The sequence below is a fragment of the Pleurodeles waltl genome, chromosome 8 (assembly GCF_031143425.1).
Source record: "Pleurodeles waltl isolate 20211129_DDA chromosome 8, aPleWal1.hap1.20221129, whole genome shotgun sequence".
In the NCBI taxonomy this organism is placed as follows: domain Eukaryota; kingdom Metazoa; phylum Chordata; class Amphibia; order Caudata; family Salamandridae; genus Pleurodeles; species Pleurodeles waltl.
In genome coordinates this window covers 1,445,317,766-1,445,389,854 of record NC_090447.1, presented here as the reverse complement: position 1 = coordinate 1,445,389,854, position 72,089 = coordinate 1,445,317,766, and the positions used below count along the sequence as shown (strand labels likewise).

At 42.6% G+C, this 72,089-nt stretch overlaps 1 protein-coding gene across 1 annotated transcript; it reads right to left on the bottom strand.

Annotated features, from left to right (window-relative positions):
• Positions 1-12,813: 12,813 nt before the first annotated feature.
• On the bottom strand, positions 12,814-66,201 carry LOC138249250 (putative gastrointestinal growth factor xP4). The gene is made up of 6 exons (XM_069203220.1): positions 66,083-66,201; positions 56,907-57,047; positions 22,098-22,244; positions 19,048-19,197; positions 15,722-15,868; positions 12,814-13,222 (listed from the first exon to the last, which is right to left on the bottom strand). Exons 1-6 carry the CDS (start codon positions 66,162-66,164, stop codon positions 13,209-13,211), a joined length of 681 nt encoding a protein of 226 aa, XP_069059321.1. The 5' UTR covers positions 66,165-66,201; the 3' UTR covers positions 12,814-13,208.
• Between the last annotated feature and the right edge of the window lie 5,888 nt (positions 66,202-72,089).

Below are 72,089 nucleotides of genomic sequence, written 5' to 3'. Positions count from 1 at the left end.
CTTAATGGCGGCCACTGCGCGGAGCCCTCTGTGACCCCCTGACCTGCTATAGGCCAGGAGTCCACTTTGGCTGCTCCAGCCTGCCTCCGTGCCCCTGACTCCGCCGTATGCCGCAGGAAGGAAGTTCAAGGCCCTCCACCACCCGCAGGCACCCGCCTGCGCCTCATCCCTGGTGCCTAGTGGTAGGTGTATCCAGTGTGCTTTACACTTTGTATTTCGTTACATTTTTCATTTTATGTGCATCGTTTTTCATTTCATGCACTGTTTCTCACTATGCCTGTGCCCTTTTTACATTCCGCTTTGTTTTCACCCTCTGCGTTACTGCTCGTTTCTTTCCGGCTCTTGCCGGTTCTCCCGACCTAGACGCTGCGTCGCCTGTGGCCCGTCCCCCTCGCACCCCCATTGGTCTTTTCACTCCCGCCTCCCAGTTGCTCCTCCCTTCCACCTCCCCTTCTTAATGGCGGCCACTGCGCGGAGCCCTCTGTGACCCCCTGACCTGCTATAGGCCAGGAGTCCATTTTGGCTGCACCAGCCTGCCTCTGTGCCCCTGACTCCGCCGTATGCCGCTGGAAGGAAGTTCAAGGCCCTCCACCACCCGCAGGCACCCGCCTGCGTCTCATCCCTAGTTCCTAGTGGTAGGCATATCTAGTGTGCTTTACACTTTGTATTTCGTTTCATTTTTCGTTTTATGTACATAGTTTTTCATTTCATGTACTGTTTATGACTGTACCTGTGCCCATTTTACATTCCGCTTCGTTTTCACCCTCTGCGTTACCCCCCGTTTCATTCCAGCTCTTTCTGGTTCTCCTGACCCAGCCGCTGTGTCCCCTGCGGCCCTGCCCCCCTCGTGCCCCCATTGGTCTTTTCCCTTACGCCTCCCAGCTGCTCCTCCCTTCCACCTCCCCTTCTTAATGGTGCCCGCTGCGCAGAGTTCTGTGTGACCCCCTGACCTGCAGGAGTCCACTTTGGCTCCACCAGCCTGCCTCCGTGCCCCTGACCCTGCTGTTTGCCGCTGGAAGGAAGTTCAAGGCCCTCCACCACCTGCAGGCACCCGCCTGCGCCTCATCCCTGGTACCCAGTGGTAGGCGTATCTAGTGTGCTTTACACTTTGTAGTTAGTTTAATTTTTCATTTTATGTACATCGTTTTTCATTTCATGCACTGTTTCTGACTGTTCCTGTGCCCTTTTTACATTCCACTTTGTTTTTACCCACTGCGTTACCACCCGTTTCTTTCCGGTTCCCGACGGTTCTCACAACCCAGCAACTGCGTTCGCTGCAGCCCAGCCCCCTCTCACCCCCAATGGTCTTTTCCCTCTTGCCTCCCAGTTGCTCCTCCCTCCCACCTCCCCTTCTTAATGGCGGCCGCTGCGCGGAGCCCTGTGTGACCCCTTGACCTGCTTTAGGTCAGGAGTCCACTTTGGCTCCACCAGCCACCCTCCGTGCCCCTGACCCCGCCGTTTGCCGCTGGAAGGAAGTTTGAGGCCCTCCACCCGCAGGCACCTGCCTGCGCCTCATCCCCAGTGCCTAGTGTAAGGCGTCTCTAGTGTGCTTTACACTTTGTATTTCGTTTAATATTTTGTTTTATGTACATCGTTATTCATTTCATGCACTGTTTCTGACTGCACCTGTGCCCCTTTTATATTCCGCTTTATTTTCACCCTCTGCGTTACCGCCAGTTTCTTTCCGGCTCTTCCTTCTTCTCCCGACACAGCTGCTGCGTCCCCTGCGGCCCCGCCCCCTTCGTGCCCCCATTGGTCTTTTCCCTCCTGCCTCCCAGCTGCTTCTCCCTCCCACCTCCCCTTCTTAATGGCAGCCACGCCAGGACCGCGCCCAGCGCCCATCCCCCTGGTCCATGCTTTTCCGCCCCCCGAAGCAGCACTACTCCTCCACAGAACTCCATACCCTCAACCCAGGCCAGCACCCCACCTGCGCCCAGGCCAACCCCAAACACACACATGGACCATTCACATGCCACTCATGCCATTTTTCCTGCACTCACACTAACACCAGCAACACCAACATGCACCGCAGTAACACTAAACCCCGAAATCACTTCAACTGCATCCTCCTTAACATCCACTCCGTCCACAAGAATGCCATCACTGCCGCCCACAACCTCACACAATGGCTAACAACCTGCGCAGACTCCCTCGCCCCATTGAAAACTAACAACAACACCCGCCCCATGAAAACCGCCCCCTGGTTCACCACAGAACTCCAGGCTTCCAAACGAGAACGGGAAAAATTCAGAACGTCAGGCGCCAAGAACCCTCAATGAGTATCTTCTTTGCCCTCAAAACAGCCATACGCAAACACCACCATCTCATCTGGACCACCAAACAGTCCTTCTACAAAGAACGCATAGGCAAGAACACACACAACAGCAAGGAACTCTTTGCCATCATCAAAGAACTCAGCAAACCCAAATCCAGCACCATCGATCCTCCACACTCCCAAAACCTCTGCATCTCCCTCTCCAACTACTTTAACCGCAAAATCGCAGACATACACAACAGCTTCACAGCATCAGCACCCACCATCACCACCACCGACACAACCAACACAACACCCTCCCTCACCAACCAACTACACATCTGGACCCCCACCAATGACGAAGAAATCGGCAAAACCATGAACTCCATCCACTCAGGCTCCCCTACAGACCCTTGCCCCCACCACATTTTCAACAAGGCAAGCCAAATCATCGCTCCCCAACTCTGCGCCGTCATCAACAGTTCCTTCGACACTGGAACCTTCCCAGACATCTGGAAGCATGGCGAAGTCAATGATCTCTTCAAAATACCCAAAGCAGACCCGGAAGACCTCACGAACTACCGTCTCATCTCTCTTCTCCCCTTCCCCACAGAGGTCGCTGAGAAGATAGTCAACGCCCAACTGTCTCACTTCTTAGAAGAAAACAACATACTCAACGCCTCCCAGTCTGGATTCCGCAAGAACCACAGCACTGAGACCGCCCTCATGGCCTGCACCGATGACATCAGGACCAGAGTGGACAAGGGCGAGACCGTCGCCCTCATCCTGCTAGACCTCTCCGCAGCATTCAACTCTGTATGCCACCGAGCCCTCTGCGCACGCCTTTTTGACGCCGGAATTTGACAGAAGGCCCTGGACTGGCTCAACTCCTTCCTCACCAAAAGAGCACAAAGAGTTTGCCTCCCTTCTTTCCGGTCTCCAGCCACCAAGATCATCTGAGGGGTCCCCCAAGGATCCTTCCTCAGCGCCACCCTCTTCAACATCTACATGGCCCCTCTCGCCAACATCCTCCGCCCCCATGGAATCACCATCATCTCATACGCAGACGACACCCAGCTCATCGTCTCCCTCACCAGGAACCCAGCCACCGCCAAGATAAACCTGCACGCCAGACTCCTCGACATTGCCAAATGGATGACAGCAAGCCACCTCAAACTAAACTCAAACAAAACAGAAATCATCATCTTTGGCCCCAACAAGACAGCATGGAACGACTCTTGGTGGCCCACCACCCTCAGACCACCCCCAACACCCACCGCCCATGCACGCAACCTTGGCATCGTTCTAGACTCATCTCTCCCCATGACCCAGCAAATCAACTCCATATCATTCTCCTGCTTCAACACCCTTCGCATGCTACGCAAGACTTTCAAATGGATTTCTTTAGAAACAAGAAGAACGGTCACCCACGCCCTCATCAGCAGCAGACTGGACTATGCCCTCTACTCAGGGACCACAGCCAAGCTTCAAAGAAAACTCCAGCGAATTCAAAATGCAGCCGCACGTCTCATCCCCAATCTCCCTCGCCACGAACACATATCCACCCACCTCAGATCCCTACAATGGCTGCCCATCAACAAAAGGATCATCTTCAAAGTCCTCGTCCATGCTCACAAAGCCTTCCACGACACTGGACCAGCCTACCTCAACGAACGCGTAAACTTACACATACCTACTCGATAGCTCCTCTCTGCCGACCTCGCCCTCGCTACAGTCCCCGGCATCCAACGCACCACCTCTGGCGGCAGATCCTTCTCCCACCTCGCCGCCAAGACCTGGAACTCCCTCCTCACCAACCTACACAAGACCCAGGACCTCCTAATCTTCAGGTAGCACCTTAAAACATGGCTTTTTGAGCAGTAACTGGCAAACACCCCCCCCTACAGCGCCTTGAGACACTAACGGGTGAGTAGTGCGTTTAAGAAATTATTTGATTGATTGATTGATTGATTCCCGCTAGTAAAAAATGACCTTAACTCCATAAATTTGGTGCTAGACGCATCTAGCGCCAAAGTATCAATTTGAAGTTAGGTTTGTGCTGAATTAGGGTAAAAAATATGAAGCCAAATCAGCAAAAAGCAAGTATAAATCTGGGCCTTAATATTGCATCTAAGATCCTAGGGGCATATCATTTTTTATGACTTAATGTGGCCCAACAAGGCCGAAATCCCTGCGCCTTATTTACAGGGTGGTGCAGTGCTTGCATTGCGCCACTCTGTAACCCTTTGCACTACATTATGCCTGCTCCAGGCATAATGTATGCAAAGGGGGCGTTCCCTCCGTTAGGGGAACCAGAAAAATGGCGTAAGGAAATCAATGAGATTTCCTTGCACCATTTTTACGGCACTTTTATTGCCTGCTCAAAAGCAGGTGTAAAAAGGGGGCTTCCATTCTTTAGAATGAGGCCTTATGTACTCTGCAGGAGTAGCACCAATATTTTGTCGCTACTTCTGCAGAGTACATCAATAGCGTCATTAAAAATTATGCTATTGTCCTCTACCCTGCGCCGTGGGTGCAAGCATGGTGGTGGTAGGGGGGGGGCTAAGGGGTGCAGAGAAAGTGGCGCTGCTTCCATAAATCTGCCCCCTAGGACCCAAACTTAAGGAATGGTTGAATTTTAAATCTTGAACCAAGATGAGTTCTATCCAACAAAACCCCTAGAACACCTGTTGTATAATTTCTACTAAAGGAACTCTTTGCCCTGGACTTAGAAGGTAACTTTTCAGTTGGACTAACCTGATCCCTGTATCCAACCCATGTTCCATCACAGTCAACCTGAACATTTGACTTTTACCCGGTCTAGCGGAACCAGATGACCGCGAGTGGCACGTTATGCTTTTAGGCTCTATTTTCACTAAAACTTTGTAATTGCATATCTCCAGTTCTACTTATTGAATTATTGTCATTCTGGCATCATTATATTTATTATAATTTACTCTATTTGCTTAAATTGGTTTGGGATTTTTCTTCTATTATGTCTTCACTTTATTACTGTTTATGTGCTGCATAAGTACTTTACACATTGCCTCTAAGTTGACCCTGACTGCTTTTTACCAAGCTACCAGAGGGTTCAGCACAGGTTAATTTGGGATTTGATTGTGTCTTCACCTTGGCAGAGCTTGTGGCTGCTGCTTGAGTAGAGATTCACCCCCTCAACCAATAACCCAATTGTTAACTCTTATCTTATGTGAGCTACACTGATTTCCACTGCAACATTGAAACAAATTGTGTTATTAGTTGCAATAGATGTGAGTCCTTCATAGGAAATACGTCTGCATGTTTCTGTACACAATGAACCAAGTACCCAATTGTAGCTCCTAAATATCTTAGGGTTGCAGAGCAGAACAGAATAAGGCCTACTCAATGGAAGTGGTGCGGGCTAGTGAACTTAGTTCGCTGGTGTGCAACTATTGTCCAGTCAGTGATTCATCTTTTAAAAAGGAAACATACTTTTATTACATGCACACACCACTAAATACTACACATTAATTACAAATGTATACAATCAGGTAGATATAAATACTTTTGGTGACAACCTCATATCATGTGAAACCCCTAGTCGGTCCTCATGAGTCCTATAAACACAATACCGCCCACTCATGCTATCTGCAATATCATAATTTAAAGAGGTATCATTATCAATAAAGTAGCCCTACTGGCTTTGTCGGGGTGTCACCACATTAGTAAATGCAGCCACATTTATGCATCACCATTGGGTAAAATACCAATATTTGTTGCATGTTGTATCGTACTGTAAAAGCTTGCATTGCGAACCATCAACGTTGTCGATAAAGTATAGAACTGAATACCACGTGTCCCAGTGCTTCTCTTTTACTATGCTACTACTGCAGCTTTAGGACCAATCAACAAGGGTCCAAATGCTCCACAGCTTATGAGCAAATAGTTCCAGCTGGACTGGCATGGGACTAGAAACACTCTCTTCTGCTTGTGGAAGCAAACCCTCTTGCTTTGGCTCCCATCCAGACGTTGGATGCTCTGTCCACCCCTGCCTGTGCTGACAGTGGACAGGACATATTAGGTTGGCTCAGACTACAGCCATGGGCATGGAGGAGGGGTTGGCAATGCACTTAAGATGTGTCTCTGTGTCCCAGGGGAATGGAGTCCCCAGTGAAATTTCTCGTTGAGCTGGGCCCCATAGCATGGGGTCCCTTAGCCCAAGGTTGGCTGAGAAGGGGGCCCCAATGCAAGCACCCTCCCTATGACAAGGATGCACCAACCACCGGATGCTTGGCTCGTCACATGGGAAATTTAGTAACATATAGCAAAGTGCTACATTCTTTGTTCTTGCCTATGTCTGCCCAGGGTACCTAGCTTTGCAGGCAACTTTTTGTGATTCCGTAGGGCCAATTGAGACAACTTTGTGGTAAGTGTTGCTCTTAGGCTTTAGCCCTAAGTATAGAATACTTTTCTGCAGCCCTCCTGGCCTCTAAAGGGACTTTTTGTTGGGTGATTAATTTTTACTGCTCCGTGTGCCAGAACTGTCCTTTGCCTGGGCTCCTGGCACTCTCTTCTGCTTGGGGGCATTTTTCGACAGCCCATCCCCATGCCCTCCATAGCTAGTAAGCCAAACACACTTCTTCCTGCACCCCCCTGGACCCATAGCCTCCTGACATCTTGAAAGGCCCCTGTGTGTCAGCAGAGCCAATGGCAGTACACCAACACCCCAGGTGAGCCATCTATAGCCCTTCCAGCAAGTTCTTCATTTTCCAAGCTGTTCCACAGGGGGCATACAAGGGCTAGCATCACTGGAGAGACCCATACAAGTTTTGAGGGCCAGCTAGAGGTAAAAGCCTTCAGTCCTTTCATTCAGGGGCATCAGGTGGCGTCTTCTACCAGTTGGGCACTCTTTCACCATCATCTCACCCAAGTCCAATGTCTTCTCATCAGTCACTGCCTTGTGCAGGAGTTTCTAAATAGGGGAGTAAAGTCCTAGAAGCCAGGCACCCTGGCCAATCCTTGGATACCTCATCATCTCCCCATCTCTGCCCTAAAATCCTGCACAGCAGTCTGGGACATTTTCAGATGGTGACTTCAAGTGGTGTATGAAAAGATATTCCCTGTGAGCCTCAGCTCAACCCCAACTGATACAGCTACCTGATCTCTTACCTACAAAACTTCAAAGGGGAACTGCTCCTGTGTTTGGCTTCAGAGGATTGGCTTTCCTCCTTTGTTTTCGTGGGCTTGGGCTTTCCCATACCAAGTACAGTGTGAACAATTAAGTAAAAATTAAGATTCTGTCCCCACCCTTCCTCAATTGTATAGGGAAGCCTCAGAGCCTCCTGCTGACCGGCTGGATAATTAATTTGGCCCAGAAAGTAGGAGCAAAACCCTGGAATGTGTTCATTTGTGAGACAGGGAAATTTGTAAAAATTGTAAACTGCTATATGTCCTGTAGATATGATGAAAGGGACAGTGACTGTACACTTGGAATGTGTGTTTACCTCAGGAATTATACCTCACTTGATTCAGTAGGCCTATGTAACATAAACATATTTGGTTCTGCTCTGCTACCCTGAGATATTTAGGAGCTACAATTGGATACTTGGTTCCTTGTATATAGAAACATGCAGACTTATTACCAATGAAGGACTCATGCCTATCACAACTAATAACACAATTTGTTTCAATGTTGCACTGGAAATCAGTATAGCTCACATAAGATAATAGTTGTGTTTTTTGTGCAGAAGTTGCCAATATTGTATAATTCAGTTAAACACCCCAATTGTTCACTATGGATGCCCATATACATTATAGGGTCTGCTACAGTTCAGCAACAATCCTTTAAGGGTCTTTTCTGCAACAGGCTACTTGTGCACAGGTACTGAAAGCTGTCATCTTCGTCTAATTTGTTTTAGATGTTATTGCACAATATACTTTGCAAATTGTTTTTTTTTACAATAAACACATTTTTTATTACATGTGTCATATTGTCCCTTGCAGATATCACTCTGTGTGTTAGGTTTCGTTCATTAATGTACCTAGCAACCCAAATGCTTACTATGCATATTATAATTGGGTCTCCAGTTGGCAGAGGTATGTACCTTGTCCAAGTAGGGACCACAGTCTTAGTCACGGCAAATCAGATACACACACTAAATTAACCTGTGCTCACCCTCTGGTAGGTTGGCACAGAGCAGTCAATTTGCAATGTGTAAAGTATTTGTGCAACACACACACTCAGTAACACAATAAAAACATCACAAAAATGAATTCACACTAGTTTAGAACAATATAAGATATTTATCAGAGTAAAACAACAAAAATCCAACTAGCACAAGCCAATATATGATTTTTTAAAGATTAAATGTAAAATAGTGCTTAGAAGTCACTAGCAGTCAAAAGGTTACTTGAGGTTGCGAGGGACTCATGCAAATCCAGTTCAGGCTGACCATGATGGAGGGCAGGCCAGCTACAGAACCCATGTAGAGTCCACTGAAACAGTACCTTGGATGGAGCAAACTATTGGTTCTGATACTCGAAGTCGGGTCCCTCGTCAGCGTTGAATTCCTTTGAAGTCAATGGGATGCGTTGTCATCAGGCAATGTAGAGTGTCATCATCGAGCCATCTAGGCTGTGAATCTGCTGTCATTGAACAGCCTTTGTGTCGGCGTCAAAGTAGCAATGCGTCAGAATTTCTCCTGCACTTGAGGCGATGTGTCAGCTTTTTGGAGAAATCAGCTGCAGAACCCACTGCTGAGGCCAAGAACTGGAGGGAGTACCACAGGCAAGGGTAGGACTTGCAGAAGGCAGAGTCCAGCAGCACCAGCAGACTTGCAGGCAATCTTTGATGTCCCTGAGACTGCATAAGAACAGGGGGCAAGACAGCAAGCTCTTGGGGTCACTCTGGTCAGCAAGACAGGTCCAGTCCTTATCCTCAGCAAGGGCAGAGATTAGCAACCAGCAGGGCAGCACAGCAAAGCAGAGAATCAGTTTCTTAGAACAGTCAGTCCAGTCAAAATGGCAATCCTTACAGCACAGCACTCTTTAGTCCAGCAGATATCTTCCCAAGTCCAGAGGTGTACTGATTTGCTAGGGTCAGAGACCCAGTACTTATACCAAAAAGTGCCTTTGATGTGGGGGTGAGTTCAAAGCAGCTCCTTGAAGTGCGCAGGTCACCCATTCATCCCCTCACTGGCGATGGACTGCTAGTAGGGGGTTATCAGCCCTTTGTGTGGGGACAGGCACTTCCCTATTGAAGTGTAAGTGTGAGCTGCTCTCCACCATTCCAGCCCAGTGAGGCCCATCAGAATGCAGATGAATGCAGGTGAGTCCCTTGTCACACCCACCCTTCCTATGTTTGTGACTGTGTAGGGGGAATGCACAAAGTGTAGCTGTTACCTAGCCCAGATGTGTATCAGAGACAGGCTGCAAGGCACACAGAGCAGTAGGAACAGAGACACAACCACTTTCTAAAAGTAAATAAACACAAATGATGGACAGAATGCAGAACCAATCAAACATTCATCCCCAGTCACTGATCTGGGTTTAATCCATCATTTCTTTTCCTCACAAAGCCACCCCAGTTTGGACTTAGCCATATGCAAATCAGTCTTGACCCTGTTCCCCATGGGAACAGTCTAGCCTGAACTGCCAGGCCAGATCATCCCTGGACTGGAAACAAGCATCCTGGGACCATTTTCAGGGTATCACCTTTCATCAGCCAGGCTTGCTTGAATCCAGTGGCACAGTGAGCCTGAGACCCACATCTAGGCATACCCGACACACTTATGGCAATAAAAGCAAACAAACACAAATGATGGATGGAATGCAGAACCACTCAATCATTCACCCCCAGTCACAGATCTGAGTTTAATCCATCAATTCTTTTGCTCACCATGCCACCCCAGTTTGGACCTAGCCATATGCAAATCAGTCTTAACCTTGTTCCCCATGAGAACATTCCAGCCCGAACTGTCAAGTCATTCCCTCCCTGAACCAGAAACAAGCATCCTGGGACCAGTTTCATTGTATCACCCTTCATCAGCCAGGCTAGCCTGAATCCAGTGGCACAGTGAGCCCGGGATCCACGTCTGGGCATACCCGGTGCACTTATGGCAATAAAAGCAAACAAACACAAATGATGGACAGAATGCAGAACCAATCAAACATTCACCCCCAGTCACAGATCTGGGTTTAATTCATCAATTATTTTGCTCACCATGCCACCCCACTTTGGACCTAGCCATATGGAAATCAGTCTTGACCCTGTTCACCATGGGAACAGTTCAGCCCGAACTGCCAGGCCAGATACCCCCTGGACCAGAAACAAGCATTCTGGGACCGGTTTCATGGAATCACCTTTCATCAGCCAGGCTAGCTTGAATCCATTGGTACAGTGAGCCGGGGACCCATGTCTGGGCATACCTGGTGCACGTACGGCAATGAAAGCAAACAAACACAAATGATGGACAGAATGCAGAACCAATCAAACATTCACCCCCAGTCACAGTTCTGGGATCACTCCATCAATTCTTTTGTTCACCATACCACCCCAGTTTGGACCTAGCCGTATGAAAATCAGTCTTCACCCTGTTTCCCATGGCAACAGTCCAGCCCGAACTGCCAGGCCAGATCTTCCCTGGACCGGAAACAAGCATCCTGGGACCAGTTTCAGAGTATCACCCTAGAGTATCAGCCAGGCTAGCTTGAATCCAGTGGCACAGTGAGCCCGAGACCCCCGTCTGGGCATACCCGGCGCACTAATGTCAATAAAAGCAAACAAACACAAATGATGCACAAGCTAGCCTGGCTGATGAAGGGTGATGCCCTGAAACCACTCCCAGGATGCTTGTTTCTGGTCCAGGGAAAACTTGGCCTTGCAGTTTGGGCAGGACTGTTCCCATGGGGAACAGGGTCAAGACTGATTTGCATATGGCTGGATCCCAACTGGAATGACATGGCAGGCAAAATAACTGATGAATTTAACCCAGGTCTATGACTGGGGTGAATGTCTGATTTGTTCTGCATTCTGTCCATTCTCTGTTATTTTTCCATGTATTGCCCCAGGTGTGAAGGGTATGCCCAGATGTAGGTGCTGTGCTTTCTATGCCACCAGATTCAAGCTAGTCTGGCTGATGAAGGGTGATATCCTGAAACCGGTCCCATGATGTTTGTTTCTTGTCCAGGGAGAACCTGGACTGGCAGTTTAGGCTGGACTGTTCCCATGGGGAATAGGGTCAAGACTGATTTGCATATTGCAAAAAGTTTAGCACCAGCTTGCACCATTTCTGTGCACCAGCCGGGCACCATATTTATGGAATGATGCAAGCCGGTGCAAAGGGTAGGCTAGCGTCAATAAAAATGACGTTAGTCGAGTGGAGCTGGCGGTATGGAAGAAGGGGATTTTGCACCCAGGTTAGAATAAAAAAAAATGACTCTAACTAGATCAGCGTCATTTTATGGTGCTAAACCTACCATGTCACATGACTCCTGCCTTAAAAAAGGCAGGAGTCATGCCCACTACACCAATGGCCAGCACAGGGGACAAGGGTCCCCTGGGCATGGCCATTGCACCCTGTGCAATGTATGGGGGCCCATTTCAGGGCTCCCTATGGCACTTTAAAAAATAAAATTAATTATCTACCTGTACTTACCTGGGATGGGGTCCCCCATCCTACGCAGTCCCTCTGGTGTGGGTGAGGGTGTCCCTGGGGTCTGAGGAGGACATCTGTGGGCTTATTCCATGGTGTTCCACCATGGAAATAGGCCCACAGGTCCCCTAACGCCTGCCTTGACACAGGTGTTAACAAATGGGGCAATGCAAGCTTTGCACCATTTTTGACCCCTCCTCCCTCCTGTGCACCATTTTTGACCCCTCCTCCCTCCTGTGCACCATTTTTGCACTGGAGTATAAATATGGCGTTAAGGCCATAGAGTCATTTTTTTTTGCACAGGAAGCCTACCTTGCATCTCATTAAGGCAAGGTAGGTTTCCACGTCCAAAAAATTACTTTAACTCCATAAATTTGGTGCTAGACGGGTCTAGCGCCAAAGTATAAATATGGAGTTCGTTTTGCACCAAATGAGAGTATAAAAAATGCTCATTCGGTGCAAACAGAGTATAAATATGCACCTCTGTTTTTATACAGTTACTCTGCCATTTTGTAGATTACCCTGTATCTGAAGAGTAGAGTAGAACGTTATCCAATATCATTTTTTTATCTTCGCAATATATCTTGTCTTTGCTTCATTTCTACGATATGATTGATGAACCGGGAAAGTTTTTACTGTAAATTTGCAATAGGTCCTGTAAGTTTTATTTTATTTAAGTATATGCTTGTTGGACTTGTAAAAGTTTTAATTAACCCTACAATAAATATACTTACTTACTGTGCACAGATACCGAAAGCCATATTATCTTGCCTCCTGTGAAGTTGCATGAAACATTCATATAAAGATATATATATATATGCCTTGATATTATTATTATTATTATTATTATTATTATTATTAATAGTTTCATGAAAACAACTGTTTAGCTTTTTAACAAGATTAAATAAAATAATTAGAAACACTTGCTGTTTTTTTCCTTTTTATTGTAATTATCTGTTTTATAAAGTAGTATCATGTATTGCAATGAAGTAGGATATGAGTTCTCCCTTCCTGGCGGTTGGGGAGAAAGAAGATAAAAAAATATGTGATTGGAATTCTAACTGCTTTAATGTTGTCTTCTTGTAGTGCCTGAGAAACAGTGAAATAGTGTGAAAATTAACAAAAGATTTCCAAAACCAAGTGCACCTCAATGTCAAAAGGGCAGCCTATAAGAGCAAGTGGAAGAAATAGCGCAGACAGTGGAACTCGTTCACTCTTTTCTTGATTATGGTTTTGTCATATCAGAACTGCAGTGTGATGACATGGCGATGATAGTGAGAATTCTGGAATAGCGACTACATCGTCCTGCCAGGAAGTTTTCATTAGATCGAGATAACTGAAAGAAAAAAAAAAACATACGAGTGAAATATACAGTTGTAGCTACCGTGGGGAACAGAAACAAGAAGTGTATGTTCTGTTCTCCAAAGAGAAGATAGAGCTCGGACTACTATACACACACAGCGAAGAGTGAATCCGCTCACACCAGGAAACAGGACGCACAGACATCGGGAGACACTGGAAGTAGTGCAGAGCAATACACCATCGCGAGAAAAGAACAGAATTGCAAGGCCTTAAGAGACAGCTGACGTGCATAGTCAAGCAAAGCAAAATAGATGGTCAGTAAACAGGGATACACGCGAAGTGGGAGACTCGGAACAGAATACACTCGGAAGCAAGAAGAGGGAGACACAGGGAGAGAGGAACATGGTAGAGTTTGGATACCGAGAGGGCAAGCAAGGCACACTGACACAGAGAGACATGAGCTATGCACACATAAGGCTCCCACTCATAATGGGATCGGTTGTTTTGAAGCGCACAAAAGCCAATCCACTCCGACAGATTCCTCTGCATTATTTTCCTACTTTCGCAGATAGTTTAGATCTCACTCACGTGCGGAGGCGCAAGACCCGTTATTTGTAGCGCTTGGCAGTTTTGCCACATGAAATGCTCTCTTTCCCTAACGGGGGCGTCTCTATAAGTGAATTTTAGGACGGGGCACGCATTAGACCACAGGTGAATAGTGTATGCACATATGTGATTGTGTGGGTGCATTTGCTAAATTGTTTACATCTGTCTTTTGATATGTATGTATTACACAAACTGACACACACACACATCCAGCCACGACCCCCTACAAAGTGAGACGTTAACATTTTAAGCAAACAAAGCTGCTTCGTTCTGAAATGTGTTAGGGGAAATTAATTAATGTGGCAAGGTGCAGTGTCTGTGCTTCTTGTGTCTCCTCCTGCCACTTTCAACAGCTGTGGTGGTGGGCAAACAGCTGGGGCATGAACCCAAGCAATAAAAGGACATTTGTTCAACACGTTTTTCATTTGAGCTCATGCATTTTCAAAAGTTGCTTAATATATAACAGCTAATTTACCCTGGAAATGGTTACAGGTTATCTGCGTTTTGGGTGATGCCACAGGCCTTCCAGCATGCCTACCCAAGAAGGGAAACAGAACATTCTGGGGAGGTGAGTCTCCTCTAAAAGGGCAATGTGGCCAGAACTCGGATTGAGCTGAAGAGAATGGCGGGCTGAGACAGGCTGAGAGGTCTACGGATGTTAGGGAGGTTTATTTCTGCCTTTGAACCCTCTTTCCTTCATATTTTCAAGAGCAACATGAGGGTGACTTACTGCAAGCACCATCAGCAGGTCACAGGAAGACAGGAAAAGAAGAGCAGGGAAGAACAACTCTCCTATTTATTTTATAGATTGTAAGAAACACTGTTCTAAAGCTCGTTGGGGAGTAACAATGGTGAGAGCTGATATGGCTCACAAACACTTTCCCTGTAAATTATTAGTAAATGTGAGAAATTGTGCACTTTAACCTTTTGTCAGTATCAGTGGTTCTAACTAATATGGCTAAAATGCCACTTTGCACCAGGGGTTTGGGGAATCCCCCACATGGGAGATTCTGTAAATGTAGTAGGCAACTTCTGATTTTAAAGCACATGCTGCCTGTACAATTGGTCAGCTCTGAATACATGTTAATGGAACTGCCTGACTTGGGAGCTTCAACCTCCTGCAGAGAATGTTTTGAAAAATTGCGTTTTAACACACATTTGACCCATAGCAATGACCGAAAGGAAGGACTAAGATACAAAGAAATGTTTACAGAGGGGGAGAAGGGAATTTGGGTTTTCTCCTCAAATGTTATGGAGAATCGCACGGTAAATGTGCCTCCTTCCTCTTGTCTCCGCACCTTCATTACACATGTGTGAAGAGGGTGTTGAAAAGTGGCATTGTGCTTTATATAACACTAAAACAAAACTGAACACTGTTTACTTGAAGAATGACTTTCTGATTGGAAGATGGGCTCTCCTAGGGTGCTGGCAGCCTGTTTCAAGTGTTTTGCATCTGCTGTGGAGAAGTTCAGACCATTTCTATGTACAATAGAGACTGCACCTGCACACCTAACGTGATGGTGGTGGGAATACCGTGCAATTCTTCTTCCTCAAATACTCCTTGTCAAAGATATTTACAGCCTGAGTACAGTTAAATAGAAAACTAGTCAGGACCTCCTTGAGCAAAAGGCCATCAACAGTCTAATTTACCCAGATCAGCGTGTGAGTTGCTGATCAAGTCCAGATGTTTTTCTTTGCAAGGTGAGTTTTGTATTTTTCCAAATATAAAATCAAGAACACAAGTCTCAGAATGAAAAGCAAAAACCTGACCTATCCGAGCTAATCATGCTGTCCCATTTTTACCCTAATTCCACCTCCTTGTTCAGGGAATTCATTCCACCACCATGCCCCGAGCACCCAGGGCCATTTTAAAGTGCTATTATTCACACAAAGCAATCTGTGTTTCACTTTATAGATGGTCATGTACCTTTCTCTATGTGTGGATAGAAGCACCAGATAGTTTCCGGTTTGCTCGAGTCGAAACAGCATCCTTTCTGAGAGCATTGTGCATGACTAATTCCAGGAGGTCCGCAGTTAGTCCTCGCCTGTGGTTGAAGCCCACATTGGACAATCTCTGCAGAAACGAGAGGAAGAAGATACTCCGATTAATTAATCCTCTCATTAGTAATAGCATGTTAGAAAGTGATGACGCCTGACTGAACTCCTTCGGAAACAAGTCTGGGTGAAATATTTTGCTGAAAGAAAAAACAGGTGGAATTAAGTAGTTTCATACTTTTTTATATCTTTCTTTGGTGACGTTGTTGCCACGCTGCTTTTGTGGGATGTGGCATCTACTGCACCACTTTTATTGACCACAATTCCGGTCCTGGAAAGCAAATAGGACTTCAGACAATGCTCGTGAGTCAAGTGTGATTGACTGCAAGGTGCATTCACAATATGATAGGCGGGTCTGACACCAATCACGTTGCGCATCTTGATTCAGGTCCACCTGAATGGTTGCAGGAAGGCAACTCAGACTGTCTCAAAGCCGAACTGTCTTTTTGGACAATGTTTACCTTCAAGGATCTCCATGAGTTCTGTGTGGAACAGCAGGCTGCAGAGTGCATGGGACAAGGCCCCTTCCTGGGACAAGTTATAACCATAAGAATATTTCAACCTTGTTGGAGCTAAAATATCACACAATCTGGAAAGAGCCTGGGGGATGGAAATAAATGCTATTTCACTGCACCACCCTGGAGAAGTTGTTGCCAGTTTTACTGACCCAAACTCAGGACAGGGTTTCTAAACCTCAAATGTTTCCTACATATCAGTCTTGAAAATCTTTTGCAACCCACACTTGGGCCCTGATTAAGAGCTAGGGTTTGAACTCTGAATGCAGTGCAAACAGGAGTTTCCATAGGGATAAGAATTCTGAGTTGTGTGATAATTACTGCACCGCCTGCTTTTCCTCTGACAGATACTGGCTGGTTAAACTTGCAGAATTGTTTTATAAAGAAGACCCCAAAAGAGTCAATGGGTATTGAATTCAATGTTTTAAGTGTCAACACTACGCTATGACTTGTTTAAAGGTTGAAATATTTGGAACAGGATGTATTTACCACAAAAGGTAATTACCTCACTGTGAGTTATTGCTGAGGTATTTATTGAGCGTGGTAAATACCTTGAACATTTAATAACCAGTGCCTTAGTCACTGGTTATTAAATGTTCTATTTTAGAAAGTCAACGACTAAATGATTGAATGATGTGCTCTGTGATGTAGTCGAATGGCCATTAGGAGCTAGGGAGCAGGTTTCCATTGCACCCATTTTGACGCAACGCTGGTTTCCACAAAGTTTCCTCTGCATATACATTTATATATTTTGGATTGCTGAGCTTTTATGAAGAGAAGGTTGAGGTCTTCTGTATGGCCTGGCGTTCATGAAGTAAGGCTACCTTCATGCAGAAAATTCAGATAATTCAAAAGTAAAAGACCTTAAGGCAGTCAAATATGATTCCAAAACTCCGGAATAATCTTTCCATGGAACTACGACTCCGATCCCTACGGTTTAATTTCAAAAAAACATTTTCAAAAGTTTTGTTTTAAAAGAAATACTTTTGCAATCACATATGAAATGTTCACTACCGGGGATTTTATTACTTATTATCTATATTTTATGGACCCGTTTTTGTGTTTTCATATTTCTAAAATTTTATACTTTTAATGCAATTGTTATTAACTGTTTGTTGAAATGCACGGCGTGTTTGAATATAAATAACATTGTGAAATGTGTTTACTGAAGTAAACCGATTTAATTGACTTGAACATAAAAATAAAATGAACATTAGAGTTTTTATTTGGTTTTAATGATATTATGCTGCAGGAAAGTTTGCGAAGTGCGACTTCCTCTGGATCTTATTTACCATAGCAAAAAAAAACCTTTTTTTTTTTGCTTTACGATAACACGTGCCTTTTTTTAACATCACTAAAACTTATATCACTTATACTGGAAATACGTTTACAGGTGTAATAGATTAAAAACTAGTGGTGACAGTTCTGAACATAACTTGTCTCCATTCTCCTGATTTGCCAAGAAAGGATGACGTTCATGTACGTTTATGATTTGCGCAGATTGCACATTTTGGAATACAAAAATCTTATTAGAACATTGGAAGTTGGCAGCTCCATTGAAAACAATGGAGTGCTGCGGGCTTTTACTGGCCGGTAAAAGCCGCAGCGCCAACATTCCAATGGGCTTTGTTCACAGCAGCAGCTGTGAACAAAGCCTCACGGAACCTGAGGGGATTCTAATCCCCTCGGGCTCCATGAGCAATTAGTTTTTTTTAAGAGAACATTCTGCCCTGAGTGGCAGAATGTTCTAATAGCCTTAGAACCCGCCATAGCGGGCTCTACCGGCTATTAAAGGCTCTTTCCCTTGTTAAATGCCCTCGCCTTCGGCTCGGGCATTTAACTCGGGAGTGGGCCTTTAATAGCCGGTAGAGCCCGCTACGGCGGGTTCTAAGGCTATTGTAGTTTTCCAGGTATATAACTGGGGAAAATATGCCTTTTCACAATTTGGTTTCATATTTTGCTTGTGTAGTAAATAGTTTTCGGTGCATAGAAATGCCATTGCCAGTGGTACACTTGGAAACTTGTACCTGTCGCAAATTCCTAGGCGTACTACTGCGAATGTTTGTAAATACCAAAAAGTAGTCAATTTACTACTTATTTGTGTAATGCCCTCTTAACGACTTGTGATCATCATTGAGCTTCCAGTCAGGCCCCTGGCCTCTTCGGATCATAAGAATTTCCAAACCTTCTAAACACATATTGCTGTTTGATCAGCCTAATCCGAAAATAACCAATCAAATCAAATCAAATCATTAACACTTATAAAGCGTGCTACTCACCTGTGCGGGTCTCAAGGTGCTAGGGGAAAAAGGCGGGGGTGGGTTACTGCTGCTCAAAAAGCCAGGTTTTTAGGAGTCTCCGGAATGCGGAGTGGTCCTGGGTGGTCCTGAACCTCAGAGAACAAACTTGTTCGACGTCCACCAGTACACTGCTTACAGGTTTGACCACTACTGTTCTTTAAAATGGCCACGCAAGGGAGCTTAAAAGTCGAGACTTTTACCACCAGGGTCTGGTGGCTTCCAATTGACTAGTGAATTCACAATCAGGGATCTTTGTTTTGCATCATGGTAATATGTTTGAATTCCAGCAGGGTCACTCAGCAGTTCATCCTTTGGTGGGCAGAAAATGAGTACCACAGAATAGTGTAACTTGAAACATCTGTTATTCACCACCAAGACATTACCTCTCTTGACGCGGCCTCTAAAGCACCAGCTCACGCCTGCAACACTGGAATCAAAGCAGCATCCATTAGCCTTGCACTGGCTTGCAGACACTCCCGGACGACCACAGTTCACTCTCTCTTTAGGGTTCTCAGATGAGCAAATGAGTTCCACTGGTGGAAGAAAAATAGTTATGTCATTTCTTTCAATGGTTTCCATAAGTCTTCAATACTCCAGGTTTGTATTCTTCAAAGAAAGAGAGAGCAGCCCTATTTGCATTGCATAACCTAAACACAAACAGGCTGGTGATTGATCCCTAAGTTTGTAAAAATACGTGTGCTTTTCTCTGAATAGCTCATTGGGGATAGCTTCTAGTTTAATATTACGTGTATGAACTTACTTGATCATCTTTAAAAACATACAACATTACTCTAAAACATGCACTGTCAAAACCAATAGGTATTGTTTTTGTAATACATGCACGCAGACCAGCATGCTGTGGTTGTTAAAAAATTGTACCTGCAGTTTTTGGACCTCGCATGAGTGCGGGTTTCCAACTTTTTAGAATCCAGAACTGATTTCCAGGTCATGCCAGGAAACCTTCAATATTCATAGTCTTAAAGCATGGTTCCTGGAAAATTATTGTAAATAACATTTTCTCAACTGAAAATATGCAGATGTATATTTAATATTTTTTTTTTCCGTGGAAGAAGCACTTTCCCGGCACCTCCTCCATTGTTTACTAGTTTTCTGTGCCCCTGCGCATCCTGGAAAGATTCTTAAAAATGTCATGAGTCATACAGGATTCCCTACCGGCTTCTTGTTTAGTGAAACATATGAAATCTGTTGGATTTAAAGCTGTCTACAGTGTTGGATATGCAGCAGAGTGCACTGATTTCATCACTACAGCAATTAACTCAATCAGATATATATATCATGACGATTTTGATGGTTTTTTTTGTTTGTATTGTTAAGGTTTATGCTAACACTAAGCAGATTACTTCACATATTTAATATTGCTCTTGATATGTTTAAATCTTGGATCTTTTCCAAGGTGAAAGGGATCAGAGGTCAGTTTGTGAACACCCACAAACTTCCCCATTCCCCACTCAGCCCCCATCCTGCTTCTAGATGTACTCACGCAAAATTATTTGCTGTGTGCAAAACCACCTTTTGAGAGAAGCAATCATGGTTTTGCACTTGTGAAAACGCCTACGTGCATGTGTAAGTCACACAAACATGAACAAATATTTTTAAGACATTAGTCTTTCTGCCGATGAGGAATTGTTCATTTTGGAATGCACCAAACACCAAAATTATTTTATTGGCCTTTAGCAGCATAAACATGGCTACTGTTCTCATTTTCACCTCATCACATGTGCTGAGCAACTTCCTCATTCTAAGCTTGACAGAAGCCAGGAACCTCAGTATGTTCAGATCACATTGGACATTAAGGCCCTGATTTATACTTTTTGGTGCAAAACTGCACTAATGCAGTTTTGCACCAAAAAGTTTAGCACCGGCTTGCACCATTTCTGAGCACCAGCCGGGCACCATATTTATGGAATGGTGCAAGCAGTTGCAAAGGGTAGGCTGGCATAAAAAGAAATGAAGTTAGCCGGGTGGGGCTGGCAATATGGAAGAAGGTTGTTTTGCACCAAAAAATGACGCTAGGCAGGTTAGAGTAAAAATAAAAGACTCTAACCAGCCTAGCATCATTTTCGGACACAAAACCATCCATACCACATGACTTCTGTCTTAAAAAGGACAGGAGTCATGCCCACCACCCCAATGGCCAGCACAAGGGACCAGGGTCCCCTGGGCATGGCCATTGCACCCAGTGCCATGTAGGGGAGCCCATTTCAGGGCCCCCAATTGCACTTTAAAAAAAAATATATATATACTTACCTGTACTTACCTATATTTATCTGGGATGGGGTCCCTCATCCTCCTCTGTCCCTCTGGTGTGGGTGGGGGTGTCCTTGGGGCCTGGGAAGGGCACCTGTGGACTTATTCCATGGTATTCCACCATGTAAATAGGCCCACAGGTTCACTAACGCATGCCCTGACCCAGGCGTTAAATAATGGTGGTAGCAGGATTTGAACCATTATTTGACCCCTCTAACCCCCGAGCGTGATTTTGGCACAGGGGGATAAATATGGCGTAAGGCCATAGAGTCATTTTTTGCACGGGAACGCCTACTTTGCATCTCATTGACGAAAATTAAGTTTCCACTTCCAAAAATGGCTTTAACTCCATAATAAGTATAAATATGAAGTTAGTTTTGCACTGAATTTGCGCCAAAAAAAGTATCCAAATTCAGTGCAAAACAAGTATAAATATGTCCCTAACTTCCCTGGTAAGTGCAGGAAGTTATGAACATGACCAAGCTAATAAACTATAGCATGAACAAACTATTAAACTGTACCATTTACAATCCAAGCATTGAACATCAGCCTTCAGAGATAACAAATCCAGCAACTATAAAAACTTCAAAAAAAGCAGCAGGATTTTGTCATTATCTCAAAAGAACAAGCACGCAGCCCACACTGTGGGCCCGAACACATCTGTCCGACAAATAGTACAGCACATTACCCCTTTGTCAGGTATGTGTTGTCAGGCTGAGTCAGTATGATCAGGCTGAGGAGGTTCAAGAGAAAGATTCATGGTAAGCATGATGGTTGACATGCTCTAGAACAACGCGCTTGATCATAAGAGGATCACAAAGGGGTTAGAAAACAACTTAAATTATGGCTTTTCTGACAGCCACTTAATTGCGTGCAAAAACACAGCTCTCCAACCCTCAGTGATGGAAATGGGTCTTGCAGCAGCGCTAGCCACCAACTTGCCAAACGTGTTGCATAACAAATAAAGGAAAAATATTCTGCCAATCAGACCTTCTTTGAAAATGTTGTATGAATGGTCTACAGCAGCTACCCTGGGTGAAATGAAACAAGGAATACACAAGGCTGTATTTTGAGGTATAGAAAAACTATTTTAGGAAAAGAGATACACAATATATACTCAATGTATATCCATTGGTATAATGCATAATTACGGTAGAAATATTACCTGATTCCAGGGTGGGCTGGAAGCACCAGCTGACATTAGGGACAGTAGAATCAAAGCAGCATCCTTTGTTCTTGCAATCAGTGGGGGTGATACCAGGGTTGCCACAGTTGAATCTTGCTTTTGGGTTCTGCGCCTTGCACTGAAACTCTGAAGGCGGAAACCAAATAGAATGGGCATCGAAAGTAACGTTTCAATTTTAAGACAGATTTATACATCGATTAATTCCCTACTTTCTATCTCCTTTTTAGGCTGTCTCCTGTCTCTGGCGGTGGCATAATTGTAGAAATGAATTAATCAATAGTTGAGTCAATTACTCCAGTAGGCACACATAATTACAGCGCAATTAAAAATGCAGGCAACATATTCAACAACATTTTGCATCAGTATTAAAAAAATTCAGTATGTTCCTGATTCTTCATCTGAATAGTTTAACATAGGCAACTTCTATCCTTAGCCAAGCCTGAGCTTCATAACTCTTTCAGGAAGTCCCCCCATCTCTAGAGTTTATAGTACGATTCTGAGCATCCTCTCTGTAACACGTACACCACCTTGAATGCCTCTCTCCACATATCCTTTATTACATTACACAATTCTTATCAAATGCAAAGTTCTCTGAACAGAATTCTGTTTTTATGGTATTGAATGCCTATTTGGAAAATTTGTGATGCCTATTAAATCTATAGAATATCTCCATAATGCAATGAATATACATGTATCCCTTTTTCCCCTGTACTGTGGTCACAAAATAAATACAGATGAAGACTTACATATGGATCTCTAATGCTATACCCTTAGATTTATGGACTTCTGTAACTTTGCAAGATAGGCATATTCATTAATGCTGTGATACAGGGATTAAAAGAGACAGCGTCACTGAATTTTAAGTAATTTGATTTAACTATTCCCACTTGGGGGTAATTTAATTGATATATACTATATAAACCGTTACCAGTGTTCTTAATGATTTTACATATGTTTGTCCGATCTTGCATTGCGTTTTACTGTTAAATGAATGGTGATGTGGTGATACGTGTATGAATTGTTACTCTTTATTTATTTTGTAATGTTGCAAAATGATTTCTATATATGTTTTTCTTCTGAATTTTCAATTGCATTGTGCACTTTAGTGGTTACAGAAATTGGGGCTGTAGGTAGTATGCTTTCTATGTTCATGAGTGCGTCATCACATGAGCAAATATTTACACAAGGAATTTGGGGCCAGATGTATCATCACGGCCCTTTGTGATCCGGTAATAGCGATTTTTAAGAAATCGCTATTACCGACTCGCAAAGTGCTATGTATCACATTTGCGATTCGGTAATAGCGATTTCTTAAAAATCGCAAATGCTATTACCGAATCGCAAATTGCGATACCCGCCCCATTCGCAGCTATGGGCCTGTTGGCCCATAGCTGCGAATTCTGTGCATTTCCAAAATTGCGATTTCTGAACCAGAAATCGCAATGTTGGAAATGCAAATCCCCAGGGTGCTGGGGGCCTATCACCCCCTCTGCTGCACCCCAAAAATGTTTTGGGGGACATGTAAGGTGCACACATGCCAAAAGGGCATGTGTGCTTTACATGTTCAATTTAAAAATGCATTTTAAATGCATTTTTACATTTTGCACAAGGTTACCACCTGGTTGCAGTCCATGGTATTTTGCATGTGCAAAATGCCATTCTGCGAAAAATTGCAATTTGCAATTTTTTGCAGCATTGCCTTGCGACCTGGAATTTGCGACTCGCAATTTCCAGGTCTCAATGCAAGAAATCGCAATTTTAGCGATTTCTTATTTGTGGTCTGCGAATGCCTTTCATGCATTGCAGACCACTGTTTTGCACTCGCAAACGGCTGAATTTACCAATTCGCACCGTTTGCGAGTGCAAAACTTTTTCATACATCTGGCCCTTAATGATGTCGTTTGTGTGCACGCGGCCCTGTACACAACCAAAACGCGTTACTACAGCTTTTTTTTACTCAAACTCAAAACCTCTGGAGGTGCGCTCCTATCATGCTGTTTCTCCTTGAAATGGACTGTAAAGTCCTGGTGAATCATTTTCTATCATACATTAGCGGGCTGGTACACCCGAACCAGAATGACTTGATTCCCATGAGATACACGAGATGCCTAATGGAAGAGCAATTGCCGGAGTAGCCTGCTGGTGGGGCCTTCTATTAGACATTGAGAAGGCATTTGATTTGTTGGGTTAGCCTTATGCCTGAGGGGTGCTGCAACACATTGCCATTGAAATAAGAAGGAGCACCTTCACTAGATGCGTGGGACACATTCATGGTTGGGTGGCTGCCCAAAATGGATGACCTGCCTCCCTGAGGAATAGTAGGTTCTCCCCGGGCTCCGGGTGGTGGCAAGTGTGTTGACCATCAATGCATAGGTCTTTCCTTATAATCTGTAGGTTCCATGGGGCCGTGCACCTATATTTTCTCCCTCACACACATTCAACAACACAAATGTGGGGGCAGCCAGGCCCCATTGGCCCCCTTTCCCTGGGGCTCCCCCTCTCCCTCCTTCCCCTGTATACCGGTCGAGTGCATACTGGGTTTCTAGCCTTCCCCTCCTGCACCAACTGCTGCCAGTGCACATTCACTCAGCACTGTTCTAGATGCCATCACCATCACAGACACAAATTATCTTCTCGCTAAGATTGTTACTGTTGCTCCAATATAGCTCCCTTTAGACGCTGCTGAATGGCTCTCACAGGCACCATGCTTTTCTTCATCTACCCTTCATCAGGATTTGACCCATAGTACTACTGACTATTTGACCACTTGTTAGGTGACTATATTACACTGAGATGTGATTTCTGTTAATCTTTTGCCATTGCATGTTCACTACTGTTATTCTGATAATGTACTGTTTTAACACTTCTTAAGCGCCTGTTTATCTAAATGTGGGGTGGGTGGCTTATAATATATATGACACTGAGCCGGATATTGGTACTGTTCTGAGGTTTGACAGATACTGGATATAACTGTGCCTGACATATAAAATCAATAAAGAACTACTTGGAACAAAACACTTAACCTGTGCTTAACCCACTGGCTGCCTAGCACAAAGCAGTCAGGCCTAACTTATAGGCAATGTGTAAAGTACTCATGTAGCACAAAATCAGCAATAAATTGAAAATAGACCACAAGAACTGGTTGTATTGAATTTTAGGGCCAGATTTAAAAGGCCCTATCGCCACTGAAGCATCACTTTTAGTGACGCTCTGGTGGCGCTATGCACTGCTCCATATTTACAAGGTGGCGTTAAGCCACTTTTTGTGACTTAAACCCACTTTGTGTGGAAGAGGCGTGCAATGGGTGTTGCTATGGGAATGCCACAGCAACACCCATTGCATTTTGACGCTGCCCCAGATTTCTGACTTTTCATAAACCTGAGGCAGCGCCAAAACTTAATGCCACACCAGGGGTGGCGTTAGCATGGCACAACGAGGAGAAATGCTTTAATTTCTCCTCGTTTTTTGCTCTTTCTATGTCTGCTGCATTCTGCATTCTGCAGCACACATAGAAAGAGCAAATCGCCATTGAAGATTATTCATGTGCAGGAAGGTGTCACAAAAACAATCTCCCCTGCAGCACAATCATCCTTGCACCATGGCGCAAGTGTGGCTGCATTGGCACTCAGCAGCAAATTTAGTGCCGGGGCAGGGGGCAACACACGGGTGCACTGTATTCTTTCAAATCCAGCGCATCCCTGCATTTTGAAAATGACGGAGCGCAGTGCTGCCAAATGTGGCGTAGCATCCTGCTCCGTCATTTTCTTTTATATCTGGGCCTTAATGTTTTAAGTGGAAAGAGCACAAAGAAGCAGAAAGCACCATCTGTGGGCATCTGTTCATGCTGGACCAGGACAAAGTCACAAGTTCAGGCCAACCTGTGAGGAGTAAAGGCTGGCATAGGGATAAGATTGGCCCCCTGAGAGTTGTACCTTATGTCCTTGGTGCAAAGTCTGTGCAGCAGTGCTTTGCAAGGTTTTGGGTCACTCTGTGTTTGTTGCAATAAATGTTTCAACTGTCTGCCATGGCTTTGCCGGGTTTTGTGTCACTCTGGATTGGAGCTGGTGGAGCTTTCAGATGTGATCTGCATGGTATGACCCTTGCAATGCTTTGCACTGCTGGGTGTAGGTTCCAGTGTAGCCTTCGGTTCATAGCTGCACAGCGTTGCAGGACTCTGCAACTCTCTTCATCAGATCTCATGGAATCTTCAGTTGGACAGGCAGGCATGCTATCTGATGCCAGCAATGAGTCTAGGACCTGGGGTTACACCTTACGGATCAGTACTCACTCAATCAGGGTTCAACAGCAGGGCTTAGGCAGGTCCACCTGGTACTGGTCAGCCGGGCAGTTAATGCCTGTAGCTCAGACAGGAGGTCAGTCAACTAATAATTGGAATCACTCTGGGTAACCTGAGATCAAAGCAAGAAGGTCCATTCTTCCTTCTCCAGATTGCAAGGCAGGCCGAAAAGCAGCAGGGCAGTCCCTTCTTCTGAATCTTCCACAGGTCCAGGAGAGTTCTGAGTTCAGGTTCTGTGAGTGCCACTTTTATTCTTTTATTCCCAGTGCCTGCCTGTGATTAGGGGATGCCCCCTTTGTTTAAACTTCTCCCTTTGCTGTGTTTGGCTCCAAACTGGCTAGCTTCAACAAAAGACAGGCAAGTCTTGATGTCATTGTCAAAGTCACGAAGGAGGCGCACAAGCCTGAGGCTGTCTCTTTGAAGCTCACTTAGGTTGAGTGTAAATCCACCATGGCTTCGTGCTCAGGGACATATCCTCCTGCCCCACACCAAAATAAAAGGTGATATGAATCTTTAAAGTTTAACATTCAAAACAGTGTCAAAAGGAATTAAGGACCCACCACGGACATGTGATTGTTCTTGACCAGGACAAGAGTATGGTTTCAGGCAAATCATGATGGAATGTGGATTGGATACAGGGACATGGTTCATCCTGGTGGAAAGTTTTCTCTTCAGACTTAGGGCCTGATTTAGATATTGGCGGACGTGTTACTCTGTCACAACGGTGACAGATATCCCTTCAGTTGAAATCTAAATCCCATTATATCTTGAAGAATTCAGATTTCAGGGGATTGTGACAGAGTAACTCGTCTGTCAATATCTAAATCCGGTTCTATGTCTCTGGAATGGAAGTAAAAAATTCTCGTCGGGGCAAGGCAGCAGTCTGTAGCCAAATAGTGTTCCACGTTGTTGGCTAGCCACTGGACGATGTCTTGGTGAAGCCGTTGACTTTTGGCACGAAAGATTAAAGTGGGAGAAATTTGTGTATATTGGGTTGTATTGCAAAGAAATCTCACACTGCACCTCGCTGTCTAAAACCAACATGACAGAACCTTTCTTTTACTGTGTAGAGCTCCTGTGCACACTGTTGGGGTGTGGCCAGGTGTAGGAGGCTGGACTGGCTTGTAGTGAGTACCAAGGGGTACTGACACCTTGCACCAGGCCCAGGTATCCCTTATTAGTGTATAGGGTGTCTAGCAGCTTAGGCTGATAGATAATGGTAGCTTAGCAGAGCAGCTTAGGCTGAACTAGGAGACGAGTGAAGCTCCTACAGTACCACTAGTGTCACTTGCACAATATCATAAGAAAACACAATACACAGATATACTAAAAATAAAGGGACTTTATTTTTATGACAATATGCCAAAGTATCTCAGTGAGTACCCTCAGTATGAGGATAGCAAATATACACAAGATATATGTACACAATACCAAAAATATGCAGTATAGTAATAGAAAACAGTGCAAACAATGTATAGTTACAATAGGATGCAATGGGGACACATAGGGATAGGGGCAACACAAACCATATACTCCAAAAGTGGAATGCGAACCACAAATGGACCCCAAACCTATGTGACCTTGTACAGGGTCGCTGGGACTGTAAGAAAACAGTGAGGGTTAGAAAAATAGCCCACCCCAAGACCCTGAAAAGTGAGTGCAAAGTGCACTAAAGTTCCCCAAAGAGCACAGAAGTCGTGATAGGGGAATTCTGCAGGAAAGAGCAAAACTAGCAATGCAACAACAATGGATTTCCAGACGAGGGTACCTGTGGAACAAGGGGACCAAGTCCAAAAGTCATGATCAAGTCGAGAGTGGGCAGATGCCCAGGAAATGCCAGCTGTGGGTGCAAAGAAGCTGCTACTGGACAGTAGAAGCTGAGGATTCTGCAAGAACGACAAGGGCTAAAAACTTCCCCTTTGGAGGATGGATGTCCCACGCCGTGGAGAGTCGTGCAGAAGTGCTTTCCTGTGGAAAGGCCGCAAACAAGCCTTGCTAGCTGCAAAGCTTGCAGTTAGGATTTTTGGATGCTGCGGTGGCCCAGGAGGGACCAGGATGTCGCCAATTGCGTGAGGGGACGGAGGGGGCGTCCAGCAAGACAAGGAGCCCTCTCAAAAGCAAGCAGCACCCAGAGAAGTGCCAGAACAGGCACTACAAAGTGGAGTGAAACAGTGCTCACCCGAAGTTGCACAAGAGAGTCCCACGCCGCCGGAGGACAACTCAGGAGGTCGTGCAATGCAGGTTAGAGTGCTGTGGACCCAGGCTTGGCTGTGCACAAAGGAAATCCTGGAAAAGTGCACAGGAGCCGGAATAGCTGCAAAACACGCGGTTCCCAGCAATGCAGTCTGGTGTGGGGAGGCAAAGACTTACCTCCACCAAACTTGGACTGAAGAGTCACTGGACTGTGGGAGTCACTTGGACAGAGTTGCTGAGTTCAGGGGACCTCGCTCGTCGTGCTGAGAGGAGACCCAGAGGAACGGTGATGCAGTTCTTTGGTGCCTGCGGTTGCAGGGGGACGATTCCGTCGACCCACAGGAGATTTCTTCGGAGCTTCTAGTGCAGAGAGGAGGCAGACTACCCCCACAGCATGCACCACCAGGAAAACAGTCGAGAAGGCGGCAGGATCAGCGTTACAGTGTCGCAGTAGTCGTCTTTGCTACTTTGTTGCAGTTTTGCAGGCTTCCAGCGCGGTCAGCAGTCGATTCCTTGGCAGAAGGTGAAGAGAGAGATGCAGAGGAACTCTGATGAGCTCTTGCATTCGTTATCTAAGGAATTCCCCAAAGCAGAAACCCTAAATAGCCAGAAAAGAGGGTTTGGCTACTTAGGAGAGAGGATAGGCTAGCAACACCTGAAGGAGCCTATCAGAAGGAGTCTCTGACATCACCTGCTGGCCCTGGCCACTCAGAGAAGTCCAGTGTGCCAGCAGCACCTCTGTTTCCAAGATGGCAGAGGTCTGGAGCACACTGGAGGAGCTCTGGGCACCTCCCAGGGGAGGTGCAGGTCAGGGGAGTGGTCACTTCCCTTTGTCCAGTTTCGCGCCAGAGCAGGGCTGAGGGGTCCCTGAACCGGTGTAGACTGGCTTATGCAGAAATGGACACCATCTGTGCCCATGAAAGCATTTCCAGAGGCTGGGGGAGGCTACTCCTCCCCTGCCTTAACACCTTTTTCCAAAGGGAGAGGGTGTAACACCCTCTCTCTGAGGAAGTCCTTTGTTCTGCCTTCCTGGGCCAAGCCTGGCTGGACCCCAGGAGGGCAGAAACCTGTCTGAGGGGTTGGCAGCAGCAGCAGCTGCAGTGAAACCCTTGAAAAGGCAGTTTGGCAGTACCCGGGTCTGTGCTAGAGACCCGTGGGATCATGGGATTGTGCCAACAATGACAGGATGGCATAGATGGGGCAATTCCATGATCATAGACATGTTACATGGCCATATTCGGAGTTACCATTGTGAAGCTACACATAGGTAGTGACCTATGTGTAGTGCACGCGTGTAATGGTGTCCCCGCACTCACAAAGTCCGGGGAATTTGCCCTGAACAACGTGGGGGCACCTTGGCTAGTGCCAGGGTGCCCACACACTAAGTAACTTTGCACCTAACCTTTACCAGGTAAAGGTTAGACATATAGGTGACTTATAAGTTACTTAAGTGCAGTGGTAAATGGCTGTGAAATAACGTGGACGTTATTTCACTCAGGCTGCAGTGGCAGGCCTGTGTAAGAATTGTCAGAGCTCCCTATGGGTGGCAAAAGAAATGCTGCAGCCCATAGGGATCTCCTGGAACCCCAATCCCCTGGGTACCTCAGTACCATATACTAGGGAATTATTAGGGTGTTCCAGTGTGCCAATGTAAATTGGTGAAATTGGTCACTAGCCTGTTAGTGACAATTTGGAAAGAAATGAGAGAGCATAACAACTGAGGTTCTGGATAGCAGAGCCTCAGTGAGACAGTTAGTCATAACACAGGTAACACATTCAGGGCACACTTATGAGCACTGGGGCCCTGGCTGGCAGGGTCCCAGTGACACATACAACTAAAACAACATATATACAGTGAAAAATGGGGGTAACATGCCAGGCAAGATGGTACTTTCCTACACCAGGGAAGTAATCAACCCCTCCTCTGTAATCAGTCAAAACCAGTTCTGGGACCAGCTCCACAACTACTGGGCCTGACGGCCTAATGACTGGGTAGACAACAAAAGGGGGCATGCTGTAGTGTTAGCTACACCTGCTTGTGACAAGGCAGGACCCTTTGAAGTTAATTAAGTTACTGGGCATAGCCCATATGGTCAGCCTGCCAGAGAAACAGAAACACCTCTAAATATCCAAGTATTTGCCCTGCTCTGACAGCAGTTTTCTCAACTCATCAAGTGAACATTCAGTTGCCAGGTGACAGTTGCAAATGGGCTTGCAAAGGCGTTCAGCAGGTAAAAGGTATCTTTTTAAAAATACTTGTCCTAAAATATTTAGAACAAATCTGACTTCAACAGGGGATTGAGCATGTAATAAATATTTTAAAAGTCCAAGAATTAAGTTTGTAGCTGTGTCTTACCAGGAGATAACATTTTTAAATGTAATACTGTATCCTAATGTATCCCAGCCTGCTACAGTGAAAATAGCTTGTGGGTCTTTTCACTGTAAGGAAATGTTTAGCTTGAAACTTTGACATGTCCTACTTTTAAATATCATGCGCCCATCTTATTGGCAGTAAGGTCTACTTATGGGTGACATGATTATTGAAAAAGAAGGTTTAGGTGTATGAAAACAGGTTATTTTGAGAGGTCAAATTTGCAGTAGGCCAACAGCCATCATTACATTGTCACTGTAGTGCAGAGGTCTTCAGTCTGTGGGACGCAACTCCCAGGGGGGGCCGTGGAGTCACACATTCCCCGGCCACACTTCTGCCCGGAATCCAAAACATCTTTGTTTTGGAAAAAGATAACTGTTAATTTCGAAAGTATAAAACGCTTTAGCTAAATTGTCATTCATTGAGCCTCCTGTTCAGTGAAACCAAGGGAAGGACAGATATCTAAACAAGTGTTCCTGCCAGGGGGCCTGCTAGCCTGAAAGAAATGCAAATATGTGCTACGAGTGAATCTACAAATGTAAAGGGTAATCTACAAATGTAAAGGGTGCTTGGGAGCCTATATTGGCTTAAAATTGATCAAATCTCTGAAACATTTGTGATGACAAAGATTGATTCCTTGTTTAAGTGGTAGTGAAAAGAGTAAACAACTCAGCTGTGAAATGCATGCTTTTAAATGTAATTGTATTTACATAGCGCTTACTCCCCTGAGGAGGTGTCAAAGAGACATTTCTGTAAACAAATTGTGTTACATATGGTCTAGGTATTACTAAAAGCTATATTTTGAAAGCACTGTTTTATTGTAAAATGTTTTGCACATTTTGTAGCAGTCTTATACTGTGTGCAATGCAAATATAAATTAATGAATTACATATTCACAGTGCATTCTGTCACAGGCTGTGACCTCAAGGCACTACAAATACACAAGTCACTATTCTCCACTGCACCAACAAAGAGTTATTTATGTGGCCCTCTGGTTACACACAGATCTCTGCAGTGCATTACCTAATAGTGGTTTCATAATGTACTATAGTGCATTTCCTACTGAGTATCAACATTTTTTATTTGTTTTTCATTTAAGCTGCTCATTATTTTATATGTAGCTACCTGGCAGTGAAAGACCAAAAACTGAAGTCAACAACAGCAACAAACTAACCAGGAGTCAGTTTTGTGCTAAAATAGAAGCGTATATTTTCATAATGTTTAAAATAAAAACCTTTTTAGAAAAACAGTGTGAAAGAAGATTAAGGGACCACTTCCTCCTATGGAATTAGCATCCTACTTGGCCCTTGCAGTTCATCCTTAATGGTTGTAAATGGTATGTTTTAGTTATGATGAATGATATTTGGCAACCTCCAGTTCCATGCAGCTGTAAAAGCCACGCTGTCAGCAACCCATGAAATATAGTATGGTTCTCCTCGGATGCTGTGCATTAAAGTTGCAGCCAATGCATTTCAGCCATCATAACCAGGGCCACTGGAATTATCCCATGGTGCTTCGATTTTCACACAGTTATAAATTTTACGCATTTGCCACATAATCCATCATCTGCAGCATAATCTGCTGAGTTTAACAAAAAAATGTGTTCATAATTTAAACGGTTCAAAAGTTACTAAAAAGCAGTGATGTGTTACAGTGCAGTAGAAGGCCCTTTGCAAAGCTGCACTGGTCACCTTTTTGTTGCTTATTGCTATATTTGGCTGTTAAACTGGTACTAATGAGCTGCAACCATAGATTGATCATCTTTCTGGAGAAAAACCGGCATACCTATCATATTAGTTCCAAAAGGTGTTATTAGATTAATAAGTTTTGTCAAATTATCTTTTGTTTGTGAAAAACAAAGTACCATTGCCCATTTGTGAGTAATTCTTTTCGGAGACTTCTTGCTTGAGCTGTTTGATAAGCCTCTGACACCGAACCACAGTCACCCACTAACCTTTGGTTTGCTAAATATTGTTTAATATTATTTCCACACCGTAAAAATGATTGGCAGAGGAATTGGGTTCGTTTATGGTTATCAATGATGATGAGTAACATGTTTTAGAAATGTTTGTTAGGAGGGGGTCCTTACACCAAAACACATTTTGACATGAGGTCTTGGCATCAAAAGGTTTGAAGGCCACTACTGTAGTGGGTAGCACAATGGGTGCTGCAGTCCAGTAGTGAATTTACAGGCCCTGAGTATACCGTGCACCACATACAAAGGACTTATAGATAAGTAAAAATTTCCAATTAACATTATAGCCAATTTCAATGTAGTATAGTTATCAGATTCCCACTGCACAGAATCATAAAAAAGCAGCATCAGTCCAAAAAAAAGGGAGTGATCAAGCAAAAAGGCATTTTCCTACACTAGTACATTAATACAGACATTGTGGCACATTAACCTGAGGGTGCATATGACTCCTACATGTTTAGACACTGGGCCTCTGTAGCAGGTGGAGTCATATTGAGTGAAACAATATTGTGTATTTATTTGATAATGGACGAGTAATTTAACTGAACACTATGCATTATATACATTACCGTTTTAGATGACTGTGTATATTCCATATGTCCTTGGCTACTGGAGTGTGAGTAGATACAGCATAGCACAAAGGTGCACAAGGCCTATAATGAACAATCATTTTGCATCAACTGCCTTCACAACAGTGGGGGAGCCCTTCAGCTTTCCGCCTAGAAATATTTTAAAAGTATTGCTTGTTGTACTATGTTTCATAACCTTACAAACCGAAAAGGCTTTCCCGATGACACTGAACGCGATAATTTACATGCAAAGTAATATGTCCCACCAACCCTTGGACATGATGCAGCAAGGGATTATGCAGGGCCGTTTGCACATCACAAACAATTGTTTCTAAGGGAAGTTTTGATAATATGTTTTATTTTGTAATGGAAATACAAATCTTTTGGTGGCGTAGCATAAGTTTATTTTTCTGTTTATTCATGGATAAAATCATGAAGATTTGTATGTCTGCTTGAAGTTTGGCATACATACAATCTGAGATTATTAAAAAAAAAAAAATCATCAAAATATGAAAATGATTTTTAATTTAAAGCTTTCTCTTGCCTTTTGTAACAGGAGGGCGACCGAAGGATGGCCCTGTTGCGGCACATTCAACGTTTTCACTTCTACTTCTTCTAATGCTTACTAGCATGTCTGTGTTATGAATTGTATCTGGAACTTAGAGTGCCTGTGCAGTTCCAGCCACAGAGTTAGCATTCTGAGGATGTCAGTTAGTAGCTGACTGGCTGAGGGATAGCCGCTCTCTGGTTGCCTGGCACTTATTTTAATAAACTCACATTCTTCTACTTACCTGCGTGGAGGACTCTGCCTGCCCATCACAAGTTTTGGAGACAAATAAGTGAGAAGTTAACTAACTAGAAAGAAAAATGATGTCAGTTCCACATGTTCCATGAAAGATTGAGATGCACACATTATAATATGAATACATCCTTAATAAACGTAATCCCCAAAATATGGAGGATGTTGACAATTCCTCCTACTCCTCCTTACTTCAAATGACTGGTTCATACAATTGGATTCCAAACTCACATGACCTCTATCATCTCCTGAATCCCTTTCACCCGTACTCATATTCTCAGATACCTGCCTATGACTACTCAATTCTTCATCTTACATTAGCATGTTAGTGTTGCTTCCCAACTTTCTTCTGTCTACACCACACTGCCCACCTCTCTGATATAAGGCCAATTGTCTATTATTCCACTTCTCTACATTCTCTAAGACTACAAAGAATCTATGAGTATTCACTACTTTGTAGGGACCTTTAAATTTCGTCAGCCCTCTTCCTTTCTGATGACATCAAATTATCACCCTATTATCAACCCTTATGTGTCCTTGAACCTCAATATCCTTTTCCTGACTTTTCCTCTGAGTTCTTCCTTTTGACTGTCCATCTATTTCCTTAATTCAGGCTGGAATCAATTTAGTTCCTGGTAAACTTCCACGCATCATTTCAAATGGCATTTTGCCTTTAAAGCTATGCTCACTTGTTCTATACCATTTCTGTGATTATTCTCTCCACATCCTGTCTACTCACCACTGCCATCTGGATAGTACCTTTAACTAATTTGTTAGCTCTCTCCACCATTCCCTTCCCTTGTCGATTAAACAGCGAGGTGCAATTACTTTTTAATCCTAGTGATTCCAAGAATGTCCTCATTTCATGTGAGGTTAATTGTGTACCATTTTCAGTTATTAAAGCTGACGGAACTCCCTCTTTACCAAAAAAGCTCTCTAATCCAACTATAGTTGCTCTAGTGCTAATTTCTCTCATGAACCTTAAAATCAGCCATTTAGTATGAACATCAATAATCATCATGGGTACCTTAATTCAGCTCCTCATTCATAGGTTCAATAAAGTCCAGAGACAGCATATGCCAAGCTTTTCCAGGATCATGAAATTGTCCCACATGTGCTTGGTTACCTACTCTCAACCTTTTTTCACCTTCTTTACATACAGTTCATCTCTCTACCCCCTCATCCACCCTGATTAACCATTCCTGGCCACCACCAATCCGCTCTCAACCTCTTCTTTGTTCTTATTTTCTTAAATGACCTTTGTATGCCGTTTCTATCAATCTAGATCTCAAACCTGAAGGAGGAACACATTTTGCTCCCCTCATGATCACGCAATCACTAAAGTATGGGCCTTGACACAGCAGAGGGTGAAACACATTGGGTGGAGCTACTTGAGGCATTAAAGCAAAAGAGCTCAAGTAAATTTTGGAGACTCGTGCAGCATATATCCTGTGGGCTGGCCTGGGAGTTCAGCCAGGGGGCGGTTGGATGCAATATGTTATGATCCTCTATGGCTCACACCCATCTAGCCAGCTGGAAGAGACATGGAAGCCAGGATTGGAGTCACATATTGAGGAGAAGGTGGCCAATTAATTGATTAGTAAGAATGCAGTGCGACTTGCGATATCATCTTTATGCCAGCAGGCTGCCCCGGTCTGACAAGCTGTCAGCCAGGCTATTCGAAGTCGCCCTGTAGGGAAGGGATGCATCTTTTATGTCCATTACATAATCAATGTTTTACCACAAGTGATGTTCCTGATAGTTGGCGAGGTTCAATATTGTCTCCAATTCACAAAAAGGGCTTTCTTGATCAGCCAGCACATTTTTTATTAATAGCCCTCCTTGATGTAAATAGGAAATGCTAGGCAAAAATACTTAATGCTGAACTGGAGAAATGGGCTATGTCCAACGCACTTATCTGGAACACTCAGTTAGGGTTTAGACAGGGGAGCAGCACAGAGGATAACTTGATGATCCTCTCCACATTGATCAAGGCAACAAACCAAAAGCTAGATCTGGCTTTGTACGTCGCTTTTATCGATTACACAACAGCTTTCAATAAAGTGGATAGGGCAAGGCTGTGGCTGTAGCTCTAATACTGGGGGATTTCTGTCACATTGTTGTGAGCAATAAAAAGTTTGTATGCTGAAACCTTGGTCAGAGTTAAGGTTTCAGAAAATAGAGTGACATAACAGATCTGGACCACTCACAGTTTGAAACAGGGTTGTATGTTGGCTCCCTTGTTATTTAATTTACATTTGGCAGACTTTAATAGTGCTTTGGTGGGAGTTAATGCTTTCTCAACCAAGTTTGCAGGGGTACAGTTGGCATGCAACAATTGTTGCATGCCTTGTCATAATACTTTAGGGATAACATGATTTCCATTAATGCCTCCAAGACTGACAGGATGGTTTTTGGGAGAAAGAAAGTTAAGAAATGTAACTTTGTAGTAGATCAGCCCAAAATCGAGCTGGTTTCCAGCTTTAAATACTTAAGTGTCTATTTCAACCTGTGAGGTACACACTATGCTCAACTAGATTCTGTCAAAGGAATGGCAGTAGCCATGCTCATTAGCTTTCAGAAACTCTTGAATCAAATGTCAGGTCCAGATTTGACTGCAATCTGCAGAGTTATAGTTGCAAAGTTGATTCCAGCGTTAACATCTGGTTTGATGACCTTTAAAGGTAGACTTGCCACCTGGCTAGGCAAGACACAGTGTTGGTGCTATAGAAGATTGCTGCAGCACCCACACGCATCGCGGTCCTCTCAAATACGATTAGGATTCAATTTAAGCAAGCGAACAATTATGGAGGAAAACAGATGTTTAAATCATTACTTAAAACTAAGGCAGCTCCTCCTGGATTGCTGAGAAATTTGATTTGATTATTATGTAGAGTAGCAAGTCGGTTTGGATGGAATATGCTAGCAAATCCACCATTGCTATGGGTGTTAAAGAGATTATTAATTTAAATCTGCCCCTAAGGCAGCAAGTGAAATTGATTATAAAAAATTCAAAGATGAGATCCACAGAGTAAGACAAATTGGAGCTGGCTACAAAGGCTCACGCCAATGTATGTAGCTCCTTTTATCAGTCTCCTGGGAGAGCATCATATCCATCTAGTCCGTGAACCTGAGCTGCAAAAAATAATTAATTAGATTGAGATGTGGAATCATACCCCTAAAAGCCCACAAATACAGCTGCAGAAGGGCACAGCAGATTTGCACTGTAGACTGTGTGAGTACAAACTTGAATCGTTATTGCACATATCCTGCGTCTGTAAGGAATTGAGGGGACTGAGAGTCTTCTGTCTGGCTCCTGTGTTCAGAAGGCTAGGGATTAGAAAGTGTCAGAGTGCAGTTGTTGCATGCTAAAGCGAGGTTTATCCCCAGTTATCTGTAAGATTTTTTTACTTTTTAAAGGCGGCAGTTAAATCTTTGAATAGGCTTGCAATACATAGTCAAAGTAGTTAACATTCATGCAAGAGGCACTTTGTTGATATTTTCACTATATTGGTTGTCTGCTCTTGGGAGGTTATCTGTGTTTGCATGTTAGGGACAATGAAACCTTAAAGCCCTACTGCTGTTGTCTAAAATATCATGTGTATAGCTATTTTTAACTTTCATGTTTGTTGCACTTTGTATAGATTTGCACCTTATCAATAGGGGCTCCAGCCGACTGTGATTGGGAGGTTATTGGTTGACCCCCGTGTTTGCATGTTAGGGATTAGGGGCCACATGTTTGAAGGCTTTTGGACGTCGCAAACAGCAAATCGGGCTGTTTGCGACGTGCAAAATGCACTTCCCCATGTTCAAACCCATTTTTGCGATTCAGTGAACTATTTACCGAATCGGAAAAAGGGATTGCTACTTGCAATTAGGAATGGGTGTTCCCTCCCTAATTGCGACTCGCAGTCCCATGTATGATTGTTTTGTGACCGCAAATGCAGTCACAAAACAATAGCAGTTAACACCAGTGTCACACTGGTGCTAACCCATTCGCGAACAGGAAGGGGTCCCCATGGGACCCCTTCTCCTTTGTGAATGGCAGTGAAAACATTTTTTCAAAATGAAACAAAAACGTTTCTTTTTTGATTTTGAAATGCATCTAATTTTCCTTTAAGCAAAACGGGCTGCATTAAAAAAAAAACTGCTTTATTTAAAAGCAGTCACAGACATGGTGGTCTGCTGTCTCCAGCAGGCCACCACCCCTGTGAGGGCCGCCATCCCCAAGGGGGTCACAAATTGCTACCTACCTCATGAATAATCATGAGGTGGGCATTTTTTGCCCCCTTGCAAATCACTAATAGTGTCATTGACACTACACAACATTCGGTTTTGCGAGTCGCAAATTGCGAGTCGCTCTGACTCGCAATTTGCGAATCGCAAAACCAAACGTTGGTACATGGGGACCCTGGTATCACCAGAGTTCATCTGTTGTATGCGAATAAGGGCCAACTTTTTAGCTATTTGCTATATCTGGTAATTGTTGGAGGATGAAGATGAAGAGTACTGGTTTTAAGTATTTAAACTCTTATGTAATAAGCTTTTTAAGTTATTTGCACTTAATTTATGTTATAGATATCCAATGTATAATCAGGATGAGTTATGTCATCATGAAGTAAAAGTATTGTTATGGGGAATTGAACAGCTCAAACAAATCATTATATTGTGTTTTAAAGGTACATAGACGGAGAAGATAAAAAAATTTGCAATAGGTGTTTATATAAATGAAGGTTGCTATTGTGATCTTTTATACTGTGCATGCACTGTATAATATATATTTTTATTATATTGTCATGGTGGTTTTAACTAACTGAACAATAAACTTTTACCTTGCCTTACCACATCAAACGAAAATTCCTCTATTATTTTAATGTAGGGTCTAACAGAAATAGCTACAGAGTTTTCTCTTTTAGTGCCTAACAAGATCAAGCATTTCGCCTCTTTAAGTCATTAAGCATGGATTCCTTATCCACTCTTCAGTGATAGCATTTCCTCCCTGCATATTTATCACATCTTGTATTGAAGCTACTGCACCTTCCGCCTCTCTAGCTAAGACGGCGGAACCATTCACTTCACGCCAATCCAAAGAAACCCTAGATAAGCAGTCAGCCTGACAATTTCTCCACCCTTGAATATGTTCTAGTATGTAGAAATACTCTTGTAAACGAGCTGTGAGCCTAGCTAATCTCGCTGATCCTCCACTAGCCCCCCGGTAGAAGAATTTTCACTGAAGGCTTATGATCAGTTCACAGTATAAATTTGGTCCCCCACGAATAAGTCCATTAAAAATAATGATGTGCCTCTTTTTATTGCCTGCCCTGTGCAGGCGTTAAAAATGATGCAGTGGAAACTCAGAAACTCAGAAACACACACCCTTTTTGGAGGCCCCCTAACGAGGGAACGTCCCCCTTGCATACATTATGCCTGGCGCAGGCATAATGTGCGCAAGGGTTTTCAAGGGTTTGTAACTATGGCACAGCGTTTTTGCCACACTATCACCACATTTGCGTAAAAAAATGACACTAAAGTGGTGTTAGTTGGTGCTAGGCCCTTCAGAATTCTGGGCCTTAGTGAGTTGCTTGGTGATCCCAGTGTAGAGAGTTTTCCCATTGTCCAACTTGCTGGTGACTAAGGTGTGGTTGCCATATTTTCTAATGTTGCTTTGGAGACAGCTGAATATCTTCCATATTCAGGACGTGGAAGCAGGAAGCAGTGACAGTGTTTAGTTGTGCAGCTATGTCCCGTTTGCTGCTGCTGATTATTCTGAGGTTCCATCCAGGGTGAGGGGGTGAATCCGTGTATGGCCCGTCACAAATAGGAGTCCCATGATGAAGTGTTCCTGCCAAAGAAAAGTGCTTCTGTCGTGTGGCTTTTGGTACTGAGACAGTTCGATTTCATCCAGTTAGTGACTTCCGTCATGTAGGCAGTGAATTGCGATGGTGACTGGGTTTGTGGAGCTGATTTTGTTAGAGAAGAATTCCGAGATCTTTTTGCAAATTTCCTGTGATGGGGACTTGTGAGAAGGTGCAGTGAAGTCTTTTATGATGGTGAAGATGTCAGTAAGAAATTGGTTTACTGGTAGAGGGAGGTGAAACCCAACTCAAGCAGGAACTACATTCCTTGTCAAGGTGAAGTCACAAACAAATCCTAAAGTAACCTGTGCTCATTCCTTGGGTAGCTTGGCACAAAGCAGTCATGCTTAACTCAGAGGCAATGTGTAAAGTATTTGTGCAACACTTAAAACATTAACAAACTGAAAATACACTGCAAAAAGGATCCCACACAGGATTAAAACAATAGCTTAGAATGTAATTAATACAACAACAACAAAACAAAATAAATCCAGTCAGTAGAACCAGAGATTTTTTTAGGATTTAGGTGAAAATAGCACCTACAAGCACAGAGTGCCACTCATGTATATCTGGTTGTGCCAAACTGGGAGAAAGTCACAAGTTCAGGCTGACAGTGATGGAGTGCGGGTCAGATACAGGGACCAGGTTAGTCTCACGGATAGAGTTATCTTCTCAGTCTTGCCCCAAGAGTTATACTCTCCTTCAAAGGTACTGCAAGGAGCAGGGAGAGCTTTGCGGGTGACTGTCAAAGAAGCGTGAAGGGCCCTACGCCGGTCATGGGTGGTCCTTGCTATAGCCTGACGATCCTGTCAGTGTCACAGGCAGTTGTGGTTGGAGCTTTGTGTTGGTGGTCACTACTGTGGATGATGCTACAGCACGAAAAGTTGGTTCACCTGAACCTCACATTGACGTTGGGCAGTGCAGTCCTGGAGCAATCAGGTCCTTCCACATTAGCAAAGAGCCCAAAATGTCAAAGGAGCTTAACTTAGCCAAACCAAGGTTCCAGGACCTGAGGGGCACCACTTGGGGGTTAGGGTTCAGGAACTCTCTCCTGTAGAGATCAGCAGGGCTCAGGCAAGGGGTAGCATCAGGTCAGCTAGGCAGATGCATGGAGCCTCTGGAGCTTGAATATCCTTGTAGCTCAGAACAGGAGGTCAGCTGGCTACTCCTTGAAGTCACTTCAGCCTGTGATGAAGGGTGCAGGTCCAATCTTCGTACTCAACAAGAAGGGCAGTGGGCAGCAGAGGAGCAGGGCAGCAGAGTGGCAGTTCTTCTGGCAGCAAAGTAGCACAGCAGTCCTTATTCGCTAGCTCCCACTGGTCCAGGAGTGTACTCAAGCGTTGGTGTTTCAGGTCCAATATTTATTCCTGATGCCTCATTCGAAGTAGGAGAAGCTTCTACAGTTTCCCCTTCGAGGTGCACATGTTTCCTGCCTCCCCTGCCTGGCAGTAGTCTAATTACAGGGGGTACACAATCCTTTGTGTGGAGGTGGGATGCTGCCTATTCCGGTATAAGTGAGTCTGTGCCTAACTCCGCCCTTTTACCCTGTCAGTGATGTCCCATGCAGACACACCTAAGCTCCCTATTGTGTGTGGCTGTTCAGGAGGAATACACAAACTTCACCCAGTCATGTGACCCAGAGACAGGCTGCAGTCACTAAATGGCTGAGGCAGGAGAATACAAACTTTTTTTTCAAAGTTCCTTTTTCAAAATTTGTCAACACCAGGGCAGTGCGCGCTCTATTGGCGACTAGAATGCAAAAACCCAGCACTCTCAAAACAACGTAATTTATGCATTGTGCTGATATGTTGTTGTTTAACCTTTTGCATTGCAGAGTTTAATCCTGAAGACTTATTTTTAATGTGTTTACAAATACTGTTCATTTGCAATGTATTGCTGCAGGCTTTCAGAATGTGTTAGGGTGTGGTCCATTTCCAGGGCCTTCCAGAGACTTTCCCTGCAGCATGCCTGGGTGTGGTTGTGGGCTGGGCCAAGACTCTATAAAAGGGAGCCAGCCCAGCTCCATGTGCTCACTATTCAGAGGTCCCGGTGCAGAGCAGCAGCTACCTCCTTAGTTCCTGTCCCGGTGGCCTATTTGATCTTACAGGCCTCTGCCCTTCATTCTTCATTGGTGATCCTTGTTCTGGGCAGTAAGACGGTGGTTGGGCTAGCCTCCCAACGCCGTTATCGAGAACTTTCATATTCTTGGCCTATTTCTTTAATGATTAACAGATTACATTGCGCGCTACCATTTCTTGACATTTGCATGGTGGCTTGCGAATCGGCAAAACGCGTGATTCATTCAGGTTGATTTGATCTTGTTATTCATTGCGCGCTACCATTTCTTGACATTTGCATGGTGGCTTAAGAATCAGCAAGTCGCGCGATTCGTTTCATGGTGCTTTAACCTTGTTGTTCATTGCGCAGTATCATTTCTTGACATTTACATGTTGACTTACGAATCTGCAAGACGCGCAATTCGTTTCATGATGATTTAACTTTGTTGTTCATTGCGCGCTACCATTTCTTGATATTTACATGGTGGCTTAAGAATCTGCAAAAGACGCGTGATTCGTTTCATGGAGCTTTAATCTTGTTATTCATTACGCGCTACCATTTCTTGACATTTTACATGGTGGCACTCGAATCGGCAAGACGCACGATTCTCTCCTCGAGCTTAATTATTGTTGTTCATTGTATGCCACTATTCTAAGACATTTATTTGGTAATATTTGAGTTGACAAGTTGTGTGATTTGTTTCCTGAATCCATATTGTGTTGTTCATGGTGCACAATCCTTTTATGGTGTTTACTATATATATATGCAAATCTGCAATGTGCGCAATGCGTGTTGGAACATTTCAAGAGAACACAGATGGCCAGAGTTTCTAGATGCAATATTGCGTGGTCCTAGTATGCATTTTTTTTAAAGGATTCGTATGACTGGTTGAGAACTTATTCAGAATGTTTTCCTGATTCTCATGTAAAGGAAAGTACTTGTATTTGAAAGTTTCATTTAATCCATCTTGATTCCCTTACAGGTATCAGGCCATCTTGAAACTTAGTCATTTTAAGCCTAATTCTTAGGTTGATCATGTTTTCAGAATGACTAGGCTTAGAGTCATAGTCTAGTATTGATTTCATGAGATGTAATTTTCATATTGTGTGTTTTAACATTTTTCTTACTACAGGTCTCCTTCCCAGCTGTTCCCTTCCTAATCTCCTCTTCCCCTCTTGAACTCTCTTCCCCTCTGTGATTTATCTATCAGAGTCTTGGAGCTGTTCAGTGGTGGACGTGTTGGGAACGTTCGCAGACCCCGAGGATCTGGTGACTCTGACAGAATAGTGAGTCCACAAATTATTATCCTCCTGGTTTGTGGATGTTCTCAGCATGGCCACGCTGGACGAGTTAGTTAAGGCTATCACCGAGCTCCAGGCAGAGGTGGTATCATCCAAAGAATTGACAACTAGCCTAGCTGAGAGAGTGAGTCAGTTACAAGATAAGGTAGAGAAGAAGGAGCAAAGTCCCACAGGTGTGTCTTGGCCAGGTATTTCTTCTCAGACTTCTGGAAGTAATCCGACAAGCATTTCCCTCAATGTCCCTTCCGCAATTCCTTTAGCTCCCCCAGAACGTTTCTCAGGTGACCCTTTGAAAGCGCAATCTTTCCTGGTTCAAGTGGAACTACACTTCACCTGTAGACCACATACTTTCCCAGATGCCCAGTCCAAAGTAGCTTTCTTGTTATCATATCTGTCTGGGGATGGGCAATTCCTCTTGTGCGTAAAGATAGTCCCTTGTTGTACAACTGGAGAAATTTTGTTTGTGAGTTCGAGAGAGTTTTTGATCTTAGAACTGTAACACTGTCAGCAGATCGTGAATTATTAGATTAACGCCAAGGGAATCAGGACCTAGTGTCGTACTTAGCCAACTTTAACCGGCTGGTTGCCAAGACATCCTGGCCTGAAGAAAAACAAGCGGTCTTGTTTTAGAAAGGACTCAAAGAGGAACTAAAAGATATCTTAACGCAAATCGACCCACAACCTACAGACTGTCAAGAATTAATTAACCTTGTCCTGAGGCTTGATCATCGTTTAACAGAACGTAAAGGAATGCGCAAAAAGACTGAAAAATATTCATGGCGTGTTCATGATAACAGAGACTCAAGAACTCCGAAAGAAAGAACGCCGTAACCGATGGAAATTGGAACCATCAGAAGACCTTTGACCAAAGATGAAAAGGACCTACGCAGAAAAAATGGACAATGTCTTTATTGTGGGCGGAAGGGTCATTTTGCCAAAGATTGTCCAATCAAACCAAAGAGCAAGCAAGGTCCAGTTCAGAAAGTCGCAGCCAATGCACCAGTCGAGTTGGAAAATCTATAACACCCGAGATGCAGAGAAGGGTTGCTCTTGGGTGTCACCGTGGGCCCTTCACAATCTAGACATCTTAAACTGGAAATAAGAGTTCAGGTGAAGAAAAATATCTATTTCAAAAAAGCTCTAGTCGATTCTGGGGCTACTGGGAACTTTGTTGACGCCCATTTGGTTTGTGCATGGGGATCCCATGTATTGAAAAGAAGACCCCAGAAATCATCCAGGCAGTCGATGGAAAACTCTTGACTGGAGGTCCAGTAACTGTTCAGACTTTTCCCTTGTCGATGATTTGTGAAGATAAGAATCAAAGAAAGAATCATAAAGAGAAAATCATCCTTGACGTGATCCATGCTCCCCAATATGGGATTATCCTTGGCTTGCCATGGTTAACTCATCACAATCCTGGGATCAATTGGGCAGAACGAAAAATCATGTTCTCATCTTCGCTATGTAAAGAACAATGTCTCCAAAAGATTCAAGTACCAAAAGTCTGCAACTCTTACATAGCTACTGCCGCAGAGAAAGAAATTCAGCTGTCCAAACAGTATTCATCTTACAAAGATGTATTTGATGAGAAAGGAGACCCTACCTCCTCATAGATCTTATGACTGTCAAATTGATCTAGCCCCAGGTGCGATACTTCCCAACTGTCGTGTGTATGCCCTGTCAGAACATGAAAATCAACATTTACGAAAATACCTAGATCAATTTTTGGAGAATGGTTTCATTCGCCCCTCTAAGTCTCCTGCAGCTTCGCCTTTGTTTTTTGTTCCAAAAGCTAATGGAGAACTTTGAGCTTGTATCGACTATAGGGGATTTAACAAAGTCACCATCAAGAATAAATATCCTTTACCCCTAATTCCGGTTTTATTGGAACAAGTAAAGAAAGCAAAAATCTACACAAAGCTTGCCTTCGAGGTGCTTATCATTTGGTCAGAATGAGAGAGGGTGACGAATGGATAACAGCGTTCAAGACAAGATATGGCCTTTTTGAATACACCGTCATGCCTTTTGGTCTGTGTAATGCTCCAGTAACATTTCAATTTTTCTTGAATGACGTTCTTAGAGAGCACCTCAACATATTTGCCATAGTATACATCAGTGACATTTTGATCTACTCAGACAATGAAAACGAACATGTCCAACATGTGAAGAAAATTCTTGCAGCCCTTCGAAAACACCATTTATATTGCAAACTAACCAAGTGTGAGTTTCATGTTACCACAGTTGAGTTTTTAGGGGTTATTCTTACCCCTCAAGGTATAGTGATGGCAGAAAAGAAAGTAAAAGCCGTATCTGATTGGCCCACTCCAAAGACTGTTCGTGATGTACAATGTTTCCTGGGGTTTGCATAATTTTTAACAGAGGTTCATAAATCATTTCTCCCAGACAGTGGCTCCAATCACTAAGCTATTAAGAAAGAAAGAAAAGTTTGTATGGGCCTCAAAAACTGACCAAGCCTTCTCTACTTTGAAGGAAGCTTTCTCTACTGCCCCAGTCTTGATTCATCCTGATGCGAATCGACCTTTCATAGTGGAAGCTGATGCTTCAAATGTAGCAATAGGAGCCGTCTTATCGCAACGAAATAAAGACACTGGTCAACTCCATCCTGTAGCTTATATGTCTCGGAAGTTGAACGAAGCCGAACAGAACTATGTCATTGCTGAAAAAGAGCTTCTGGCGATTCGTGATGCCTTTAAGGAATGGAGACATCATTTGTTGGGTGCCAAATACAGTATATACTGATCATCGTAATCTTCAATTCATGAGTTCCGCCAGACTTTTGACTCCTCGGCAATTACGCTGGATGCTGTTTTTTGCCGAATTTGATTTTGTAGTAACCTTCCGGCCTGGTAAAGATAATCGCAAATCTGACACCTTGTCCCGCAAAGAGTCTACCACATTGCCTGCATTTCAAGCCTCTAGAGCTATCATTGCTCCTGACAAGGTTCTATGTATCATAAAAACTGAAGATTTCTTTGAAGAAATTCGCAACTCTTTCACTGTTGAGAAATGGCAAACATGGGCCCAAGCAGACCCCAAAAGGTCAATCAAGCAAGGACTACCCTTTCACGATGCTCGTTTGTTCGTACCCACTACCAAACTTCGCAAGATAGTGTTTCATTGGTTGCATGTTATACCTACGGCAGGTCACCCAGGTACTCCTAAAACTCCTGAACTGATCCATCGCTATTTTTGGTGGCCTACCCTAACAAAAGTTGTAAAAGCAATGGTAAACAACTGCAAAGTCTGTGCTCGCACTAAAACAAGTCATTCAAAACCAAAGGGGTTATTACAACCACTTCCAACCCCAAGTTGTCCATGGGAACACATTTCTTTAGACTTTATTACCGGTCTGCCAGTGGTTCAACAGCATTCAGTAATTCTGGTGGTAGTAGATAGTCTCACGAAATATGGACATTTCATTGCCTGTAAGAAATTGCCCACTTCTAGTGAATTGGCAACTATTTTACTGAACAGAGTGGTTCGTTATCATGGACTGCCAAAAGTTATCCTCTCCGATCGGGGGTCGCAATTTGCCTCCAATTTCCAGAAGACATGGTGTAAAACACTCCAAGTGACATCTACACTATCTACTAGCCACCATCCTCAAACCGATGGTCAAACGGAGAGACTAAATCAGACTTTGAAACAATTCCTACGTGCCTATGCTGAAAAGGCACTTAATTCTTGGACATCTATGCTCTGGTTAGCTGAGTTAGCCTACAATAACTCATTCCACACTTCTATTGGCGTTACACCCTTTTTTGGTTTATTTGGCTATCATCCTGACACCTTGCCCATCACAATTCCTCAAGAAAGTTCTCTTACTCCATCTGTGTCAGAAACCATTCAGCATTTGCATCAGACCCAGAAACTGATTCATCAGCATTTAGAAAAAGCCAAACAAAAATACAAAAGGCATTATGACAAGAAACATTGTGAGGGACCGCAATGTCAACCAGGTGACAAAGTGTGGCTTTCCACAAAACATATAGATTTCAAGAAGAAGCACATGTTTCACCCCAAATTCATAGGTCCTTACACTGTCCTCCAGCAAATCATTCCGGTGACCTATAAACTACAATTGCCCAGATCCTTACGGATTCATCCAGTGTTCCACACTTCCCTCTTGAAGAAGGCAGTCCAAAAGGTCCACCCTCATCCAGCTCCTGTTCTAGTACAAGGGGAAGAAGAATACAAAGTTAAGAAAGTGTTGGATTCCAAACTGAGAGGGCATAATCTATGGTACTTAATCTCATGGAAAGGTTATGGTCCTGAAAGTAACTCATGGGTTTCCGTATCTGATGTTCATGCTCCAGTACTTGTGAGACACTTTCATCGTCTTAATCCAGGCAAACCAGGCCCTAGAGCGCGTCTGGGAGAGGGTAGTACTGTCAACACCAGGGCAGTGCGCGCTCTATTGGTGACTAGAATGCAAAAACCCAGCACTCTCAAAACAACGTAATTTATGCATTGTGCTGATATGTTGTTGTTTAACCTTTTGCATTGCAGAGTTTAATCCTGAAGACTTATTTTTAATGTGTTTACAAATACTGTTCATTTGCAATGTATTGCTGCAGGCTTTCAGAGTGTGTTAGGGTGTGGTCCATTTCCAGGGCCTTTCAGAGACTTTCCCTGCAGCATGCCTGGGTGTGGTTGTGGGCTGGGCCAAGACTCTACAAAAGGGAGCCAGCCCATCTCCAAGTGCTCACTATTCAGAGGTCCCGGTGCAGAGTAGCAGCTACCTCCTGAGCTCCTGTCCCGGTGGCCTATTTGATCTTCCAGGCCTCTGCCCTTCATTCTTCATTGGTGATCCTTGTTCTGGGCGGTAAAACGGTGGTTGGGCTAGCCTTCCGACACCGTTATCGAGAACTTTCATATTCTTGGCCTAATTCTTTATTGATTAATAGATTACATTGCGCGCTACCATTTCTTGACATTTGTATGGTGGCTTGCGAATCGGAAAAATGCGTGAGTCGTTTCATGTTGATTAGATCTTGTTATTCATTGCGCGCTACCATTTGTTGACATTTGCATGATGGCTTAAGAATCAGCAAGACGCGCAATTCGTTTCATGGTGCTTTAACCTTGTTGTTCATTGCGTGCTATCATTTCTTGACATTTACATGTTGACTTACGAATCGGCAAGACGCGCGATTCGTTTCATGATGATTTAACTTTGTTGTTCATTGCACGCTACCATTTCTTGACATTTACATGGTGGCTTAAGAATCGACAAAAGACGCATGATTCGTTTCATGAAGCTTTAATCTTGTTATTCATTACGCTCTGTTATTTCTTGGCATTTACATCATGGTTTACGAATCGGCAAGATGCGCAATTCGTTTAATGTGGATTTAACCTTGACATTCATTGCGTGCTACCATTTCTTGACATTTTACATGGTGGCACTCGAATCGGAAAGATGCACGATTCTCTCCTTGAGCTTAATTAATGTTGTTCATTGTATGCCACTATTCTAAGACATTTTTTAGGTAATATTCGAGTTGACAAGTTGTGTGATTTGTTTCCTGAATCCATATTGTGTTATTCATGGTGTAATCCTTTTATGGTGTTTACTATATATATATGAAAATCTGCAATGTGCGCAGTTCGTGTTGGAACATTTCAAGAGAACACAGAAGGCCAGAGTTTCTAGATGCAATATTGCATGGTCCTGGTATGCATTTTTTTAAAAGGAGTCATATGACTGGTTGAGAACTTATTCTGAATGTTTTCCTGATTCTCATGTAAAGGAAAGTACTTGTATTTGAAAGTTTAATTTAATCCATCTTGATTCCCTTACAGGTATCAGGCCATCTTGAAACTTAGTCATTTTAAGCCTAATTCTTAGGTTGTTCATGTTTTCAGAATGACTAGGCTTAGAGTCATAGGGCCTGATTACAACTTTGGAGGAGGTGTTAATCCGTCCCAAATGTGACGGATATACCAACAGCCGTATTACGAGTTCCATAGGATATAATGGACTAGCAATACGGCTGGTGGTATATCCGTCACATTTGGGATGGATAAACACCTTCCTCCAAAGTTGTAACCAGGCCCATAGTCTAGTATTGATTTCATGAGATGTAATTTGTGTGTTTTAACCTTTTTCTTACTACAGGTCTCCTTCCCATCTGTTCCCTTCCAAATCCCCTCTTCCCCTCTTGAACTCTCTTAGCCTCTGTGATTTATCTATCAGAGTCTTGGAGCTGTTCAGTGGTGGACCTGTTGGGAACGTGCGCAGACCCCGAGGATCTGGTGACTCTGACAAAATTGTAACCAAAAATCTGACCTCACCATTATTGGACCTGCCCCTCTTTGCAGTCACTCCCAAACATTTTGATTTTTGCCCTCCACTTTTTGCTGAATTTGCTTTTGTTGGCCTTATGAATCTGTGCACTTTACCACTGCTAGCCAGTCCTAAAGAGCTTGTGCTCTCTCCACAAAGCATGGTTAAATTGACTTATATCCTATTGGTCTATTTAACTTACCTGTAAGTCCCTTGCAGAGTGGTTTACCATTTAATAGTGGATCTGCAGTATTTATTGTGTGACTCATTTAAGTAGCCCTTTAAGTCATGTCCCAGGCCTGTCACTTCAGCCTAAATGCAGTTTTAAACTGCTATGTCGATTTGTGCATTAAACCCCCCTTGCCAAGTCTTAAACTCCCCTTTTCATGTATATATAAATCACCCCTAAGGTAGGCCCTCGGTAGCCTATAGGGCAGTGTGCTACTTAATTAAAAGATTGGGCATGTAGCTTGAGGTTTTACATGTCCAGGTACTGAATAACTCCTAAATTCATTTTTCACTACTGTGTGGCATACCCCTTCCATAGGATAACATTGGAGAGTCCTTATTACATTTAATAAGCTGTAATTTCCAATTGGGAGATGGTGACATGTCAGGTTTGATGTCTTTTGAATTCTAATGATAAACCTTATTTAATGGTGAAGTTGGGTTTTTGATTACTATTTTAAAAGTGCCACTTTTAGAAAGTTGGCATTTTTCTGCCCTTCTCCCTTTTTGGGCCTGTAGCCTTGCCTGGGTCACATGACTGGGTGTAACTGACAGACTTTGTTAATTCCCCACTGATAGTCACACAATAGAGGAATTAGGTGTGCCTAAACATTGTTTGTTTGTTGCATAAATACTTTACACATTGTCTCTAAGTTAATCCTGACTGCTTTTTGTGCCACGCTACAGAGGGTTAAGCACAGGTTAATTTAGTGACTTTTTGTGGTTCACCCTGGAAGGAGCTGTGGCTGTTGCTTGACCAGGGTTCACACCCAAGTCAACCAACAACCCACTTTCTAACAACCATAAAGAGAATTTTTCATTACAATTTCGAAGTCACCAAACATGAACTGTTTACCCATTCCCATTTGGATGTTACAGCTTATTAAATGTAATAAGGTAACTCCAGTGTTATCCTATGTGAGAGCGGGGGCCTTGTACTAGTGAAAAACTATTTTAAGAAGTTTGTAGTACCAGGATATTTAAAACTATTATATGCCCTATGTATTAAACACATTGCTGCCTGTCCTGTGGGTGTTTAGGCCTGCCCTGGGGGTGACATATGTATTAAAAATGAAGGTTTGGGCCTGGCAAAAAGTTTATTTTGCCAGGTTGAAAGGCTTTTTAAAACTGCACACACAGGCTGCAATGGCAGGCCTGAGACATGTTTAAAGAGCTACTTAAGTGGGTGGCACAATAAGTGCTGCAAGCCCACTAGTAGCATTTATTTTATAGGCCCTGGGTACACATAGTACCACTTTATTAGAGACCTATACGTAACTTAAATATGCCAATAGGAGATTAATCAATTTGACTAGGTTTCAAGAAATTTGAACATGTGCTTTATCATTGGTTAGCAATGGTAAAGTGCACAGAGCCCTAAAGCAAGCAAAAACAAGATCAGCAAAAACGAAAGGCAAAAGGTTTGGGGAAACACCACGCTGAAGCTGAGAGATCTAACAGTGCGCTTTCTGCTGTTAGCGATGGCATTGATGCATTATGCAAGAGCTGTGTGTTTTCTGTTTTGAATCTACTGGTGGTAGTGTCTTAGGGCTGTTTTGAAGATATGTTTGTCTGTGGTATCTTGACATGTTCTCCATCTGCACTCCAGTTAATAGCAGTTGTGTTTTGTCAGCCTGAGTTCCTCTCTTTGCCTCCTGACCTGTGGTCGGGCTCTTTCTGTTGGATTGTGCTTAAGGAGAGCCAGGTTGTTGGAGCATGCAGTGATTTAGTTGTTGAGGTATTTGATGGCTTTCGGCAAGTTGCTGGTGTGTTAGGGCTGGTGCTTGGAGAGGGAAGACGCCTCCTCCTCTTCTGAGTTGCTTTTCCAGCTGCAGCAGGTTGTTCTAGTGGTGGTAGGTATGCAGTGGTGCAGGACGGATATGCTGGAACTGACAAAGGGGATGGTCTGGTCAGGTTATAGTTGCTGGCTTGTCGACTGTGATGTTGCTGATTGAGGTGAAAATCAAGTCCAATAGGTGTCCAGCAGTGTGGGTGGATTTGGTAGCTTGTTGAGTGAGAGCAAGGTTTCTGAAGCCTCAACAAGGGCCATAGTGTTTTGATCAGCACTGTCTTCTAGGTGAAATTTGACATCCCGGAGGATGATGAAGGTGCTGGCTTTTAAGACGAGGGGTGTGACAAAGTCAGTGATGTTGCAGGCGAAATTATTGTGGAGTCTTGGTAGACTATATACAATGGTTCAACCCAGGGAGAAGCTGGATATGATGCATATCTTGAATGTAGCTGGTTGGAGCTGCCCATGTAGGTGGTGCAGCTGAAGGTATCTTTGAATATGATGGGGACCCCGCCTACAGGCTTGTGCTAATGGTCTTGCCTGGTGATCTTACAGCAGGCGGGGATGGCAGTACCAATATTCATTGCTGAGGTAGTGTCTAGCCATGCTTCTGTGAGAAACAGCAGGCCCAGAGGGTGGTTGTATAATAGGTCCCATATCTCTGTGGTATGTTTCGTGAGTGAACTAGTGGTGAGGATCAAGCATGCAAGTCTGGCATATTCTTTTGTTGGTGTTTGGTCTGTGCTAGTTTGTATGAGTGTGAGCTAGTGAGGTGCTGGTTGCTGATGATCCTTCTGTGTTGTGTCCTGCTACCTGGCAACAGTGCAGCAAACTGCAGCCGTGGCTAGGAGCACAGAGCAGAGTAGTGATGGGTAGGGGTGAAACCGGGCTTCCTGGCATTGGGTGAGGTCAAGGCATGGATGATCGCAGACAGTTTCCTTTGGTATGCCCGCTGCATGCATCTGCTGCACATCACTATTAAATAGGCCCTGGGAAGAGGGAGGAACAAAGGGTACTGTGGGTGGGAAACCAGTGATAATACTTCCTGTGCATAGGGATGCAAAATCCAGTGATTTCATTTCTTGTGCCAATTGATGATGGGAAATCTGGTGATGTCTCTACATATGCAGATGGACAATAGGAAATGAACTCCTCTTGCGTGGCGTCTTCTATGAAAGATGGTTTGGTGAGAAACCAGGGATGTCATTTCCAGTGCAGATGAATGATGGGAAATCAAGTAATGTCACTATCTGTGCAAATGGATGATAGGAAATCAAGTGATGTCATTTCATGTGGAGATAGGCACTAGATGCATAATGTATCATTATACAAAGAAACTTGTAGATGATCTTTGCCTATTCATAACATACTGCAAATCCCAGAATGCAATATAATAGTCATATTGCAAGGTATCATGGACTTATCTGCTATGCTATTAATATTTAATATAATTATTTTAGATATTAGGTCACAGCATGGATTGCTTCTTCAAAGAACCTTAAAAAAAAAGTAATCATTTTTAATTACTTACCTGGTGGTGCCTCGCATGCATTGGGATAGCTATGGTAAACACTCCAGAAATTGTTTCTAGCAATAATAATCTTTCAATGGCTTTCTCAATCTGGGTGGGTTGTGGCTCACCAACCGTCCTCCTCTGTTGTAGATTGCTCCCTTTCTTCCACAACCCGTCTTTGGTTCAGGAAAGGAGGCCGTATGACATCTTCCTTATTTCTGCAAAGCTCCTCAAAGTAATGCCATCATCACTGATGCTTTCTTGAATTCTGAATCATATTGCTTGTTTATTAGAAGATTGGAATGTTGGCAGCTCCATTGAAAACAATGGAGTGCTCCAGGCTTTTACTGGCAGGTAAAAGCCCGGAGAACCAACATTCCAATGTTCTTTTTGTTCACAGCAACAGCTGTGAACAAAGCCTCACGGAGACCGAGGGGATTTTAATTCCCTCGGGCTTCGTGAGGAATTTGTTTTATTTAATAGGATATTCTGCCCCGGAGTGGCAGAATGTTCTAATAGCCTTAGAACCCGCTGTAGCGGGCTCTACCGGCCATTTAAGGCCCTCTCCCTTGTTAAAGGCCCTCGCCTTCGACTCGGGCCTTTAACGCAGGAGTGGGCCTTTAATGGCCGGTAGAGCCCGCTACTGCAGATTCTAAGGCTATATTGGACTCTGGCATAGTCAGTGATGTTTTGCAAAACATTTTACTTTTATGAGCAGCACACCTCTCCACTCATTATACTTGTGCTTTCTTTTTCTCACCACTTCCTTACTGTCAGGTTTTTTAGGATGTTATTTCTGGTGTTAGAATACATTCTCAGCACTAGGCGTCTTGCCTGTGCTCTTTTGTGATCTTGGCAGTGAAAGCAACATACATATTTACTGCTTGAACGTTCCTATTTGGCAGACAGCACAAAGATATACAGATTTATTAATTGCAATTTGGAAAATGCAGAAAAAATAATTTGGGATTCATAATGAATCACTAATTGGTCATTGCTAATTTTAAATTGTGAATAAAAATGAATCACAAAGTACGATTTACACATTATTTGTACATTGTGAGCAAGGAATTGGTTATTGTTAATCATGGCAATCAGCCACTTCTAAATTGCTAATGTTAGTTCATCTGGCCCCAAATTCTCCAGTCAAGAGCCAACTCCGAGAACAGTGTCCTCACATGCTTTTAGTGCACCATAATACATATGTTTTATGTAACCAAATATCAACTATTTTGTAATCTCTAGTACATTTTCAATTTAAAGTGCTTTTATTCTCCAGTAGCACTGGCTAATGCCATACTCTTGTTATATCCTTAGCCCTATGTCTAGGTCATAGGTTTTTTTGCAGGTTAACCAATGAGGGAAGTATATTCACATCCTGATGTGATTTTGTAATTCATCAGGTAAAGTACATCTACCTCACTATGCAAAGCTTCTTGATTTACTTAGTATCAATAGTCTCCATTTTCCTTTACAGTTTTGTCCTTGTGGGACTCACCTTGATCTTAATGTTCTCTATGAAACATTCAAGCCTGTGACACAGTTTGGGCATCTAGATTTTTGGTGGCCCAGTGTCCAAAGGTACCTGTTTCTTTCAGCCAGCCTGAGGGAGCCTTTGGAAATCATCACCTAGAGGTGGTGTAAGTAATTCTAAGACATATTTTTCACTCTGTCCCGAAAATCATATGGGAACCTGTTACCTAACCTAAGACCATGTGGGAACCCATTTCCTACTTCAACCTCCAGATTTGGCAGAAATTATATAGGTTATGGTTACCTTCAAAGTCCTCATCTCCTCCCACCAATTTAGTGATATACAGTTCTCTTCTCTGAATGAAGAGGCACCCTTAGTTTCAAAGTTGGTATTTCACTGACACTACCTCACCCTACAGTGAAAAACCCTCCATATCAAGTGCAGGATTTTGTGATGGTGTAGCCTGCCTTTACTCTACTTACTAGTGGATTTTTCATAAAATATTCATCCAGTAATCACTCTTCAATCATCTACCTACCGGCAGCCAAGCAACAAGTCAGTGACAGAGATTGCCGCACAGTCAGGCAATGAGTCAGTAACAGGGATTGCTCTGGGACAGATATTCTAAGAAGAATCCTGAGAGCCCAGCAAGATTCCTCTGATAATCGCTATCAATGGGATATTGTTCTTTGTTTTTGGTAGTGGTGATAGAGCCGTGCGAGTGCAACTACTCGTTTATATGAGGGGCGCTATGTACAATGTCTTAAAAGTTCCTTCCGGTAAGTGGAACCATGCTTATGTAACAGAACAACATCTCTGTTTGTCATAACATTACTATTTCTTAACAATTTCTTAACTTTACTGTTCAGCTTTTAAACTAAGGTGAATGGTGGAGTTTAGGACGCTAATATCTGCACAAGTGCAAATGGTTATTGGTAGTGGTGATAGAGTCATGCGAGTGCAACTTGTCTTTTATATGAGGGGCACTATGTACAATGTCTTCAAAGTTCCTTCCGGTAAGTGGAACCATGCTTATGTAACAGAACAACATCTCTGTTTGTCATAACATTACTATTTCTTAACTATTTCTTAACTTTACTGTTCAGCTTTTAAACTAACGTGAATGGTGGAGTTTAGGACGTTAATATCTGCACAAGTGCAAATGGTTATTGTTTTCTTTACGTACGGAAGTTGCCTAAACCCCGGAATTAATTTAGGAAATACACCTATGACATCATTACTCTCAATTGTGTCTATTTCTCCGTGCCATAACTTGTGTAGAGTGTTTTATAAATTATAAAATAGAAGTGCAACTGATCATTTTTCAATTATCTGAGAAGAGCTTTTAAATATTTGAAGGTATGTGAGTCATCCAATATGCTTGTCCTAAGACAGAGGCTCTGATGCTAAATCAGGGGACTTATGCATTTGTTTTAAGAGCTCATATGGGATGTGCCAACAGTGAATCAAGCCCCTGAAATGATCAGTAATTATCAGTGGGTTCATCTTTTTCTAGCTACCTTTGTTAGACAGAGGCACTTCAATTAATGTTAGATACAACTAACATACCAAGTTTGTTCATATTTTCTGCCCCTCAGATGTCATAGGCTTTTGCTCGCATCATCCAGACTGCACCCCTAAACAAACAATTCATATAGTGGCACAGCAATTTGTAAATGCATTTAAAGTCCAACTGGGGAGTGTTTTGTTTAATTGAACATAACTCCCTATATGTATTCAACAAAACCTGAAGTTACCTTTCTTTTCTCTACCCTGACTTTAAATAGCCCTATTCAAATCTACACTGTCAAAAGAGGGAGCAGCTAGGGCTATTTGTCACAAGCCCCACTCTTTTCTGAATCCCACGCTGTCACTGTCAAACCTATTCATATTTTGTGATGCAGTCTCAATAAGGCAGTTAACTTTAGCCACCACTATTGGGACTTCACTGCCAAATCTAGTAAATCCTTTTTTAGTAGGTCAATATAGCCTCAACTCTTTTACAACAAGCCGGCAATTGAAAACAGGGAATTGCTTCTCATTAGCACCTTACCCTTCACATGAAGAGGTTTGAAGCACCAGATGGTTCCGGGATTGCTGTCATCGTAGCAGCAGCCTTTTTCAATGCACTTCTCTTTGGGGATTCCTGGATAGCCACAATTGTCTCTTGATTTTGGTTCAGTGCCACATCTGTCTGTGGAAAACACAATGTTTGATAACTTTTACTCAGACAAAACATTTTGTAATGATGGGTTTATGAGAAGCCACAAGGCTGTATGTGTATTGTACATAATCCTAATGTCTTTTAAATTAAAAAAGTAGATCTGTGGGCATAACTCAGAGATTAAGTGGGTGATGTTCAATCCGCCATTGTGGTGCACTTTTCTTCTCTGCCAAGGCAGAGGTGGAATCTCCATCAAATGTACAACGTTGTCTGCTGCAGCAGTAACTGTTTCTCTACGAAAGCGGATGTATACATTATGGAAAAAGACACTTCATTGGAAATCTACAAATGTCCCAGTCTGCCAGAGGACTTTTATTACTAGTGGAATTTTGATTTGAAAGTGACACCTGAAATGGGCCTATATAGTGGGCACACACAATGACTAAGGCCCTCATTATGACCCTCCGTGGAGGCAGTCTCACCGCCACGGGGCCAGTGCCAAATCACCACGTCCCCCCCGTCTTGCCGTTTTACTGCGGCCTGCCTGGCTGGAGGTTTCCACCTGCAGCACAGCAGGAGTCGAATAACCGCCGAGGTAATTTCAGACTAGGGACACCACCAGCATTTGCGGGCGGTCTCACCGCCACAAAATTCTGGTGGAAAGGTATCCCGGCGACAATAATTTGCATTCCTGTCGCTGGGACAACCCCCCTACAGACACACATGCACCCACACACACACAATCCCACACAGACACACCCCCCACTCACACACACACTCACAACATTCACCCCATAGACATGCATACAAACATACATTCACACATTACCCATGCATTCCATACATGCATACTCTCCATCCCCCCACCCCCTCCCTTCAACTTCTACACATACATGACCCCACCCCGCCTCACTCATCCTCACACAACCACACCCTCTACCCCCAATTGTAACTCACTGCGCTCACACACACACCATTTACACATACAAACATACACGACCCTTCACGCACAGTCACCCCCCCTAACTCCCCCCACATTCATGACACACATACACACACTCACACACACCCATTCACACCCCCCTAACCCCCCTTGCGGACAGCACTTACCTCGTCTAACAAGGTGCTCCTCTGTGAGGGGATGGTACCCGGCGCTCCCACTGCCGGCAACGCCATGCCAGTAAAAGACCGCCACACGGAATTAATGGTTATAGGTGGTCCTTTTCTGGCGTGGCTGTGACAGCAGTGAAACTGCCTAAGCACCGTCGACCGCGTAGTAAATGCCGCCCAATATCCGACCGCCGTTGGTGCGGATATCCAGTGGCATTCACAATACGGAGGTCGGTTCAAACACATAATCTAAAAAAACAACTTCACTAAAAGATGCATTTTTAAATTGTGAGCTCAGTGACCCTAAACTCCACATTTCTATCCGTTCCCTAAGGGAATCTGTACTTTAATAATATTTAAAGGCAGTCCCCATGTTAACCTATGAGAGAGCTAGGCCATGCAACAGTGAAAACTGAAATTGGCAGTATTTCACTGTTAGGACATGTAAAACACATAAGTGCATGTCCCACCTTTAACATACACTGCATCCTGCCCAAGGGGCTACCTAGGACCTACCTTGGGGATGCCTTACATATATAGAAAGGGAAGGTTTAGGCCTGGCAAGTGGGTACACTTGCCAAGTCGAATTAGCAGTTTAAAACTGCCCACACAGACACTGCAGTGGCAGGTCTGAGCCATGTTTACAGGGCTATTAATATGGGTGGCACAAACAGTGCTGCAGGCCGACTAGTAGCATTTGATTTACGGGCCCTGAGCACCTCAACAACGCACATCAACAACCTGGGAAACAGAGGCAAAAGGTTAGGGGAGACCACGCCAAGGATGCCGAGTCCAACATTTATGAAACAAGTAATCAGGTTATTCGCAAAGACTGAAACATTAGTAATGAAACGTGACAACCCACAGTTTCGGGTGAGGTTGGTTAAATCTATTCAGAGCGCTGATGTAAAATGAATTCATAACCCTTCAGAATTGGACTGTCAACAAATAACTTATTTACTTGGACATACCACAGTAATTAACAAGACTATATTTTGTATGTTGGTGCACAATTGTGACAATGTGCCTTTTGGGATCCAAAGGTTTGTTAACTGTTCTACAGATGTATTATAACTTAATATTATATTCATTTTTTAATGTTTTGCTTTCTGTACTTAACTTTATGATATTTTTAGAAACTTTACAAATAAATTCGATTTGACAGTAAGCTACTAGTAAATGTCACTCTTCTTGGCATTCAGTATTGGAGAACACTGCACAAAGGACAAAATGGGAAAATATCATCCTTTCTGTTTACTGTTTGCTCAACACCTGATTGTGAGTTCACTGTAGAGTTGTGATTACCAAGTCACTAACTGTAACTCCTTTAGAAAATGTTCTCTGTTACTAAAAAGGTTTCCCTACTGCAATTTAAAGTTGGTAATCTGGAGTCCCACGTATTTCAGAACGAGTTGCCGAGAGGAATTAAATACATCTAATTAAATTATATACTTGTACAATCCAATTATATAGTTCCCCTACAATGAATTATCAATTCTAACACAAGCCCACTGACATTTTGATCAGAGAAACCTTCACAGCTACTACTCTTGTTGACTAGCTATTGATGAAACTCATGACACTGTTGGTATATATAAGTAACACTGTGGTACACAGAGGTGCTACCACGAATCAGTGTAAATCTTTTGTATTTTATAAATGAAACAGGTTCAAACAAGGCATGCCAGTTCTTTGGACTACATGTTCATCACTGACATCATATTTCAGTGTATAAACATGCTCTTTGACTGACACAGACAAAGTATTTTCTCTCTCAATTTAACCTCACAGTCTATGCTAAAGACAAGGTAACTGGTATTCTGTGTCAGTCAAGGACCAGTTCATGCAGCAGAGTCAACCAAATTATGCAGCAAGAAAAAGGCAAACTATACATCATAATAAGGCACATTTCATGGCAGTATTATTCCACAATATAGTAATGTTAACACACTGTAATACTGTTTGGACAACTGGGTCACCTAATTTGCACCTGTTTAACAAAGGACTACGGCATTTCGCAGCTGAGGCACTATGTGTAATGCTTTATTTTAGTAACTTTTGATCTATTTCGACTAGATGCAAATTACACATGCAAATGTTCCTCCATATATTTGGGTTAAACACTGCAGCAACAGAATTGCTTAATTCCAGTTCCTTGAATGCAGAGGAGTGACTCAACATCTACAGCAGCAAGTCCCATAACCTTACTAGCAGCCATTCATCCAAGTATCAAAATTGTGCTTTCTAGCCCTTGCACTTATTGGTGAGATTCACTGTTTTCACAATTTTATATCGTTTGGACGTTTGACAAATAAAACATGGTTGTACTCCTCCGGGTAAAAAATGAACAACTTAAAAAATACCTGCCTGATATTCACTACTGATTTAAGCTACTTGTAACCTTGAAATATTCTGAAACTGCTCTATTTTGTAGAGGTCTCAGACTTATGTGCCTTGTCTAGTCACAATAAATAATTTCAGTAAATTCTAACCAGTTGACCGATATTTATAAAGCTACTGTGTTGTGCAGTTTGGAATGTTTCATAAAAACCTGAATTAACCAGACGTACAGGACACAATTTTAAAGTGATCTTTTGGAGATACAAATTCCCAGAGCCACCCGTACGACCACGTTCATTAAATGAAACAAATACGATATATCCTTTCTTTATCTAATGAATTTCTAATTCAAGTCACAGATCTTCATGGTCAAATAAAGGTTGTTTTTGTGCATAGAACTAAAGGAAAGCTTGGCAATAATATGCCATGCACAATAGTAATTCAGGGACCTTACTAAAGACAGCCTGTCATTCTGCACAAGGCTTTCTTTAGAACAACAGATTTTCCACAGTGCAAGACTTCATTGCCTTTCCAGATTTTCAAGAAAAAAATTAGGTATGCAAATTAGGTGATTTGTTTATTAGTGCATCTTATGTGACTATCATAAAAATGTTCCCTGGACCTTAGTGGAGCACACAATTTGTACACCTATCATGAGCATATTTACATTCATATCCTTGATTAACCATGCAAAAAAGAGCCATCAAACACAACAGTTACTGTTTACGAAATGTAATCATTTATGTTAAACAACTTTTGCCATATATCTTATACACTCATAATTATATCCTGGCCATTTTACTGATAAAGAACCTTTTATGTAGTGCTTCATGTCATACACCTGCCATTTCTAAGCACTGGAAATAACATATTTTAACACTCATCAATTTATTGGGATTCAGTTTTCTAACCACAGAACAAAGTACAGAAAAAGTTTGGGCCTTATTTTCAGTTTGGCAGCTGGAATGCTCCGTTAAAACCTGTTGGATATCCTGTTCGCTGTGTTAGAAGTGCCATAGGCTATAATACACTTGGAATGCAGCAGAAGTGACATCCACCACATTCGCAATGGGATATCCTGCCTGTCAACCTCCAAATATGGGCATAAATCAAACTTGCTAGGATAAAATTCATACAGCATGGACTATTTATCTTGCTGAGCCATCCTGTCAACTGTTTTAGGTGCCCAAGCACTGACAGAATTTTGAGAATATCCCACTTACTTGTATTGTTGACCGCTTCTTTACAGATTACAGGTTTCTGCTTCATAGTAAAAAGTTATAGATTACACAAATGTACCTCACTCTTGTGATTAGTTGATGACTTATTACAAAGACAAACTGGTAAGATGTTGCCTTGTGTTAATATCCTTTCCTTTCCTTTCCTTTCCTTTCCTTTCCTTTCCTTTCCTTTCCTTTCCTTTCTTTTCCTTTCCTTTCCTTTCCTTTCCTTTCCTTTTCTTTCCTTTCCTTTCCTTGTCTTTGCACTTCCTGTCATGCCTACTCCAGTGAATTGTAGGCCGTATGGAATATTCATTGCTACAGGCATGGTAGACAGGCTGTAGACAGCAGTCTGAATGAATACAGAGTTGTTTTTCCAGGTCCAGATGAATAGATGGAAAATAAATGCTGCCTTGCTTTTTTATTTTTTACATTTCTAAGTCTGCAGTCTGATAGTGATAGTGTCCTGGCTGCAGGAGTTGGTGAGACAAGTAGAGACGATGGTCATAATAGCTTTGTGAATGATCAAGGTTATGGAAATGTTGTGAACCCACACAGAGAGCCAATAGAGTTACATCCTGATGGGGTAGATGTGAACATATGTGATCTGCCACACAGTCAATGAGGACCATTAAGGATGTCCTTTGTGAAGCCTGTGTAACTATGAAACAGGACATTACTGTCATCTTTATAGAAGACTATGAGTCCTGAATAGCAGTTCTGAAATTGCAATGAATAAAACAGACTCATGTTCTTTAGTAGAGAGAGCTGGCATCATGCTGTCTTTATTCTTTTTTTTAGCAATGTGTTCATTGGAGGTGAGGGTGAGGTTGATGTCCAAGGTGAATCTATGTGACATGGCATTCAGTCATCCATTTAGGTTCATGTCACTGAGCCAGAATTGTATTGTTTCTTGTTTGTTGTTCTTGGCAAATAACAGGTAATTGTCTTGAATGGGTTGAGCTTCAGGCAGTTTTGAGGGGCTGGAGAGAAACTTTTAAATATTGAAATAGAGTTGTGTGTTATCGGCATACTGGTAAATCTTGGAGCTGTTATTTGTGTGTAGAGCACTAAGTGGCCTCATGTAGAGGATGAAGGTGTCAGGAGACAGAACAGAATCATGGAGGACCCCAAAGAGGATAGGAATCTTTTGGTACTAGGAGGTGCCCCTGTGACATACTGGTGTTGGTTTGAAAGGCAGGTGGAGAACCAGTGAAGGGTACTGCAGGTAAATCTCATTCAAGACTCTAGGGTGCATATGAGGGTGAGATCATTGGCTGAACACAACTGAGAGATCCAGCAATATCAGGAGGCAAGTGTCATTTTCATCTGTGGTCATGTGGGCATAATCTACAATGTGTAATGTACCGGTGTCTGTGCTGTAGCGTGATCTTAAGCGAGACAAGTAGTATGAGATGGTTAGCATAGATGTGTTCACAGACTTGAACATAGACTGCTTTTTCGTTCATCTTCTCGATGAATTTTAGGTTAGTGATGAGCTGGTACTTGGTGAGGTCAGCAGAGTTTACAGTAGGTTTGATTGGCATGGAAGATCTGGCTTGTCTTAACAGCTTTTGGAGAGATGCCTTGTACATTTCAGACTCACAAATATGTGCATCTATGTGAATAAATGGTGGATATCTATGAAGCATAGATGTAGCAAGTACCTTTTATTTTGCTTAAAGGTAAATGTATGATCATGTCACATCTTTTATGTTGGTGTCCAACATTTACTTCTCTTGCTTCATCTGACATTTACATCACTGATATTTACATCCATACAGTTACTTTAGGCGCACTTTTAGTTTGTCAGAAGTTAGTTATTTTATCCCTGTACCCAAGTAAACAGCAAAGCAACATTTATGTTAATGTTGCTTACATAATATACTTATGTTTAATTACAGTACATGGTTAGTGTAGGGGTTATGGTTAGTATTATAATAATTTATTATAAATGAATAACAAAATCTGTTTCTAATAAGATAATAGGTACATGGTAGGAATATGATTTAAACACAATTATAATTGCAATTGTCTTACATTGATTTACTTTAAAGTTAGTAAATAAAAAAAGGAAATTCCTAGACAAAGAACCAATTTAGCTCACATTCACTATTCATATCCTGTTGTATTTAGAGCTATTTTCTATTGCAAAATGCATTCTTGCTAAAGGCAGAATTACTCTTCCTGTGTTATTAAAGCTTAATTGGACAGAATTCTTAGGTAATTCTTCATGCTTCGCTACATGGAATAATGTGAGTTATGCCCATCCCTAGTTAGAATTAAGGCTAGTGTTAAAAACATGTAATGTAATCAAATAAAATAAAAAAATAAGGTAAAATATAAGGTTGGCATTTTGGTTAGTTTTACAGCTAGGGAAAGGAGCTGAGGTAAAGGTAGAACGAAGACAAAAGAACAAAGTAAAAGTCATGGGCCTCTGGTGTAAAGGAAGGCCTAAGTACAAGTGTGGGGAAGGAAAGGTAATAAACATAAAGCGTCATGCTCAAGATCGTGCACTTCTTGGTTGGTGTAGGATAATACACAAAGTGACCAATTCACAAAAGCTGTTATTAGGATATGAAGTAGTACTACAGGAATGCTTTTTTACATATTCTTAGATGATAGAGTACAAAAAAGAGTACTAGAAGTGAACTACTATGCATGCTCCTAAATGCTTTTTCGTATTAGCCTTCTATGTGCTTAACAATGAAAAGGAAACATTATCTATTTGGTGTTTTATATAGTTCTTCATGATATGGTAGCATGAGAAATTTGGGATAGCTGATTACCCATATCTGTCATTGATAATGTTTTCTATTTTCCGGGCAGGTTCACAAAAGCTTTTAGAGTACTCCAAGATTGCTCTTGCATGCCTTTGTGAATTGGCATATACATTTCTAAAGTAGGAATGCAATGGAAACATCCAGGGAATAATCAGATACTGTGTCTTCTTTGCATTTTCACTAATAGGGAGTTGGATGTTTTGGTTTTAATTCACAAAGTCATGTAAGAGGCAATTGTACACATTGTGTACGTAGGAGTTCATAAAAGAGTACTGCATGAGAAGAACATTATGTACACCTAACATGCCTTGTGGATACCCCCAAAATATTTAATAGTGGTCACTATGTTAGACTGGTAAAATTGCAGAGAAATGTATCAACTAAACTTACCTGTGCCTATTTCATGTTTAATCAAAGCACTTTGCAAACAGGGCAGTGTATGTGATAAAAATGGTCAAACAAAAAGCAAGACAATTATGTGGCAATCTTTGCAACAGAGTGCAAGAACAGACACTGCAAAATACCTGGTTAAACTTATGCTTTTGAAATATATTAGTCTCTGATCAACCAAAAACATGAATGTGGATTAAAGTTTCTCACAAAGTGTACTTCAATTAAAATCCCTTATGTGATTACTTCAGAATGGGTGGCAATTCCACCTTCAAATGGTTTGTGACATTTAGGAGTTAGTCTCCTTTTGTGGTGTCTTCTTTTTACTAAGGATGCTTTTGAATCTCTTGCACCAGAAATGGTTGGTTTGTGCAATTTCAATTTCAGGTTACTTTTCTACCTGCTTTAACTTTACCACAGATGTTTCATTTTTTACTCTCAAATCCTATCTTCTTATTAGGTTGGATTCAACAAACACCTTGTGGACAATGTGGAAATATGTTCCAATGGGCTCACTCGAACATTTCGAGTAGATTTACCACTTTACGAAATTGACAAAGAATCAGAGGAGCCCTCCACAGAATCTGAGCCAGTTGTACTGACGTACTCAAATGCAGAAATTTACATAAGCATAATTTAATTCACAAATACACAAGGTATAAATGATGGTAAATCATTATTTTTAAATATATTGCTTTCCCCATATGAATCACCTTTTTCCTGTATAAGACTTCCTTTACTGTCATCTTCAAATGCCAGGGATCTGTCTCTCCTTAACTATCAAGGAAAAGGGCTTACTCCGAGAGTACCTTTACATGAAACCTATGTGTAAAAAAGTGTTTGTTACTCCAAGACATTATATCGGCAATAATATGCATTCTACACTTGGTCAGCACTTATCATTTAATTTGTGTTTTCCTAAAACATTTCAATGTTAATACTTATCTCAACGTCTTCTAACTTTTTGGTATTTCTACTGCTGAAAGTGACCTGAGATTTAAGAAGGAAGGTGACTTTGGTGTTAGTAGTCCTCCAATTCGGTGACTCATTTCTCTAACATCTTGAGAACTAGAACTGTGCCAGTACATTTTTGAGGTATACTGCTGTGGGCTCCTCTGAGTGTGGGTTTAGTTTATTGAAACACTGAACCTGTACTTCGGTTGATTTTACGCAACCATTCCTACCTAACAAGTAAACTGCATGTTAAAGTTAATGTACTTACACAGGTTAGGCTGGAGCTCTGAAGCTGCGCTGACTAGTCCAAAAGTTAAAGTTATGATGACGAAAAGCATCTTGCATTCCATTGCTACCTCCTGAAGATCTGTTCTGCAGGCTGACTGTGATCGCTTAATAACAGGTCACCAAGTCTTTGTTTTATACCCACTGCCCTATTTAACAGGTTCCCACATCTCTAACCAAGATAAACATCATCTTCCGTGCCTTGGCTCAAAAATTAAATTTTCTTTTTTTCTATGCCCTACATTTGCTTGCCAATGGATAAAAAGATTAAGTCACCTTAATCTCCAAAGGGAGTTCATTTTTCCAATGATTGTCAAAAATACTTCATACTGTATTATGTGTCAATGTATATGTTTATTATGTGCCAATATTATATTGTAAAACAATTGTACTGTGTTGACACCTCAGAAGATTCAGATTGCAAATAAGGAATTCCAGATATTAGTGTTGTGAAATATTACATTTCAGGATGTTTATTCTTGATTGATTTGTCAACAGTTAGCAAGCTGAAGTTAATGCTGAGAGGACATTGTAACACTATTCATGTTATCACTAGTAAAAATCTACCTTTGTATATTTATACACAGATTTGTGTTCATGTGACCTATACAAACACATCTGCTCATCCAAGAACATATTCAGCCAAGCTTAACAGGCATTGGCAACATGAGCACAATATGTCATCTACATCTTAAAATAAGGCAGACTTTTCAAATGAACAAGCAACTGATTCCCGGAAATACAATACACATATGAGGAAATAAGAGACAACATCTGCTTAAGTGACAGACCTACATATTTTTGACCTAATGCACTGGAGGTAGCACTCTTAGGTGAAGTTTAGTCAGAAGTAAAATATTTTTTTTCAAAACTGTGTTCACTATACCACAGAAGTCGAAGAAAGGTAACACATACACTGCAGTTGGACATACAGTATTTGTTCATTATGTGTTTGTTTAGGATTTTTATGAATGTCCTCAGAACTTCACAATATGGTCACCATGACAAAATGTTGGCACACATTATGTTTGCCTAATAACATACTCACACATGTCTTCCATTAATCAATATATACCTTATTTTGTATTGAATTTTCAATAACATTTAAAAGAAGACTTCATCCTATTTTCCTCAAATCCATCTCACATTCATGGCTAGAAAATTCAATATCTATGTTAAATTCACAATCTTAGTTTACCTTAACTTTATCTACTTCAACTAGATAATGCCTTTAATAGAAATGATAATAAGATGTTAGACTTTGCATCATTGGCATGGTTTCCTCAGACTTTTTGCCTTCAGGCTTCTTGTTTTTGCTGACTTCGTTTTTGCTGGCCTTAGGGACTCTGTATACTTTAGCACTGCTGACCAGGGCTAAAGTGCTTGTGCTCTTTCCCTAAATCATAATGACACTGGATTCTCCCCAAATGGCATTTCTAATCTACCTATAAGTAACTAGTAAAGTGCACTGCGGGTGCCCAGGACCCGTATATTAAATGCTACTTGTGTGTCTGTGGCACTGATTGTGGCACTCACTCAAGTAGCCCTCTAACCATGTCTCAGGCCTGCCACCTCAGAGCCTGTTGCTGCAGTTTGACACTGCCATGTCGACCTGGCAAAGTAACCCTGTTGCCAGGCCTAACCCTTCCCTTTTCATACATGTAAGTCACCCCTAGGGTAGGCCCTGAACAGCCCAGAGGGCGTGGCAAATATGTCAAAGGCAGGACATGCACTTTTTGCTTTTGCATGTCCTGGCAGTGAAAAAAGTCATGTTTCACTACTGCAAAGCCAGTCTTTCCCATAGGCTAACATTGGGATTACTGTGTTACATTTTATAAGTGTAATTCATAATTTTGAAGAAATATTTTTTTTTTTAGTTTTTTATCTCTGGAAGCACAATTTAAAATCATAATTTATGGTGAAGGTGGATTTTAAACTGAAATTCTGAAACTACCACTTTTAGAAAAGTCACAATTTTCTTACTTTAGCCGTATGGTGCCTGTTTCTGATCACTTGTCTGGGTTGGATATCAGCTGAGGCTTGTGTTTTCCCCCTAGACGGCCCCACACAATTGGAGCTTAGATGTAACTTGATGGGACATTCTGGGAGGATGGGAAGAAGGAACTGGGCACAGCCTCACAAACATCTGAATAGTCTGTGTCCTGTCCAAAAACAAAGGCGTGTACAACCCCCTGTAGTGACAAAAGGGATCTGAAGTTCATCTGAACACCCGTTTAAGTGTTATTTATCCATTTATTCATTTTTTTAGCACTTAGGTATGTTGACAACCTGAATATATGTGTGCACAAAATGGTTTTATGTTGACAGTGAACAAGGCTACGACTGAAATGCGTTGGTATGGATGCCATAACACTATTTATGTATTAAACTACATTTTGCCGTGCCACGGAGTCCAGACTCTTCTTCATGTTAAGGAGGTTGCATATGGATGTTTAGGGTTACCAGAACCCGTACCGGACCGGCCAACGACAGCTTCCATAGTCCGTCTTGCGGTAAAGAATATATATTTATACCCTGAAAGGATTTGTTTTGATATACATATATATATATGTGTATATATATATATATATATATATATATATATATATATATATATATGTATATATACATATATATATATATATGTATATATACATATATATATATGTATGTATATATATATATATATATATGTATATATATATATATATATATATATATATATATATATATATATATATATATCAATCAAATAATGGTGGTTCCATAAACTAAATAAAGCAAATGACTTAATTACATTGTAAAGGGCAATAAGTTCCATAGAATGATGATAGAGATGTACAAGACAAGCAATATATCACAAATTACAGTTTTATTGTGTTCTTAATGTTAAAACAACTAGAAATGGATCTATGCAACTTGATTGTAAATGCTCCCGTTACTACAAGTTTAAAAAAACTATGTTCTAGCGCCTGAATAGAATTGTGGTATAAACGCCGTAATTAAGATGCTACACACCTGTTATCTCCAGAAGTGGAAGGAGTACAATATATACCTTAGTTCTTTTTGGAACATTTGCTTTTCCCTGAAAATACTTTTCATATCTACTAAATCTATTCAACAAGGGATATAAGGAATACATTCAGTACCGTATTGTGATTCAGCAAAGTCATCTCCATGTTCTGGGGACGTTTGCAAATTATTTGATTGCCTTGTAAGTCACATATCTTTGAGATTACAGCGGATATATTGCCTTAGTTCCAAAAGTAAACAAGACCTGTTTAGATAAAAGGACAATTAGCAGATGACTCTCGCTTTTTCCCCTGACTAATGCTTATATGGTTAAGAGTGTCAATAGCTAGACAATATCTGCCAGGGAATGCTTTGTCTTCATGGGATATAGTAGTGCTCTAGTCTGATCCCTAAAATCAGTATACATACACACAAGTATTGGTATTTTACAGTATTTAGATATTTATTATTCTCTATTCTTCCACGCATAATGTGAATGAGAAAGATTGTACACGTTATGAAAAACATCATGTAATATTCAGGTTAGGACTGAGGCCGGATACTGTCAGGTTTCAAGATATGTTCCCCCGCTGACCTGATCTCCAGTGTTGTGATCTTGCATGAACCACATGTTGTAACCTTAAACTTTCTACTGACACTGACCGTCAGACATCTAGAAACTGTTAATAGGTGAAAGTGGATTGGTATGGGGCATAATAGGGATGAGAGAAAGAAACTGTGTCTTCTGTCACTATGTGCACTGCCATTCTTTTGTCACCTAGGCACTTCTGTCCAGTGTGTGACCTGTTGTGTAGCACCACTGATGGTGCACCCATAAAGTTGCAGCTGCCTAGCGCATGAAATAATGCACCATGACATGTGAGTTTGCTGGTGGTCTACACAGATGGGTCCCACTTCGCCTCCCTGACCATGCCTGGCAACCAACAGTATTTATTAGGCTGGTCGTGTGGTCCTATTGGCTATTTCTAAATGGGACAAAACCCCAGGGGTATGTCTTATTTTCCCTCTGATATGATCACCTGGTCGTAGCTCCCGCTCTACAGTTGCTTCACTGGGCGCAACACTACATTCCTCCCCAAATTGAACAAAACATAATAAAATAACACACAGTCACTGTGGAGCACAGTGTTCTCTAAGAACATGGAAAAACACAATACGCTGGTGGGGAACTGGCGTGAGGCATCATAACAGGGGTGAGTCAGTTGTCAACGGGACAGAATCACAAATATCTAAGGCCTAGCGGTTGAAGTATTATCAAGTCACCTGCCTGCTTCACATTAGGTAATCCTTTAGCCTGGTGGGTGGTGTAGGATTTCCTCACAGTCCATACCTGATTCTGGTGGTGCAATCCACTTGAGATTCGGGTGGCATGACTATGGACTCCTTTGTAGGTTCCTCAGATGGTGGCACTGGGACCCTTGCTTGGCTCAGTAATAGGGACTGCATGGGAGATGCGTACTCATTCTCCCTTGAAGGCTCTGGCTTATCTGTCCAAGGGTTGACTTTTTATGGAGGGGTTGGCTGAGACAAGCTGGGGTAATACCTCTTCAATGCCAAAATAATTCTGGCAAGTTCTTCTGCCCCACGCTGGGTGACAACCATGGTGCCCTGGCATTGTACGACAGACCATGGGCGATATTCTAATGTCAACCTAAATGTGCTCCAAGGAGATCGATCCTTTATGAGTACAAGATCTTTTCATATACCTCTTGGTCATAGATGGGAGTGGGAATCCAGACTGGGTGATGGGGACTGTCTACAACTACTCGTCCCTAGATAAGTGCCCAGGGGCATGCCCAGTAGTGACATGGGGTGTCTGGCGGTAGCTGCACAGGAATGAGTAGATAGCAAGTTATGGAGCTTGTTGGCAGGCTGTGGAGATTCTGATGAATTTGTTCTCATTAATCTCTCTACCTCTTCATTCACTTGAGGCTAGCGCAGAGTTATCCTCTTGTGAGAGATTCCCATTGATATCAGTTACAAAGCTATCTATTGAACTTGAAAGGGAGGTCAGTTGTCGGTCTTTATCTTCTTGATCAACCCATAGGTGGCTTTTTTTCAGTCTTGGAGATTACTTTGCTGACCATCAGAGACAATAGAATCTCTACTTCAGGATACCTTGTGTAGTTGTCTATCATAACCATGGTGTGTCTCCCATTGACAAGACTCCCGAAATGCAAACAGGCTGATATCTACAGCTGGTGCAGTCCTCGCTTGGTTTCAACTGGAGCAGGGGGGCTGGACTCTCTTGATGCTTTGAACCAGGTGCATGACCTCAATATGGTCTCCACTTTCTCGTCCATCAAGGGGAACCACACTTTTGTCCTCAGCCTACTTTATGTCTTTACCATGCCTTGATGTCCAGCATGGGCAAGTTGGACTGCTCAACCAGTGAGATTGAACGGATTGACCAGTCGGTGTCCCCTGAGGAGGGATCCATCAGGGTCAGCTGTCAGTTCTTGGTGAACATAATATAGACTTTCCATTATGCAGCTGGCATCTGGGGTGAGTTAATGCCATTGTTTCTTGAGCATGTGCCATTGGTTGTTCTGCACAGCACTTAAGGCCATCTGGATACAGTCGTCTTGGTTAGAGGCTTGGCAAATGGTCTCTGTGGAAAGTGGTAAGGGTCGAGACCATTCAACTACATATCTCACATACTTTTCTTTCTCCTGGGCTTCACCTTCTCATCTTCTTTTTCCACTGAGGCTTCTTGTGAGTGCCAGGATAGCAAGACTGGGGGGTTGTTAGAATAGGGGTGATATTCAACCTGGCAGTTAAATTCCTGAAGTTGGAGCATTCATTTTTCAATCCGCTGAGGTGATTTTGATGCAGTCCCTCTGAAGAGAGGTAGCAGGGGTTTATGGTCAATCATGACAGTGAAAGGGTGACCATATACATAGAGATGGAAATGTTTGCACCCCGAGTGGGATGCAATCGCTTCTCTTTCTATTTTC

Coding starts and splice junctions, on each gene's coding strand:
- LOC138249250 (XM_069203220.1), bottom strand. CDS start 66,164: ATGGAATGCAAGATGCTTTTCGTCATCATAACTTTAACTTTTGGACTA. Junction 22,245..56,906: donor CAAACCTCTTCATGTGAAGG/GTAAGGTGCTAA, acceptor TTCCGCCTTCAG/AGTTTCAGTGCAAGGCGCAG. Junction 19,198..22,097: donor CCAGCCCACCCTGGAATCAG/GTAATATTTCTA, acceptor TTCTTCCACCAG/TGGAACTCATTTGCTCATCT.